The 72,089-nt window shown below is 47.1% G+C and overlaps 3 protein-coding genes across 3 annotated transcripts; 2 read left to right on the top strand and 1 right to left on the bottom strand.

Moving 5' to 3' along the window:
• Positions 1-36,578: 36,578 nt before the first annotated feature.
• On the bottom strand, positions 36,579-37,906 carry LOC109740340 (uncharacterized). The gene has a single exon (XM_020299384.3). The coding sequence runs from the start codon at positions 37,783-37,785 to the stop codon at positions 36,772-36,774; it is 1,014 nt and encodes a 337-aa protein (XP_020154973.1). The 5' UTR covers positions 37,786-37,906; the 3' UTR covers positions 36,579-36,771.
• A 16,672-nt stretch (positions 37,907-54,578) lies between these two features.
• Positions 54,579-58,642, top strand: LOC109740358 (uncharacterized). The gene is made up of 5 exons (XM_020299410.4): positions 54,579-55,072; positions 55,501-55,893; positions 56,690-56,782; positions 57,365-57,504; positions 57,989-58,642. Exons 1-5 carry the CDS (start codon positions 54,731-54,733, stop codon positions 58,425-58,427), a joined length of 1,407 nt encoding a protein of 468 aa, XP_020154999.1. The 5' UTR covers positions 54,579-54,730; the 3' UTR covers positions 58,428-58,642.
• Positions 58,643-60,263: 1,621 nt separating this feature from the next.
• LOC109740367 (uncharacterized) lies at positions 60,264-63,667 on the top strand. The gene is made up of 9 exons (XM_020299421.4): positions 60,264-60,686; positions 60,805-60,914; positions 61,191-61,259; positions 61,673-61,788; positions 61,886-61,940; positions 62,240-62,360; positions 62,515-62,562; positions 63,003-63,097; positions 63,188-63,667. Exons 1-9 carry the CDS (start codon positions 60,620-60,622, stop codon positions 63,287-63,289), a joined length of 783 nt encoding a protein of 260 aa, XP_020155010.1. The 5' UTR covers positions 60,264-60,619; the 3' UTR covers positions 63,290-63,667.
• Positions 63,668-72,089: the final 8,422 nt, after the last annotated feature.

Here is a 72,089-nt window from a genome sequence, read left to right as displayed (position 1 = left end):
TGAGGTCTCCGCCGCGGGCAACATAGCTCTGGCCCGCGGCTGGCAGACGTTTGCCCCGTGCGCGCGGCCTAGGCAGGCGGTGTACTCTTCATTTGAGGTACGACGGTGATGCGACCCTCTACGTGAGGGCGTTTGGGGAAGATGGTCGCCGCGCCGGGTGCTGCCCTGAGGTGAACGATGGCGAGGAGGTGCTCGGCCTTGGCGATCGTCGAGACGAGGACGAGGGCGAACCCGCCCTTGGTGCCGACCGTGTCTCGTCCAGCTACGGCGGCTCTTCCCCCGACGACAGCTCCAGTAGTGGTGGCTACGACCAGCCGCCACGCCGCCGCGCTGACTTCAAAGGTGGTGGCGGATCGTCTCGTTGCCGCGCCTCCGTGAAGCGCGAGGAGGGGTCTGGCTGAGCTCGGGGCGGTGCCAGGAGCCCGTCTCCTTGGATCGCTGTAGGGGCAGGCGCCGCTTTATTCTTCCTTTCCTTTCTGCATCAAGAAGAAACCAGTATGGGCCCCGGAGGGCGTGTATCGAACTATGATTTCCCAGTCATTATGCTATGTTTGTTGTTTCCATGTTGTGTCGTTATTTTGTGTAGAGGTAACTTAGCTTGGCACGCTTGGGGTAGCCTCCTTCTCGCGAGGGACTTGCTTCTTGGTGCCTGCAGAGGCCTTCCTTGACTTGGCGGGTGCTAGGGAACTGCGAAAAACTTGTTAGGAGCGTCGCCAGGAGGCTTATCTTTCACCCGAGTCTAGACCCAACGCTTCGTATCGCGGATACCCGAGGGGCACGGATCAGGAGAGGTGTGCTAGCTTGTTGGATCGAATGAGGATGCCTCGCGAAAAATCAGACGAAGGGCAGAGGGGAGGAAAAGGCTCGCGAGGGCGTCTGCCTAGCCCCCTCACGAGGTATGTGTGTGAGAGAGAAAACAGGTTAAACTGGAACCGGAAACAGCTGCAGAAAGCAACGAAACCAAATCAGCAAGGAACTCCAGAAGCAAACTTTCAATTAAAAGGAGGCGAGCCAACTACGGAAAGCAAATGAAAAGCTGCGTCCGGCACCTAGTCTAGTCTTCGAGTCTTATCACTAGCGCGGAGCTAAGTGCTGCCACTTGGACGTGGGAGGGAGCCCCCGAGGCCCGAGGGCGGCACTCCTGAGACTCCGGGGCGTGTACAGCCCCACTTGTTATTACGTGAGAGTGTCACGGGCGGCGATCTTCACAGGCACTGGGCCTTCTTCATAGGCAATGGGCCTTTCTTTACAGGCACTGGGCCTTCTTCATGGGTAGAACTTCCGGAGGTGCTGGATGTTCCAAGCGTTCTGGATGGGTACCCCGTCCAGTGTCTCCAGGTGCGCGGCGCCAGGCCTGGTGACATGGACGACCTTGAACGGGCCCTCCCACATGGGTGAGCGCTTATGCATCCCTTCCAGCCGCCTCGAGCGTCCTGGAGCGGATGTTGCGGCAGTGGTATCGCCGCAGCGCCTACTGGTACCTTGCCGCCCGTAGTGCGGCCTCGCGGCGGCGTTCCTCCCCCGGCACAAGGTCCATCCCCCGCATGGCGTCCTGTTGCGTTTCATCAAACGCCAGGACCCGTGTGGAGCGATGCCTGACCTCGTGAGGGAGGACCGCTTCTGCTCCGTAGACGAGGAAGAATGGGGTCTCGCCCGTTGGCTTGGTGGCGGTGGTGCGGATGGACCGCAACACGGACTGGAGCTCGTCGTACCAGCCCTTGCCGCAGGCCTCTAGCTTCTTCTTGAAAGTTCTGGTCTTGAGGCCCCTCAGGACCTCTGCGTTGGCGCGTTCGGCCTGACCATTGCTCCTGGGGTGTGCCACCGAATCGTAGCAGATCTGCGTTCCAAGGTTAGCATAGTATGTTCTGAAGAGATTACTAGTGAACTGCGAGCCGTTATCAGTGATGATGCGGTTGGGGACCCCGAAATGGCTCACGAGACCCTTGATGAACTTGACCGCGGAACCAGCTGGGATGGTGCGGACGGCTTCCACTTCTGCCCACTTGGTGAACTTGTCGATGGTGACTAGAGGTAGTGGTAGCCCCCTGGTGCTCGAGGAAATGGGCCCCAGATATCCAGCCCCCAGACCGTGAACGGCCAAGTTTGTGGGATAGTCTGGAGACCCTGAGCTGGCTGATGGATTTGCTTGGCGTGGAACTGGCAGGCTTCACAGGACTTCACCAGCTCGGCTGCATCGTTGAGCGTCGTGGGCGAGTAGAATCCGCTATGGAATGCCTTGCCGACGAGGGTTCGGATAGCAACTCCTTCCCCTGGTCTCTGGAGATGCAACGCAATGAAACGTCATTTGGTCGCTTCCTGTATAACTCATCGTCCTGGATGCAGTATGCCATGGCTTGCCGGGCCACGCGCTCCGCGTTCTCCTCCTTCTCCGGCAGCGTCCCTTGCATCAGGTATTCCTTGAATTCCTTGGTCCAGCATCCCTCCTGGGGCTCGAGCGCCAAGAGCAGGCGCGCTCCCGAAGTCGGGCCGCAGGCTGGGGCTCCCGTGGTAGGCGGCTGCGGGAGCTCCTCCCGAGGCTGAGCTGTCCTCGAGAGTGGTGGCGTTGCTGACGGCTTGAAGAGCCGCTCCTCGAAGACGCCAGGCTCTTGGGGCTGCCGCTTGGATGCCCTCTTGGCGATGTCGTTAGCTTCCTTGTTGGTTCCACGGGGCACATGCTGCAACTCCAGGCCCAGGAACTGCTTCTCCATCTTGCGCACTTCCGTGAGGTATGTCTCCATGTGCTCGTCCTTCGTCTCGTATACTTTGTTGGAGAAGTTGACGAGAAGGTGCGAGTCGCCCCTGACGGTGAGGCCCTTCACCCCCAGTGCTGCCGCAGCTTTCAGGCCGGCTATTAGGCCTTCGTATTCTGCAATGTTGTTGGAGACCTTCTCGCCCTGCTGAAAGCAGAGCTGTACAACATACTAGAGCTTGTCCTGAGTGGGCGAGACGAGTACTGCTCCAGCCCCCGCGCCCTGGTGCGCAAAGGCCCCATCAAAATACATGACCCAGCCGTCGGGCGCCTCACTTCCCGGCGAGGTGGACTGGTGAGGGAGTCCTGGACTAAGGGGTCCTCAGGCGTCCGGCCTATTATCCATTGGGCCGGACCGATGGGCTGAGAAGACATAAAGGCCGAAGATCGTAGTCCGGATTGGACTCTCCTTGGCGTGGAAGGCAAGCTTGGCGACCAAACTATGAAGATTCCTTCTTATGTAAACCGACTCTATGTAACCCTAGATCCCCCGGTGTCTATATAAACCGGAGGGGTTAGTCCGGAAAGCAGATACTCATTACCATAGTCATACAGGCTAGACTTCTAGGGTTTAGACATTACGATCTCGTGGTAGATCAACTCTTGTAATACTCATATTCATCAAGATCAATCAAGCAGGAAGTAGGGTATTACCTCCATAGAGAGGGCCCGAACCTGGGTAAACATCGTGTCCCCCGTCTCCTAATACCATCGATCCTAGACGCACAGTTCGGGACCCCCTACCCGAGATCCGCCGGTTTTGACACCGACATTGGTGCTTTCATTCAGAGTTCCACTGTGTCATCGACGAAAGGTTCGATGGCCCCTTCAATCGTCTATAGTGGCGCTGTCCAAGGAGAAACCTTCCTCCCCGGACAGATTTTCATATTCGGAGGCTTCGTACTGCGGGCCAACTCGCTTGGCCATCTGGAGCAGATCGATAGCTACGCCCCTGGCCACCAGGTCAGATTTGGAAGCTTGGACTACGTCGCGGATATCCGTGGAGACTTGATCTTCACTGGATTCGAGACCGCGGCGGTCGCTCCCCCTCGCTCCGATGAACATGACTTAAATCTGTCGTCGGACTAGGCTCAGGAGATGGTTCCAATAACCGCTACGGCCTTAGATCCGGAGCAGATTGCACCATCCGAAGCCATAGAGTCTGCGGCGTCGAAGCCGCACACAGACTCAACACCAAGGAATATCTGCGTCAACAAAATTCCGGACTCGTTTCCGGCTATAAACTCCGAACCGCATGCGCCTGCAGATACCGAGCTGGATCGGTCATCGATCTTCGAGTTCAGCGCCGCAGACGTCTTCCAACACTCGCCCTTGGGCGATGTGCTAAATTCATTAAAAAACTTGTCCCTGACGGGGGACTCACAGCCGAACTATGTCTGGTTCGAACTAGAGGCTGATGATGGGGAATTTGCTTCCCACCCGCCACCCACTTCATAGCCACTGTCGATGACTTAACCGACGTGCTTGATTACTGCTCCGAAGACATCGACGGTATGGACGACGATGCCGACAAGGAGCAAGGCCAAGACCCGCCATTTACTGGACGTTGGACGGCCACCTCTTCATACGACGTGTACATGGTTGATACACCTAAAGGATCTGGCGGCAATGACAAAGAAGAGCCGGATGTGAATAAACCCTCCGAGACGCAGTCCAAGCGCCGGCGCCCTAAACGCCGCTCTAAGTCACGTCGCTCAAAAGACAGCAACACTGGCACCGGGGAAAATAGTACTCCTGACAACGCCGAAAACAATGAAGACCCTGTGGGAGCAACATCCGAACAAGAGGAAAAAGACAATGAGCAAGTTAACCCTGATAAGCAGGCCATGCCCAGTGACCCGGAGGACGATAGTTACCATCCACCCTCCGAGGATGATGAGAGCCTCGGCAACGAGGACTTCATCGTGCCTGAGGCACCCCTCGAGCAGGAGCGCTTCAAGTGCCAGCTAATAGCCACTGCAAGAAGCCTGAAGAAGAAGCAACAGAAGCTCCAAGCTGGTCAAGACCTGCTCATTGACAGGTGGACTGATGTCCTGGCAGCCGAAGAATACAGCCTCGAGCGCCCAGCTAAGAGTTACCCAAAGCACAGACTGCTACCTCAGTTCGATGAGTAAGCACCAGATCCCATACCTCCCTCACGCAATGCGGACCGACCACCACGTGGTCGGGATAGTGCGGCGGACCGACCACCCCGCGGCCGGGATAAAATGACAACTCAGGCCAAATAACAGCCTACCCCACCGCCTCGCAAAAACAGGGACAGAACAGCTCGGGACCATACATACGACCTTCGGCAAGATCTGGACAGTAGAGCAGGACACACCAGATCAATCTACGGATCGCGAGGACGCTTCCCAACTCGAGATGACGACTATCTATTCGGACGTGACAAACCTAGTCACACCCGGGCCGATAACCGCAGACGGACTTCATCGGAGGTGCGCCGTGACGCGGCCCCATATAGAGGCGCCGCACACCCTCTCTGCTTCACAGATGAGGTGCTGGATCACGAATTCCCCGAGGGGTTCAAGCCCGTCAATATTGAATCATACGACGGAACAACCGATCCCGCGGTATGGATTGAGGACTTTATTCTCCACATCCACATGGCCCGTGGAGACGACCTCCACGCCATCAAATACCTCCCACTAAAGCTCAAAGGGCCAGCTCAACACTGGCTAAATAGCCTGCCTGAAAACTCCATCAGCAGCTGGGAGGACTTGGAAGAAGCCTTCCTTGACAACTTCCAAGGTACATATGTCCGGCCACCCGATGCCGATGACTTAAGCCACACAGTTCAACAACCTGGAGAATTAGCGTGAAAATTCTGGACTAGGTTCCTAACCAAAAAGAACCAGATCATTGACTGTCCGGATGCTGAAGCCCTAGCGGCCTTTAAACACAGCCTCCATGACGAATGGCTAGCACGCCACCTTGGCCAAGAAAAGCCGAAGTCCATGGCAGCCCTTACGGCACTCATGACCCGCTTTTGCGCGGGTGAGGACAGATGGCTGGCTCGTAGCAAAAACACAGCCAGCGAGACAGGCCCCTCCGAGGCCAAGAACAGCACCGGCAAGCTCCAGCGCAATAGGCACAAACGCCGAAGCAATGGCGATAACACCGATGACGCCACAGTTAATGCCGGATTCAGCGGCTCCAAGTCCGGCCAGCGAAAAAAGCCCTACAAAAGGAACAGTGAGGGACCATCCAGCCTGGACCGCATACTTGATCGTCCCTGCCAGATACATGGTACCCCAGATAAACAAGCCAATCACATCAACAGAGACTGTTGGGTTTTCAAACAGGCTGGCAAGTTAAATGCCGAACACAAAGAAAAGGGATCACAAAGTGAGGACGAGGACGAAGAGCCCCGGCAGCCGAACACTGGGGGGCAGAAGAAATTTCCCCCTCAAGTCAAAACGGTGAACATGATATACGCTACAAACATCCCCAAAAGGGAGGGCAAGCGAGCACTCAGGGACGTCTACGAGGTAGAGCCAGTCGCCCCAAAATTCAATCCGTGGTCGTCATTCCCGATCACTTTTGATCGTTGAGATCATCCAACTAGTATCCGCCATGGTGGTTCAGCCGCACTAGTCCTCGACCCAATTATCGCCGGGTTTCACCTAACACGAGTCCTGATGGACGGTGGTAGCAGCCTCAACTTGCTTTATCAGGACACAGTGCGGAAGATGGGCATTAATCCCTCACGAATCAAACCCACAAAGACTACCTTTCAAGGAGTCATACCAGGCGTAGAGGCCCGCTGTACGGGCTCAATCGTGCTGGATGTGGTCTTCGGTTCTCCGGACAACTTTCGAAGTGAAGAGTTAATCTTCGATATCGTCCCCTTCTGCAGCGGCTACCACGCACTGCTCGGACGAACCGCGTTTGCTAGATTCAATGTGGTGCCACATTATGCTTAGCTCAAGCTTAAGATGCCCGGTCCACGTGGTGTCATAACAATCAACAGAAACACAGAACGCTCCCTCCGGATAGAGGAGCACGCCGCCGCCCTAGCAACAGAGGTACAAAGCGGCCTTCTCAAACAGCACCATAGTCTGGCTGCCGAGCCCCTGGACATCACTAAGAGGGTTCGGACTACACTGCAACAGGACAACGCGGCTCGTCAAGAGCTCGATTAGCAATTCGGCCTCCGTCCCAATCCCGATAAGGTAGTGGCATTTGTACCACGCGTACATAATTAAGCACTCAAAATTCCATGGGCATCGACGGAGGCACAAACTAGCCCGGGATCTACAGTTCGGCTAGACCGATCCCGGACACAAATACAACTTCACTATCTCCTTTTCCCTTTTTTCAGGTTTCTCTTAGGCGGGCCTCCTTCGACGGCCTGATTAATGGTCATGTCAAAGGATAATCACACCGGATTGACACGGAGCTCAGGCGTACATGGGAAGCCCTAGAGGTCAATCCAACGATTACTCTATATGTTTTCAGGACCCATACGCAGCCCGCCTTTAGTTGCGGCATGTCAAATAGCCGGTTGCTTATGGCACTATTTTGTACCAATGCGCTTTGACGCATCAATACAACTATAATGGAAACAGTTCATGGTCCGAGTTCAAGGGCCCCAGACACTATCTCTGTTCTCCTTCTGTTTTTCTTTCAATTACTTATTTCCTAGCAACCGTACACTCTGGTACGTTTCATATTTGCCAGGGGCTCATCATCGCCCCATAACATGGCAACAAAGTCCGAACACTTCTTATAGAGAAGTTCGGCACCCCGAATTTAGCATTATATGCATCGGCTCCGAATCATGTCTTTGGTCAATAGTTGGGTTGCCCGGCTCCTATGTTTGCTACCCTACGTTCCGCTACATCGGCTAGGGTAGTAAAGGGAGAAATGTTGCGATTGTGCCCTGGTATAAACCGGATGAGCACCTCAGTAGAGAAAGCTGAAAACTGACTGTCATGATGCGGCGAGAGCCAGTCAGCTGTTCGAGGGTTACAAATCGTTGGAGATTTTTTCCGCATTATGCAAAGGCGGTACTTCCCGATCAGATGCTGACAGCACCCTGGTCCGCATACCAGGGGCTGCGCCCATGTTTTATTATAAAACTCCTATGGCTAAGTGAGGGCGTTTAAGCTGCATAGTCCGATTGCCTGGTTCGTCGCGCTAAACAACTCCTTCAAGGACCATATAATTGGATCAAGATTGTTTAGATACCATCCCGAACACCTCCGTACTACCTACGTGAGGGCAGAAGCCGACGACTGGCCAACCCTCAAATTCTATACACCACGGTCGCACAGGAGGAAACAATCAAAACATACCAAATATTATATTACAAACGAACTTTGTTTCAGTCATACAAAATAAAGACAACACGAATGTTTTCATTCAAAAATAATGTCCTGCCCGCATTGCGCTGCTGCAAGACGAGACCCTTCTATGACATCCGCAAAATAACGCTCGGGTGTGCGGTGCTCCTTGCCCTCCGGCGGCCCTCTGGCCACTTCAACAGCGTTCATCTTCGCCCACCACATCTTGCAACGGGCGAAGGCCATGCGGGCACCTTCGATGCAGGCTGATCACTTGACGGTGTCCAGCTGCGGACAGGCGTCCACCAGCCGCTTCACGAGGCCGAAGTAGCTGTCGGGCATAGCTTCGGCTGGCCACAGCCGGATTATCAAATCCTTAATGCCCAGTTCGGCCACCCTATGCAGCTCCACCAACTGTTTCAGCTGGTCGGTAAAGGGCACCGGATGCTCCGGCGTAGCGTACTGCGACCAGAACAACTTCTCCGTGGAGCTCCCTTCTCTGGCTTGGAAGAACTCCGCAGCATCGGACATGCTGCGTGGCAGATCTGCAAAAGCCCCTGGGCAACTCCGAATCCGGGTTAGTAAAAGGTACTTCCTCTCCGCATACTTGCTTTGCATGTTAAATGCCTTACCCGCTCCGATCTTCTTGGCCTCCTGGATCTCCCGGAGGGCGCCCCGGGCCTCATTCCGCGCGGCCTCCTCACCCTGGCGAACCTTGGTAAGTTCGGTCTCTCGGACCGACGCCTCGCACTCCAAGGCTTCGCACTTCTTCACCGCGTCCTGGAGCTCCTGCTGGACGTCCTTGACCTGGGCCTTGAGCTTTTTTCGGGCGGCTTGCTGCTGGACAGCCTTCCCCTCGGCTTCACCCAGGGCCTTTTTTAGGGCCTCGACCTCGGTCGCGGCTCCTGCACATATTACGACACTACGGTCAATATACAGCGCCTGTTCTTTCCGAACACATAGCAAGTCGTCACTCACCTTGCTTCTCCTGGAGCCGAACCTTAACCTCGCCGAGCTCGTTCTCGGTCCGCTCCAGCCTCTGCCTCAGCTCAAAGACTTCGGCATCATGCGAGGTTGCGGCCAACAGCGACGCCTGCTTATTCATACATATTACGTTAGTCTCCTACAATAAAAGATTGATCCTCTATCCGGTTCTTCTCGCTGAACACTAGACAGTGTCTCAGGGGCTACTGTCTACACGGGGTTTTTCTCTTTCTTACCTCGAAACCTGTCAACAGGTTGCTGCAGGCTTCATTCAGTCCACTCTTGGCGGACTGAACCTTCTCGATCACCGCACCCATAAGGACACGGTGCTCGTCCACGACGGAGGCGCCTCGTAGCGCCTCCATCAGGTTATCCGGCGCCCCTGGATGGACAGGGGCCATCGGTGGAAGCGGCACACCCCCCTCCTTCAAAGGGGGCTGCTCGCCCGACTCCGGAGCCATATGGGTCCCCGGAATTGTATTCGGCTGAGGGCCGAACTGGATGCGGCCCTCTTCACCAGTCTCCATGAGGATCGGCTCCCCCATGTGTCCGGCAGTGGAGGTCTCGCCTTGTGGCGCCTCCCGGACAGCGTCCTGGGCTCCTCCCCGGTTCAGAGCGGTCCTCCGGGACAACACTTCGGTGTCGTCCCTGGCCCAGGGGGAGTAAGCAGGCGGTGGCGACATGCTCGCCATCTCCGACGGAGCCAACGAACCTCCAGATGAGGATCGCTGGATAAGGTCGCGGGCCGGACTGCAATAGTACAATTAACTATGTCAAGATAATAAAGAGAAAGGGCCGGATGTGCGCATGAGCGAGCCATGTCACTTATGATGCGGCCTGGGGCTTAGTGCGGGGGCGTCGTTCCGGACTTCTGTCAACATCCCACGCGGTGTTGGCCGCTGGGACGCCCTTCCCCTTCTTGGGCGTTTCCGCCTCCAGATGCACCGAAGCCGCCCTCTTCTTCTTCCTCTCCTCAGGGGGAGGGTTGTTTTCCTCCTCCTCCTCTTCCTCGCCATTGTCCTCAGGGATAGAGGAATGAGCTTCGTCATCTTCGGACGTCACGTCCGAAGTTCCCTTGCGACGGGGGCCACTCTTGGCCCCCTTGGCCTTCTTCTCCGGCGCTTTATATGGCGCCGGCACCAGCATATTTGCTAGACGCGGGATGACCGGTTCTTCAGGCAGCTGAGCCAGACACTCGATCCGCTTCGCCCTCTCCATCCAGTCCTGAAAAAGCAATAGTAAAAGCTCAGACATCATCCTCGAAACAATTAAGTTGGGGGTACATAAAAAATAACATACCTCGCTGGTGGGGTGTTTACAATTGTGACGACGGTCTGAATCTGTGGCCGGCGGTTTCTCATTGCCCTTAAAGAGCAACTTCCAAGCATCTTCGTGGGTGGTCTCAAAGAGCCTCACCAGGGTTTGATGCTTCTTCGGATTAAAATCCCACAAAGGGCGACTTCTGCGCTGGCATGGGAGAATCCGGCGAACTAGCATCACCTGGATTACATCGACGAGCTTGACGTCCTTGGCCATCATGGTCTGGACGCGCATCTGCAACGCTATCAGCTCATCGGGCGAACACCAGTCCGGACTCTTCTCGACCCAGGAGGTGAGTCGCATGGGAGCACCGGAGCGAAATTCGGCAGCCGCGGCCCAGGTAGTGCCGCGGGGTTCTGTGATGTAGAACCATTGTCTCTGCCACTCCTTTACTGTCTCCACAAAAGTACCTTTTGGCCAGGAGACGTTGGGTAGCTTGCTCACCATGGCTCCTCCACACTCCGCGTGCTGGCCATCTACCACCTTCGGCTTCACGTTGAAGACTTTGAGCCACAGCCCGAAGTGGGGTTGGATGCGGAGGAAGGCCTCACACATGACGATGAACGCCGAGATGTTGAGGAAGGAATTCGGGGACAGATCATGCATATACATCCTGTAATAATACATTAGCCTGCGGACGAAAGGGTGGAGTGGAAACCCTAGCCCGCAGAAGAAATGGGGGATGAATACTACCCTCTTTATGGGCTTTGGCGTGGGGACGACCTGTCCCTCGGCCGGCAGACGGTGGGCGATCTCCTTCGCCAAATATCCGGCCGCCCGAAGCTCAGTAATGTCCTCCTCCTTGACGGAGGAGACCATCCACTTGCCATGACCTCCGGATCCGGACATGGTTGCTTGAGTGGAAAGGAGATAAGAACTTGGGCGCTGGAGCTCGAGATTGGAAAGGCGGAGACAGAGAGAGGGCGTGAAAGAGGAAGACGGAATCCTTATCCCCTTATAGAGGAAGCTTATATTAAACGCCTCCTCACTCGCCTTAAGATTTGCCTATTCCCAAGGGTTGTATAAACGGCACGGTTGGGTTACCCATGCCCGCATTGATGAGAATCCCGCAATAAGGGGACACGATCTCTGCTTTGACAAGACGTGCCAATGGCAACTGCGTATCGGGACGTGGGGCGTCGAACACAAGAACGGTTTGGAATTATGACCGGTCAAACGTACTGTCGTGCTACGAAAAGTTGTCAGTGGATAGAACTCGTGTAAAAATATATTCTCTCTGCGGTTGTGTATGGTGTGTGTAACAGGTCCAGATACTATTATCGCATCCGAAGACTATCTTGGAGTTCAGAAAAAGGGGGAACCCGCCTTGCAATGCCGAAGACAATCTGCGCGCCAGACTCCTCGTCATTGAAGCCAGGTTCAGGGGCTACTGAGGGAGTCCTGGACTAAGAGGTCCTCGCGCATCCGGCCTATTATCCATTGGGCCGGACTGATGGGCTGAGAAGACATGAAGGCTGAAGACCATACCCGTGTCCGGATTGGACTCTCCTTGGCGTGGAAGGCAAGCTTGGCGACCAAACTATGAAGATTCCTTCTTATGTAAACCGACTCTATGTAACCCTAGATCCCCCCAGTGTTTATATAAATCAGAGGGGTTTGTCCGGAAAGGAGATACTCATTACCATAGTCATACAGGCTAGACTTCTAGGGTTTAGCCATTACGATCTCGTGGTAGATCAACTCTTGTAATACTCATATTCACCAAGATCAATCAAGCAGGAAGTAGGGTATTACCTCATAGAGAGGGCCCGAACCTGGGTAAACATCGTGTCCACCGTCTCCTGTTACCATCGATCCTAGACGCACAGTTCGGGACCCCCTACCCGAGATCCGTCGGTTTTGACACCGACAACTGGTCCTCGCCTACTTCCAGCATCGGGGCATCCGTCCATTCTGCCACCAAATCAGCGAGGGCAGCTCCCTTGATGACCCTGGTGGTGTTGAACTCCAACTGGAATGCCTGCAGCTCGATGTTCCACTCAGCGACCCTTCCAGCAGAGTTGGGGCTCCTGAGTATTCTCTCCAATGGGTAGGTCGAGACGACTTTGATGGGGTGGCCCTGGAAGTAGTGCCGCAACTTCCGTGAGGCCACCAAGAGCGTGAGCAAGAGCTTCTGGGGCATGGGGTATCGTGCCCTTGCGTCCCGCAACACCGTGCTGACGAAATACACTGGGTGCTCGACGAGAACCGGCGTGTTGGTGAGGCTTGTGTCCTGCGGAAGTTGGGCTATCTCGCGAGGTGGTGGAACCTCCGACGCTTGATCGCTTGTCGGGACCTTGACGACGTCGTCCTGCCGAGCTTGATCTTCTGCCGATGCTGCTACGGCTCTTGCGGTGTCTTCCCGATCTTGCGTCAGTCCGGCTGGTGGCGTGGCTCGTCGTAACACGCCTTTGGCTTGGTGTTCTTCCCGAACTGCCACTAGAGCTGCACTGGCCGAGTACGGAGTGGCGGCGAGATAAAGACCTAGGGGCTCGAGAGGCCGTGGCGCCACCATCACTGGAGGGCTGGTCAGGTATCTCTTGAGGTCTTGAAAAGCTCGGTCGGCCTCCGGGGTCCACTCGAACGGGCCCCTCTTCTTCATCAGCTTGAAGAAAGGTGATACGTCCATTTTGCATCATGCTTTTATATTGATATTTATGGCATTATGGGCTGTTATTACACATTATGTCACAATACTTATGCCTATTCTCTCTTATTTTACAAGGTTTACATAAGGAGGGAGAATGCCGACAGCTGGAATTCTGGGCTGGAAAAGGAGCAAATATTAGAGACCTATTCTGCACAACTCCAAAAGTCCTGAAACTCCACGAAAGTTATTTTTGGAAATGATAAAAAATAATGAGCGAAAGAGTTACGTCAGGGGGGCCTCCACCTGTCCACGAGGGTGGGGGGCGCGCCCTACCCCCTGGGCGCGCCCCCTGCCTCGTGGGCCCCCTATTGGCCCTCCGGTGCCCATCTTCTGCTATATGAAGTCTTTCGTCCGAAGAAAAATCATAAGCAAGCTTTCGGGACGAGACTGCGCCGCCACGAGGCGGAACCTTGGCGGAACCAATCTAGGGCTCCGGCAGAGCTGTTCTGCCAGGGACACTTCCCTCCGGGAGGGGGAAATCATCGCCATCGTCATCACCAACGCTCCTCTCATCGGGAGAGGGCAATCTCCATCAACATCTTCACCAGCACCATCTCCTCTCAAACCCTAGTTCATCTCTTCTATCCAATTCTTGTCTCTAAGTCCGGGATTGGTACCTGTAGGTTGCTAGTAGTGTTGATTACTCCTTGTAGTTGATGCTAGTTGGTTTATTTGGTGGAAGATCATATGTTCAGATCCATTATGCATATTAATACCCCTCTGATTATGATCATGAATATGCTTTGTGAGTAGTTACGTTTGTTCCTGAGGACATGGGAGAAGTCTTGCTATTAGTAGTCATGTGAATTTGGTATTCGTTTGATATTTTGATGAGATGTATGTTGTCTATCCTCTAGTGGTGTTATGTGAACGTCAACTACATAACACTTCACCATTATTTGGGCCTAGAGGAAGGCATTGGGAAGTAATAAGTAGATGATGGGTTGCTAGAGTGACAAAAGCTTAAACCCTAGTTTATGCGTTGCTTCGTAAGGGGCTGATTTGGATCCATATGTTTCATGCTATGGTTAGGTTTACCTTAATACTTTTGTTGTAGTTGCGGATGCTTGCAATAGAGGTTAATCATAACTGGGATGCTTGTTCAAGTAAGAACAGCACCCAAGCACCGGTCCACCCACATATCAAATTATCAAAGTACCAAACGCGAATCATATGAACATGATGAAAACTAGCTTGACGATAATTCCCATGTGTCCTCGGGAGCGCTTTTCTCTATATAAGAGTTTGTCCAGGCTTGTCCTTTGCTACAAAAAGGATTGGGCCACCTTCCTGCACTTTATTTACTTTTGTTACTTGTTGCTCGTTACAAATTATCCTATCACAAAACTATTTGTTACCTATAATTTCAGTACTTGCAGAGAATACCTTGCTGAAAACCGCTTATCATTTCCTTCTGCTCCTCGTTGGGTTCGACACTCTTACTTATTGAAAGGACTACGATAGATCCCCTATACTTGTGGGTCATCAAGACTCTTTTCTGGCGCCGTTGCCGGGGAGTGAAGCGCCTTTGGTAGGTGAAATTTGGTAAGGAAAAATTTATATAGTGTGCTGAAATTTACTGTCACTTGTTACTATGGAAAGTAACCCTCTGAGGGGCTTGTTCGGGGTATCTTCACCCCGACCAGTAGAGCAAAGAGTTGCTCCTCAACCTACTGAACCTACTGAAAATGAAAATGTCCACTTTGAAATTCCTTCGGGTATGTTAGAAAAACTGCTAGCTAATCCTTTTGCAGGAGACGGAACAAAGCATCCTGATGAGCACCTAATCTATGTGGATGAAGTTTGTGGATTATTTAAGCTTGCAGGTATACCCGGTGATGTTATTAAAAAGAAGGTCTTCCCTTTATCTTTGTAGGGAGATGCATTGACATGGTATAGGCTATGTGATGATACGGGATCATGGAACTACAAACGATTGAAATTGGAATTCCATCAGAAATTTTATCCTATGCATCTTGTTCATCGTGATCGCAATTATATATATAATTTTTGGCCTCGCGAAGGAGAAATCATCGCTCAAGCTTGGGGGAGGCTTAAATCAATGTTATATTCATGCCCCAATCATGATCTCTCAAGAGAAATGATTATTCAAAAATTTTATGCTCGGCTTTCTGATAACAATCGCACCATGCTCGATACTTCTTGTGCTGGCTCTTTTATGATGAAGACTATTGAATTCAAATGGGATTTATTGGATAGAATTAAACGCAACTCTGAAGATTGGGATCTCGACGAAGGTAAGGAGTCAGGTATGACACCTAAGTTTGATTGTGTGAAATCTTTTATGGATACCGATGTTTTCTGTAAATTTAGCACTAAATATGGACTTGACTCTGAGATAGTAGCTTCTTTCTGTGAATCTTTTGCTGCTCATATTGATCTCCCTAAGGAGAAGTGGTTTAAATATCATCCTCCCATAGAAGTAAAAGTAGCTGCACCTATTAAAGTTGAAGAAAAGACTATCACTTATAATGATCCCATTGTTCCTACTTCTTATGTTGAGAAACCACCTTTCCCTGTTAGGATAAAGGATCATGCTAAAGCTTCAACTGTGGTCCGTAAAAGCAATATTAGAACTTATACACCTCCTTAGCAAATTAAAGTTGAACCTAATATTGCTATTGTTAAAGATCTCTTGTCTGATAATATCGATGTGCATGTTATTCATTTCCGTGATGAAACTGCTAGAATTGCCAAACCTTGTGCTAAAGATAAACATAGACCTGTAGTAGGCATGCTTGTTATTTCTGTTAAAATAGGAGATCATTGTTATCATGGCTTATGTGACATGGGTGCCAGTGCTAGTGCTATACCTCATGACTTATACAAAGAAATTATGCATGATATTGCACCTATTGAGTTAGAAGAAATTGATGTCACAATTAAACTTGCCAATAGAGATACTATATCGCCAATTGGAATTGTTAGAGATGTTGAAGTCTTGTGTGGGAAAACTAAATATCCTGCTGATTTTCTTGTTCTTGGTTCCCCACAAGATAGCTTTTGTCCCATTATATTTGGTAGACCCTTCTTGAACACTGTTAATGCTAGGATAGACTGCGAAAAGGATGTTCTTACTATTGGCTTGGGTGATATGTCTCATGAGTTTAATTTCTCTAAATTTAGTAGACAACACCGTGAAGAGGAATTGCCTAGTAAGGATGAAATTATTGGTCTTGCTTCTATTGCCATACCTCCTAGTGATCCTTTAGAACAATATTTTCTAGACCATGAAAATGATATGTCTATGAATGAAAGAAGGGAAATAGATGAAGTATTCTTTAAACGGGAACCTATCCTGAAACACAATTTGCCTTTTGAAATCCTAGGGGATCCTCCTCCACCCAAGGGTGATCCCGTGTTTGAGCTTAAACCGTTACCTGATACTCTTAAATATGCTTATCTTGATGAGAAAAATATATATCCTGTTATTATTAGTGCTAACCTTTCAGAGCATGAAGAAGAGAGATTGTTGAAAACTCTGAAGAAGCACAGTGCTGCTATTGGATATACTCTTGATGATCTTAAGGGCATCAGTCCCACTCTATGTCAACACAAAATAAATTTGGAGAAAGATACCAAACCAGTTCGTGATCACCAACGACGGCTGAATCCTAAGATGAAAGAAGTGGTAAGAAAGGAAATACTAAAGCTTCTTGAGGCAAGTATTATTTATCCCGTTGCTGATAGTCAGTGGGTAAGTCCTGACCATTGTGTCCCTAAGAAGGGAGGTATTACTGTCGTTCCTAATGATAAAGATGAATTGATCCAGCAAAGAATTATTACAGGTTATAGGATGGTAATTGATTTTTGCAAATTAAATAAAGCTACTAAAAAGGATCATTACCCCGTACCTTTTATCGATCAAATGCTAGAAAGATTATCTAAACATACACATTTTGCTTTCTAGATGGTTATTCTGGTTTCTCTCAAATACCTGTGTCAGCCGATGATCAATCAAAGACCACTTTTACTTGCCCTTTCGGTACTTTTGCTTATATACGTATGCCTTTTGGTTTATGTAATGCACCTGCTACCTTTCAAAGATGCATGATGGCTATATTCTCTGACTTTTCTGAAAAGATTTGTGAGGTTTTCATGGACGATTTCTCCGTCTATGGATCCTCTTTTGATGATTGCTTGAGCAACCTTGATCGAGTTTTGCAGAGATGTGAAGAAACTAATCTTGTCTTGAATTGGGAAAAGTGCCACTTTATGGTTAATGAAGGTATTGTCTTGGGACATAAAGTTTCTGAAAGAGGTATCGAGGTTGATAAAGCCAAGGTTGATGCTATTGAAAAGATGCCATGTCCCAAGGACATCAAAGGTATAAGAAGTTTCCTTGGTCACGCCGGTTTTTATAGGAGGTTCATTAAGGACTTCTCAAAAATTTCTCGGCCTCTGACTAATTTATTACAAAAAGATATACCATTTGTCTTTGATGATGATTGTGTAGAAGCATTTGAAATACTTCAGAAAGCATTGATCTCTGCACCTATTGTTCAGCCACCTGATTGGAATTTACCCTTTGAGATTATGTGTGATGCTAGTGATTATGCTGTAGGTGCTGTTCTAGGGAAAAGAGTTGATAAGAAATTAAATGTTATCCAATATGCTAGTAAAACTCTAGACAATGCTCAAAGAAATTATGCTACTACTGAAAAAGAATTATTAGCAGTTGTATTTGCGTGTGATAAGTTCAGACCTTATATTGTTGACTCTAAAGTAACTATTCACACTGATCATGTTGCTATTAAATATCTTATGGAAAAGAAACATGCTAAACCTAGACTTATTAGATGGGTCCTCCTGCTACAAGAATTTGATTTACATATTGTTGATAGAAAGGGAGCTGAGAACCCCGTTGCAGACAACTTGTCTAGGTTAGAAAATGTTCTTGATGACCCACTACCTATTGATGATAGCTTTCCGGATGAACAACTAAATGTCATAAATGCTTCTCGTACTGCTCCATGGTATGCTGATTATGCCAATTATATTGTTGCTAAATTTATACCACCTAGTTTCACATACCAGCAAAAGAAAAAGTTTTTCTATGATTTGAGACATTACTTTTGGGATGACCCACATCTTTATAAAGAAGGAGTAGATGGTGTTATTAGACGTTGTGTACCTGAGCATGAACATGAACAGATCCTACGCAAGTGTCACTCCGAAGCTTATTGAGGACACCACGCTGGAGATAGAACTGCGCATAAGGTATTGCAATCCGGTTTTTATTGGCCTACTCTCTTCAAGGATGCCTGTAAGTTTGTCTTGTCTTGTGATGAATGTCAAAGAATTGGTAATATTAGTAGACATCAAGAAATGCCTATGAACTATTCACTCGTTATTGAACCATTTGATGTTTGGGGCTTTGATTATATGGGACCTTTTCCTGCCTCTAATGGATATACACATATTTTAGTTGCTGTTGATTACGTTACTAAGTGGGTAGAAGCTATTCCAACTAGTAGTGCTGATCATAACACTTCTATTAAGATGCTTAAAGAAGTTATTTTTCTGAGGTTTGGAGTCCCTAGATATTTAATAACTGATGGTGGTTCACATTTTATTCATGGTGCTTTTCGTAAAATGCTTGCTAAATGTGATGTTAATCATAGAATTGCATCTCCTTATCACCCATAATCTAGTGGTCAAGTAGAATTGAGCAACAGAGAGCTCAAATTAATTTTGCAAAAGACTATTAATAGATCTAGAAAGAATTGGTCCAAGAAACTTGATGATGCATTATGGGCCTATAGAACTGCATATAAAAATCCTATGGGTATGTCTTCGTATAAAATGGTTTATGGAAAAGCATGTCACTTACCTCTCGAACTAGAACATAAGGCTTATTGGGCTATTAAAGAGCTCAATTATGATTTCAAACTTGCCGGTGAGAAGAGGTTATTTGACATTAGCTCACTTGATGAATGGAGAACCCAAGCCTACGAAAATGCCAAGTTGTTTAAAGAAAAAGTTAAAAGATGGCATGACAAAAGAATACAAAAGCGTGAGTTTAATGTAGGTGATTATGTATTGCTATACAACTCTCGTTTAAGATTTTTTGCAGGAAAACTTCTCTCTAAATGGGAGGGCCCTTACGTTATCGAGGAGGTCTATCGTTCTGGTGCCATAAAAATCAACAACTTCGGAGGCACAAATCCGAAGGTGGTGAACGGTCAAAGAATTAAACATTATATCTTAGGTAATCCTATAAATGTTGAAACCAATGTTATTGAACCCGTAACCCCGGAGGAATACATAAGGGACACTTTCCGGAACGTTTCAGACTCCGATAAGGAATAGGTATGTGGTACGGTAAGTAAACCGACTCCAAAATAGTTCTAAAGGCAATTTTTCTCCGTTTTGGAATATTTAATAAAATAGAAAAATAAGAAGCAGTCCGGGAAGGACACGAGAGCTCCACGAGGGTGGAGGGCGCGCCCTACCCCCCTGGGCGCGCCCCCTGCCTCGTGGGCACCTCGTGCGCTCTCCGGACTCCATTTTCTTGAACGATACGTATTTTGGTCGGTAAAAATTCATTATATAATCTCCTGAAGGTTTTGACTCCTGTATGACGCAAATATCCTCTGTTCTTGTTTCGAGCTGTTTTTCTGACAGATCTAGATCATCATGACGTCTCCGAGTGCCCCCAAGGACAAGTTATTCGAGAAGGTCATCAATCCCTACCTCGCGGAGGTGCGGCAACACCCTCAAACCATTGAGATGCATGAGGGGGTGCTGCACATCCACGATGTTGAGGGACCACGGAGGACCGGAAGCGTGGAGACAAGGCTTGAAGCAATGGAGCAACAAGTTTTCAAGTGCCAGGAGATGGTGGAGCGTGGACTTGACTCCAATCACATAATGACCACGGAGTTCACCAACAACCACAAGCTGGATGCCAAGGACATTGGGGAGGCCATCTTCAAGCTCCACGAGAAAATCGAGCACCTCCAAGCCCAAATCTATGACCCGCAAAACCAAAACTGTGAGTATGAATATAGATTCAAGAGGATGAGTTTGGCTGCAGATTTAAGGATCTCGGAGACTCGATCATCCTTCTATGATGGTGAGCCTATGCCTTGGAAGATGGACGACAAGCCTACATCATCAACAATCCCTTCACCAGCAAAGGAGACATAATCATATGGGTATGGTCACTCCCCTTGGCAACTGCCAAGCTTGGGGGAGATGCCCCGGTATCGTATCACCGTCACACTCCTATCTTTACCATTTTTCTTAGTTCGATCCTTTTAGTAGTATCTTGATCTAATAGAATAAAGGTATGATCTAGTTTTGAGTTTTGCTTTATGATCTCTCTATGTAATCGAGTCCGTAAGATATATAATAAAGATTAGTGTTGAGTCAAGGGCTTGATTATCTTGCTATGATCTTGTGTGAATAAAAGAAAAGAGAAAAGAATAAAAAGAAATAATAAAAAGAGATCATATTGATCTTATGGAGAGTAATGACTTCACATAGAAAGAGTATGATGATCAAAAGTTGTTGAGAGTTGACAAACATAGCTTTGGTCATCGTTGCAATTAATAGGAAGTAATAAAGAAAGAGGGGTTTCACATATAAATATACTATCTTGGACATCTTTTATGATTGGGAGCACTCATTAAAATATGACATGCTAAAGAGTTGATGTTGGACAAGGAAGACAACGTAATGGTTTATGTTTTCTTATATCCGAGATAAAGTATATTGTCATGGATCATCCAACATGTTGAGCTTGCCTTTCCCCCTCATGCTAGCCAAATTCTTTGCACCAAGTAGAGATACTACTTGTGCTTCCAAAAACCCTTAAACCAGTTTTGCCATAAGAGTCCGCCATATCTACCTATGGATTGAGTAAGATCCTTCAAGTAAGTTGTCATCGGTGCAAGCAATAAAAATTGCTCTCTAAATATGTATGATTGATTGGTGTGGAGGAAATAAGCTTTATACGATCTTGTGATGTGGAAGAAATAAAAGCGATGGACTGCATAATAAAGGTTCATATCACAAGTGGCAATATAAAGTGACATTCTTTCGCACTAAGATTTTGTGCATCCAACCCTGAAAGCGCATGACAACCTCTGCTTCCCTCTGCGAAGGGCCTATCTTTTATTATTACCTTCTACCTTATGCAAGAGTCATGGTGATCTTCACCTTTCCTTTTACATTTTATCCTTTGGCATGCACAGTGTGTTGGAAAGATCCTGATATATATATCTAGTTGGATGTAAGTTAGCATGAGTTATTATTGTTGACATTACCCTTGAGGTAAAAGGTTGGGAGGCGAAACTATAAGCCCCTATCTTTCTCTGTGTCCGATTAAAACTCCGTAACCACAAGTATTGCGTGAGTGTTAGCAATTATGAAAGACTAAATGATAGTTGAGTATGTGGACTTGCTAGAAAGCTATGACATAGACTCTTTCTGATGTTATGATAAATTGCAATTGCTTCAATGACTGAGATTATAGCTTGTTAGTTCTCAATAAAGTTTCTGATTCATACTTTGCATTGTGAATGGATTATTACTTGAGCATAAGAAATCATATGACAATATCTATATATGTTGCTATTATGAGAACAATCATGATGCCCTCATGTCCGTATTTTATTTTATCGACACCTCTACCTCTAAACATGTGGACATATCTATCGTTATCGGCTTTCGCTTGAGGACAAGTGAGGTCTAAGCTTGGGGGAGTTGATACGTCCATTTTGCATCATGCTTTTATATCGATATTTATGGCATTATGGGCTGTTATTACACATTATGTCACAATACTTATGCCTATTCTCTCTTATTTTACAAGGTTTACATAAGGAGGGAGAATGCCGGCAGCTGGAATTCTGGGCTGGAAAAGGAGCAAATATTAGAGACCTATTCTGCACAACTCCAAAAGTCCTGAAACTCCACGAAGGTTATTTTTGGAAATAATAAAAAATAATGAGCGGAAGAGATATGTCAGGGGGGCCTCCACCTGTCCACGAGGGTGGGGGGCGCGCCCTACCCCCTGGGCGCGCCCCCTGCCTCGTGGGCCCCCTGTTGGCCCTCCGGTGCCCATCTTCTGCTATATGAAGTCTTTCGTCCGAAGAAAAATCATAAGCAAGCTTTCGGGACGAGACTCTGCCGCCACGAGGCGGAACCTTGGCGAAACCAATCTAGGGCTCCGGCAGAGCTGTTCTGCCAGGGACACTTCCCTCTGGGAGGGGGAAATCATCGCCATCGTCATCACCAACGCTCCTCTCATCGGGAGAGGGCAATCTCCATCAACATCTTCACCAGCACCATCTCCTCTCAAACCCTAGTTCATCTCTTGTATCCAATTCTTATCTCTAAGTCCGGGATTGGTACCTGTAGGTTGCTAGTAGTGTTGATTACTCCTTGTAGTTGATGCTAGTTGGTTTATTTGGTGGAAGATCATATGTTCAGATCCATTATGCATATCAATAACCCTCTGATTATGAACATGAATATGCTTTGTGAGTAATTACGTTTGTTCTTGAGGACATGGGAGAAGTCTTGCTATTAGTAGTCATGTGAATTTGGTATTCGTTTGATATTTTGATGAGATGTATGTTGTCTATCCTCTAGTGGTGTTATGTGAACGTCGACTACATAAAATTTCACCATTATTTGGGCCTAGAGGAAGGCATTGGGAAGTAATATGTAGATGATGGGTTGCTAGAGTGACAGAAGCTTAAACCCTAGTTTATGCGTTGCTTCGTAAGGGGCTGATTTGGATCCATATGTTTCATGCTATGGTTAGGTTTACCTTAATACTTTTGTTGTAGTTGCGGATGCTTGCAATAGAGGTTAATCATAAGTGGGATGCTTGTTCAAGTAAGAACATCACCCAAGCACCGGTCCACCCACATATCAAATTATCAAAGTACCGAACGCGAATCATATGAACGTGATGAAAACTAGCTTGACGATAATTCCCATGTGTCCTCGGGAGCGCTTTTCTCTATATAAGAGTTTGTACAGGCTTGTCCTTTGCTACAAAAAGGATTGGGCCACCTTGCTGCACTTTATTTACTTTTGTGACTTGTTGCTCGTTACAAATTATCCTATCAAAAAACTATTTGTTACCTATAATTTCAGTACTTGCAGAGAATACCTTGCTGAAAACCGCTTATCATTTCCTTCTGCTCCTCGTTGGGTTCGACACTCTTACTTATCAAAAGGACTACGATAGATCCCCTATACTTGTGGGTCATCAAAAGGGAGGGCGCGCTCTCCCAGCTTGGAGATGAAGCGCCCCAACGCAGTCACCCGTCCAGCCAGCTTCTGCATTTCCTTGAGGGTCTGAGGTGGGCTCATGTCTTCGATGGCCTTGATCTTTTCTGGGTTTGCCTCGATCCCTCTGTGTGATACGAGGAAACCCAACAGCTTGCCGGAAGGGACACCAAACACACACTTCTTCGAGTTAAGTCGCAAGTTCACCTGGCGTAGACTCGCGAAGGTCTCCTCCAGATCCTGAATCAAGGTTCTCGCCTCCCGAGATTTTACCACAATGTCGTCGACGTAGGCCTCAGCGTTCCTCCCGAGCTATCGCCCTAAGGCGATGTGCATCATCCGCTGAAAAGTCACGCCCGCGTTACGCAATCCAAAAGGCATGCAAGTGTAGCAGTACACCCCACATGGGGTCAGGAAGGCTGTCTTCTCTACATCTTCTACCGCCATCTTGATCTGGTGATACCCTGAGAATGAATCCAGGAAGCACAGCAGGTCGCACTCGGTGGTGGAGTCGACGATCTGGTCGATGCGCGGGAGCGGGAACGGATCTTGGGGGTAGGCCTTGTTGAGGTTGGTGAAGTCGACGCACATTCGCTCCTTCCCACCTTTCTTCGGCACAATGACGGGGTTCGCCATCCATTCGGGGTACCGAACCTCGCGAATGGCACCCGCCGCCTCTAGCTTGCGGGTCTCTTGGACGATGAAGGCATGCTTCTCCGTGGACTGCCGTCTCGCCCGCTGCTTCACTGGGCGTACGTTGGGGCACACCCTCAAGTGATGTTGGATCACTTCTCTCGGGACTCCCACCAGCTGCTTGGGCTCCCATGCGAATATCTCCTTGTTTGCGTGTAAGAACTTCACCAACGCTTCCTCTTGGCTCGGGTCAAGGCCGGCACCTATGGTAAAGGTGGCTCCCGAGGACCTGTCTTCATCAACCGGCGCCTGCTTGGTTTCCGCCTTGTCTTGGGTGAACAACTGCTTCTTCTTGGTCGGTGCGGCCTCCTTGGCCTCGGGGGCGCCCGTGCCGATGGGCTGTGACGCCGCGGCGGTCTTGAAGGCAAGTGTGAGCGCCGCCACGGCCTCCTTGGTGTCCCCCTTGATAGTGAGGACACCCTTGCTTCCAGGCATCTTCATGAGGTTGTATGCCGGGTGGGTTGTTGTCATGAACTGGGCCAGAGCCGGGTACCCGAGGATGGCATTGTACGGGAGGCCGATGCGGGCGATGTCGAAGTCGACCAGCTCGCTGCGGTAGTTGTCGCGCGTGCCAAAGGTGACGGGGAGGCGGATCTGCCCCAGGAAGTAGGCGGTGCTGCCACCAACTCCTGAGAAAGGCTTGCTGAGGCTGAGCCGCTCGAGCGATACTTGAAGAAGGCTGAAGGCCTCCACGGAGAGCACGTTGAGGCCGGCGCCGCCGTCAATGAGGGTCTTGGTGACGGCCACGTTGCAAATGATGGGCGTGCACAACATCGGGAGCATACTCGAGCCGGCGGCGGTGACGGGGTGGTCTTCTGATTCAAAGGTGAGGTCGGCTTCGGGCGCGGCCCAGCCCGGCGGAGCCCCTGAGCGCTTGGAAGCGGCGCCGATCTGGCAAAGGAATGGCTTGATATGACGATCTGAAGGCGGTGCTTGTGAGATGCCTAGTAGGGCCGCGACCGCATGGTGCACCGGTGCCGCGTAGCGTGCAGTGAAGAGGTCGCGCAGCTCCTCCCAAGATGCCACTGTGGATCCGGGGAGGTTGAGCAGCCAGGCGCGTGGCGCACCGGTGAGGGCCATGGGAAACCAGTCGGCCATGACCTTGTCGTCGCCCCCGACCTCGAGGACGGCCTCCTCGTACACCAGCAGGAAAGCTGTCGGGTCCGCCGCGCCGTCGTAGCGCGGCGACATCTCCTGCTTGAACTTGGGTGGCCACTGATACGTCTCCAACGTATCTACAATTTTTTATTGTTCCATGCTATTATATTATCCATCTTGGATGTTTTATGGGCTTTACTATGCACTTTTATATTACTTTTGGGACTAACCTGTTGACCCAGAGCCCAGTGCCAGTTCCTGTTTTTCCCTTGTTTCAGTGTTTCGAAGAAAAGGAATATCAAACGGAGTCGAAACGGAATGAAACCTTCTGGAGAAGTTGTTTTTGGAAAGAAAGCAACCCGGGAGACTTGGAGTGCACGTCAGGAAAGCAACGAGGGAGGCACGAGGCAGGGGGGCGCGCCCACCCCCCTGGGCGTGCCCTCCCCCCTCATGGGCCCCTCATGGCTCCCCTGACGTATTTCTTCCTCCCATATATACCAATATACCCTAAAACCTTCGGGGAACAGAATAAATTGGGAGTTCCGCCGCCGCGAGCCCCTGTAGCCACCAAAAACCAATCGGGACCCTGTTCCGGCACCCTGCCGGAGGGGGGGTCCCTCACCGGTGGCCATCTTCATCATTCCGGCGCTCTCCATGACGAGGAGGGAGTAGTTCACCCTCGGGGCTGAGGGTATATACCAGTAGCTATGTGTTTGATATATCTCTCTCGTGATCTTGAGGTGACATGATCTTGATGTATCGCGAGCTTTGCTATTATAGTTGGATCTTATGATGTTTCTCCCCCTCTACTCTCTTGTAATGGATTGAGTTTTCCCTTTGAAGTTATCTTATCGGATTGAGTCTTTAAGGATTTGAGAACACTTGATGTATGTCTTGCTGTGCTTATCTGTGGTGACAATGGGATATCACGTGATCCACTTGATGTATGTTTTGGTGATCAACTTGCGGGTTCCGCCCATGAACCTATGCATAGGGGTTGGCACACATTTTCGTCTTGACTCTCCGGTAGAAACTTTGGGGCACTCTTTGAAGTACTTTGTGTTGGTTTGAATAGATGAATCTGAGATTGTGTGATGCATATCGTATGATCATACCCACGGATACTTGAGGTGACATTGGAGTATCTAGGTGACATTAGGGTTTTGGTTGATATGTGTCTTAAGGTGTTATTCTAGTACGAACTCTTAAATAGATCGATCCGAACGAATAACTTTGAGGTGGTTTCGTACCCTACCATAATATCTTCGTTTGTTATCCGCTATTAGTGACTTTGGAGTGACTCTTTGTTGCATGTTGAGGGATAGTTATATGATCCAATTATGTTATTATTGTTGAGAGAACTTGCACTAGTGAAAGTATGAACCCTAGGCCTTGTTTCCTATCATTGCAATACCATTTACGCTCACTTTTATCATTAGTTACCTTACTGTTTTTATATTTTCATATTACAAAAACCTATATCTACCATCCATATTGCACTTGTATCACCATCTCTTCGCCGAACTAGTGCACCTATACAATTTACCATTGTATTGGGTGTGTTGGGGACACAAGAGAATCTTTGTTATTTGGTTGCAGGGTTGCTTGAGAGAGACCATCTTCATCCTACGCCTCCCACGGATTGATAAACCTTAGGTCATCCACTTGAGGGAAATTTGCTACTGTCCTACAAACCTCTGCACTTGGAGGCCCAACAACGTCTACAAGAAGAAGGTTGTGTAGTAGACATCAAGCAGTTTCTGGCGTCGTTGCCGGGGAGGTGAGTGCTTGAAGGTATATCTTTAGATCTTGCAATCGAATCTTTTAGTTTCTTGTTTTATCACTAGTTTAGTTTATAAAAGAAAACTAAAAAATGGAATTGAGTTTGTATTATACGCTTCATCTTTTTAATGTCTTTCGTGAAAATGATGGGAAGGAAAATTGTGCTCAAGTACTAGAAGAAGAATTACATAGAATGCTTGGCATAAAATATGTGAATGATGAGCATGATTGCAATGTTGTTAGTATGAATTATTTGAATATCCATGATGCTAATGCTATGCAAAGCCACAAGCTTGGGGAAGCTACGTTTAATGAAGATGATATTTTTAGCCTCCCAAGTTTCATATGCAAAGTTGTTATGATGATAGCATGCCTTCTACTTATGATGATTATATTAATGAAAGTGGGTTTGGAAGAGTGTCAACTTTAGGAAGTAATGATCCCACTATTTTGGAGAATGTTGAATCTTATAATAATTATGAAAGTGGATTTGGAGAGGTCATGACTTTATTTAGTGATGAATCCACTATTTTGGAAGAGGTTTCAATCGATTATGATGAGAACAAAGTTGCTACTTATGATGATTATTGTGATGAAACTTATGCTATAAAAAGTAGTGATGACTATATTTATAAAACTTGTCATGATTATGATTCCCCTTTTTCTGAACATTACTCTTTTAATGTGGAAACAATTTATAGTATTCAAGTCTCTTATGATACTCCCACTATTCTGAATGAGAAGAATTTTGCTTATGTGGAGAGTAGTAAAATTTCTATGCAAGTAGATCATAAAAAGAATGCTTTAGGTGCTGGTTATATTGTTGAATTCATTCATGATGCTACTGAAAATTATTATGAGGGAGGAACATATGCTTGTAGGAATTGCAATACTATCAAGTTTCCTCTCTATGTGCTTAAAGTTTTGAAGTTATGCTTGTTTGGCCTTCCTATGCTAGTTGATTATTGTTCCCATAAGTTGTTTGCTCACAAAATCCCTATGCATAGGAAGTGGGTTAGACTTAAATGTGCTAGTCATATTCTTCATGATGCTCTCTTTATGTTTCAATTCTTATCTTTTATGTGAGCATCATTGAAATCATCATGCCTAGCTAGGGGCGTTAAACGATAGCGCTTGTTGGGAGGCAACCCAATTTTATTTTAGTTTCTTGCTTTTTTGGTTCTGTTTAGTAATAAATAATCCATCTAGCTGTTGTTTAGATGTGGTTTTATGTTTTAATTAGTGTTTGTGCCAAGTAGAACCTTTGGGAAGACTTGGGTGAAGTCTTTATGATCATGCTGTAAAAAACAGAAACTTTAGCGCTCACGAGATTAGCTTCAAAGTTTTACTGGAGAGTGATAGTTAGTTGATTCTTTTTTCAGATGATTACTAGACAAATTCCTCAGGTCCACCAATTTATTTTAGAATTTTGGGAGTTCCAGAAGTATACGTTTGTTACAGATTACTACAGACTGTTCTGTTTTTGACAGATTCTGTTTTTCGTGTGTTGTTTGCTTATTTTGATGACTCTATGGCTAGTAAAATAGTTTATAAACCATAGAGAAGTTGGAATACAGTAGGTTTAACACCAATATAAATAAAGAATGAGTTCATTACAGTACCTTGAAGTGGTGTTTTGTTTTCTTTCGCTAACGGAGCTCACGAGTTTTCTGTTGAGTTTTGTGTTGTGAAGTTTTCAAGTTTTGGGTAAAGATTCGATGGACTACGGAATAAGGAGTGGCAAGAGCCTAAGCTTGGGAATGCCCAAGGCACCCCAAGTTAATATTCAAGGATAACCAAGAGCCTAAGCTTGGGGATGCCCCGGAAGGCATCCCCTCTTTCGTCTTCGTTCATCGGTAACTTTACTTGGAGCTATATTTTTATTCACCACATGATATGTGTTTTGCTTTGAGCGTTATTTTATTTTCTTTAGATTTGCTTGCTGTTTGAATAAAATACCAATATCTGAAATTCTTAAATGTTAGAGAGTCTTCACATAGTTGCATAATTATTCGACTACTCATTGATCTTCACTTATATCTTTCATAGTGGTTTGTTGTTTGCTCTAGTACTTCACTTATATCTTTTAGAGCACGGTGGTGGCTTTATTTTGAAGAAATATATGAACTCTCATGCTTCACTTATATTATTTTGAGAGTCTTAAATAGCATGGTAATTTTCTTAAATAATCCTAATATGCTAGGTATTCAAGATTAGTAAAAGCTTTCTTATGAGTGTGTTGAATACTAAGAGAAGTTTGATGCTTGATGATTGTTTTGAGACATGGAGGTAGTGATATTAAAGTTGTGCTAGTTGAGTAGTTGTGAATTTGAGAAATACTTGTGTTGAAGTTTGCAAGTCCCGTAGCATGCACGTATGGTAAACATTATGTAACAAATTTGAAACATGAGGTGTCCTTTGATTGTCATCCTTACGAGTGGCGGTCGGGGACGAGCGATGGTCTTTTCCTACCAATCTATCCCCCTAGGAGCATGCGCGTAGTGCTTGGTTTTTGATGACTTGTAGATTTTTGCAATAAGTATGTGAGTTCTTTATGACTAATGTTGAGTCCATGGATTATACGCACTCTCACCTTTCCATCATTGCTAGCCTCTTCGGTACCGTGCATTGCCCTTTCTCACATTGAGAGTAGGTGCAAACTTCGCCGGTGCATCCAAACCCCGTGATATGATACGCTCTTTCACACATAAACCTCCTTATATCTTCCTCAAAACAGCCACCATACCTACCTATTATGGCATTTCCATAGCCATTCCGAGATATATTTCCATGCAACTTTCCACCGTTCCGTTTATCATGACACGTTCATCATTGTCATATTGCTCTGCATGATCATGTAGTTGACATAGTATTTGTGGCAAAGCCACCATTCATAATTCTTCCATACATGTCACTCTTGGTTCATTGCATATCCCGGTACACCGCCGGAGGCATTCATATAGAGTCAAACTTTGTTCTAGTATCGAGTTGTAATCATTGAGTTGTAAATAAATAGAAGTGTGATGATCATCATTTTCTAGAGCATTGTCCCAAGTGAGGAATAAAAAAAGAGAAAGGCCATAAAAAAAAGAGGAGGCCCAAAAAAAATACAAAAAAAATGAGAGAAAAAGAGAGAAGCGACAATGTTACTATCCTTTTACCACCCTTGTGCTTCAAAGTAGCACCATGATCTTCATAATAGAGAGTCTCTTGTTTTGTCACTTTCATATACTAGTGAGAATTTTTCATTATAGAACTTGGCTTGTATATTCCAACAATGGGCCTCCTCAAGTGCCCTAGGTCTTCGTGAGCAAGCAAGTTGGATGCACACCCACTTAGTTTCTTTTGTTGAGCTTTCATATATTTATAGCTCTAGTGCATCCGTTGCATGGCAATCCCTACTCCTTGCATTAACATCAATCGATGGGCATCTCCATAGCTCATTGATTAGCCTCGTTGATGTGAGACTTTCTCCTTTTTGTCTTCTCCACATAACCCCCATCATTATATTCTATTCCACCCATAGTGCTATGTCCATGGCTCACGCTCATGTATTGCGTGAAGGTTGAAAAAGTTTGAGATTACTAAAGTATGAAACAATTGCTTGGCTTGTCATCGGGGTTGTGCATGATGAGAGCATTCTTGTGTGACGAAAATGGAGCACGACTAAACTATATGATTTTGTAGGGATGAACTTTCTTTGGCCATGTTATTTTGAGAGGACATAATTGCTTAGTTAGTATGCTTGAAGTATTATTACTTTTATGTTAATATGAACTTTTATCTTGAATCTTTCGGATCTGAAAATTCATACCACAATTAAGAAGAATTACATTGAAATTATGCCAAGTAGCATTCCACATCAAAAATACTGTTTTTATCATTTACCTACTCGAGGACGAGCAGGAATTAAGCTTGGGGATGCTGATACGTCTCCAACGTATCTATAATTTTTGATTGCTCCATGCTATTATATTATCCATCTTGGATGTTTTATGGGCTTTACTATGCACTTTTATATTACTTTTGGGACTAACCTATTGACCCAGAGCCCAGTGCCAGTTCCTGTTTTTTCCCTTGTTTCAGTGTTTCGAAGAAAAGGAATATCAAACGGAGTCGAAACCGAATGAAACCTTCTGGAGAAGTTATTTTTGGAAAGAAAGCAACCCGGGAGACTTGGAGTGCACGTCAGGAAAGAAACGAGGGAGGCACGAGGCAGGGGGGCGCGCCCTCCACCCTCTTGGGCCCCTCGTGGCTCCCCTGACGTATTTCTTCCTCCTATATATACCAATATACCCTAAAACCTTCGGGGAACAGAATAGATCGGGAGTTCCGCCGCCGCAAGCATCTGTAGCCACCAAAAACCAATCGGGACCCTGTTCCGGCACCCTGCCGGAGGGGGGGGATCCCTCACCGGTGGCCATCTTCATCATCCCGGCGCTCTCCATGACGAGGAGGGAGTAGTTCACCCTCGGGGCTGAGGGTATGTACCAGTAGCTATGTGTTTGATCTCTCTCTCTCTCTCGTGTTCTTGAGGTGATACGATCTTGATGTATCGTGAGCTTTGCTATTATAGTTGGATCTTATGATGTTTCTCCCCCTCTACTCGTAATGGATTGAGTTTTCCCTTTGAAGTTATCTTATCTGATTGAGTCTTTAAGGATTTGAGAACACTTGATGTATGTCTTGCCATGCTTATCTGTGGTGACAATGGGATATCACGTGATCCACTTGATGTATGTTTTGGTGATCAACTTGCGGGTTCCGCCCATGAACCTATGCATAGGGGTTGGCACACGTTTTCGTCTTGACTCTCCGGTAGAAACTTTGGGGCACTCTTTGAAGTACTTTGTGTTGGTTTGAATAGATGAATCTGAGATTGTGTGATGCATATCGTATGATCATACCCACGGATACTTGAGGTGACATTGGAGTATCTAGGTGACATTAGGGTTTTGGTTGATATGTGTCTTAAGGTGTTATTCTAGTACGAACTCTTGAATAGATCGATCCGAACGAATAACTTTGAGGTGGTTTCGTACCCTACCATAATCTCTTCATTTGTTCTCCGCTATTAGTGACTTTGGATTGACTCTTTGTTGCATGTTGAGGGATAGTTATATGATCCAATTATGTTATTATTGTTGAGAGAACTTGCACTAGTGAAAGTATGAACCCTAGGCCTTGTTTCCTATCATTGCAATACCGTTTACGCTCACTTTTAGCATTAGTTACCTTGCTGTTTTTATATTTTCAGATTACAAATACCTATATCTACCATCCATAATGCACTTGTATCACCATCTCTTCACCGAACTAGTGCACCTATATAATTTACCATTGTATTGGGTGTGTTGGGGACACAAGAGACTCTTTGTTATTTGGTTGCAGGGTTGCTTGAGAGAGACCATCTTCATCCTACGCCTCCCACGGATTGATAAACCTTAGGTCATCCACTTGAGGGAAATCTGCTACTGTCCTACAAACCTCTGCACTTGGAGGCCCAACAACGTCTACAAGAAGAAGGTTGTGTAGTAGACATCAGCCACTGCACCTGCCGCAAGGCGGGGGCCAGGGCTCGAAGCCCCCTGGCCCCGTCGTCGGCGCCGTCCGTCGGAGCCGGTAGCGGGGCGCCTGCCATGAGGGCGGAGCGCGGTGGTGGCGGAGCATAGATTAGCGGAGGGAGGCTACGGCGCACCCCTACCTGGCACGCCAAATGTCGGATCACGGGTTCCGGCAAAACCCTCAAGGTTCGAACACTGGGGTGCGCACGAAGACTTCCCCCCTACCGATCCACGTCCTAATTTTGCTAAGATCTCACGGACGAACTCGACGAACTCATAACACAAGGGACACAAGATTTATACTGGTTCGGGCCACCGTTGTGGTGTAATACCCTACTCCAGTGTGGTGGTGGTGGATTGCCTCTTGGGCTAATGATGAACAGTACAAGGGGAAGAACAACCTCCTGAGGTTGAGGTGTTCTTGTGCTTGGCGAACTTGTGTGTGTGAGGATTCGATCCGCTCAGGCTTAGTTGCCTTCTACTGTGGTGGCTAGTCCTATTTATAGAGGCCCCGGTCCCCTCCCCAAATATTGAGCGGGAAGGGAGCCAACAACGTCCAATTCTAAAGGGGACAGCTAGTACAGCTTATCCTGACAAAAGCGGTCTTCGCCTGCAAAAGGCTCTGGAGGTGACGCCGCCTTTGTTGGGGAATGTAGTAATTTCAAAAAAATTCCTACGCACACACAGGATCATGGTGATGCATGGCAACGAGAGGGGAGAGTGTTGTCCACGCACCATCGTAGACCGAAAGCGGAAGCGTTAGCACAACGTAACGCGGTTGATGTAGTCGTACGTCTTCACAATCCGACCGATCAAGTACCGAACGCACGGCACCTCCGAGTTCAGCACACGTTCAGTTCGATGACGTCCCTCGAACTCCGATCCAGCCGAGTGTTGAGGGAGAGTTTCGTCAGCACGACGGCGTGGTGACGATGATGATGTTCTACCGACGCAGGGCTTCGCCTAAGCACCGCTACGATATTATCGAGGTGGACTATGGTGGAGGGGGCACCGCACACGGCTAAAAGATCAATGATCAATTGTTGTGTCTATGGGGTGCCCCCTTGCCCCCGTATATAAAGGATCAAGGGGGGGAGGCGGCCGGCCAGGATGGGGCGTGCCAGGAGGAGTCCTACTCCCACCGGGAGTAGGACTCCCTCCCTTCCTTGTTGGATTAGGAGAAGGGGGGAGGAGGAGGGAGAGAGGAAGGAAAGGGGGGCGCCGCCCCCCCCCCCTCCTTGTCCAATTCGGACTAGAGGGGGAGGGGGGCGCGGCCTGCCCTGGCCGCCCCTCCTCTTCTCCACTAAGGCCCATGTAGGCCCATTAAACCCCCGGGGGGTTCCGGTAACCTCCCGGTACTCCGGTATATATCCGATAACCCCCGGAACCATTCTGGTGTCCGAATATAGTCGTCCAATATATCAATCTTCATGTCTTGACCATTTCGAGACTCCTCGTCATGTCCGTGATCACATCCGAGACTCCAAAATATCTTCGGTACATCAAAACACATAAACTCATAATATAACCGTCATCAAACTTTAAGTGTGCGGACCCTATGGGTTCGAGAACTATGTAGACATGACCGAGACGCGTCTCCGGTCAATAACCAATAGCGGAACCTGGATGCTCATATTGGCTCCCACATATTCTACGAAGATCTTTATCGGTCAAACCGCATAACAACATACGTTGTTCCCTTTGTCATCGGTATGTTACTTGCCCGAGATTCGATCGTCGGTATCTCAATACCTAGTTCAATCTCGTTACCGGCAAGTCTCTTTACTCGTTCCGTAATACATCATCCCGCAACTAACTCATTAGTTGCAATGCTTGCAAGGCTTAAGTGATGTGCATTACCGAGTGGGCCCAGAGATACCTCTCCGACAATCGAAGTGACAAATCCTAATATCGAAATACGCCAACCCAACAAGTACCTTTGGAGACACTTGTAGAGCACCTTTATAATCACCCAGTTACGTTGTGACGTTTGGTAGCACACAAAGTGTTCCTCCGGTAAACGGGAGTTGCATAATCTCATAGTCATAGGAACATGTATAAGTCATGAAGAAAGTAATAGCAACATACTAAATGATCGAGTGCTAAGCTAACGGAATGGGTCAAGTCAATCACATCATTCTCCTAATGATGTGATCCCGTTAATCAAATGACAACTCATGTCAATGGCTAGGAAACATAACCATCTTTGATCAACGAGCTAGTCAAGTAGAGGCATACTAGTGACACTCTGTTTGTCTATGTATTCACACAAGTATTATGTTTCCGGTTAATACAATTATAGCATGAATAATAAACATTTATCATGATATAAGGAAATAAATAATAACTTTATTATTGCCTCTAGGGCATATTTCCTTCAGCCTTGGGCTCCATGGTGACCTCCGTCTTGCCGTCCTGTTGGTCCTGGTCTCGTTGCACCGATATGGAAACATTTGCTTGATGCCTCGATACTCCGCGCCTGCGCTTGCCTCCTTAGCACCAAAGAGGAAACAAGGACGCTGCGCGCGCTGGCGCCCGCCTGGTCTCGATCGTCATGACTCACGTCACGAGAACCTCGCGAGGTTTGCCTTGCCTTGATCTCTCCGCCCCTCGCGAGCCTGCCTGGCGAGGCCGCTCCTAAGGAGGTCTTGCGTCGTCCGCCTCGCGAGGCTTGGCCCCTTGCGAGGGTCTTGAATGCCTTGTTGATGAAGATGGGCCGTACAGGCTTGCTAGCACAGCCACGCCGTGGGCCGCAGGCAGGCAAGTCTGGGGACCCCGTTCCCAGAACGCCGACAACTACCGCCGCCAAGCTCGCGACGCTGCCGGACGGTCCTGGCCAATTACGGTCGTCCCACCGCTCCAATTTGTCGGATCCCCCCGCCATCTCCCACGAGCCTCCGTCGCCGTCTTGGGCGCCGCGCTGCCGTCCTCACACTTCTACGCCGCCAGATTTGGATGTCATCGTCGTCGCCCTGTCGTCAGATCATCATGTTTCATGTAATTCTCAAATTATAGAGCACCAATTTTAGAGTCCCTGAAAATGCAGAAAAATTATCGATGTCCAAAAATCGCTGCTCTTTATATCTAAAGAAAACATTACACTAGACAGAGGTGGAAAGTGATGCGGGTTAGAAGGTCTGCAAATAGTGCAGCACAAGTTCTAGCTAAGGACGGGGTATTGAATAATCAGTGTAAAGTTTGGCTACATGAACCGCGTGAATGTATCCTGCACATTATCTCGGTAGAGATTCCTGCCTGGTATGAATAAATAGATCGTGGTGAATTTCAAAATAAAGTAAAATTAGGGCACCAAATTTGTGGACAGCTGTTGGGAGATGTTTGTACTGAGCTCATGAATTCAGCGGTGGTAGCTCAAAAAAAAAATTCAGCGGTGGTGCGGTGTTGCCATTATTAACTCTGGAGTGCAGTGCACCGGCCTCGCACGGGGCATCATCTTGGGAGCCACCGACACCGGAGCAGATCCTACCGCTACCGGTGCAGCAAAACGCCAGGATGCGCACGAGCCAGCGAGACCCTCATCACCGGCCGCATGCGCCTCCATCCGGGACCAGCCCCAAACGATCGCCGCGATCCACGCGTACGTACGTCCTGAAATCTGTCCTGCTCGCGAATCAGACGGCCATACATGCATGCATGGCCTCTCCCCACCAGGGCGGACCCAGGCCGTCGTGCACCAACCGGCGTCCCCGGGCCAGCCCGCTCACGGGTTCGCGCAACGATTTGCCCCGGAGCGTGTAATCGCTAGGCGTGATGCGTAATTGCGTATGGCATCTGCTGTGTGAACCGTGAAACGCACACGTAACTTTTTCCCTTTCGTCAGCCTCCGTGACAGCGGAATGCACGGTATGGCCTTGGCCTGCCGTGTCCATTCCACACAGACTTTGTGGGTGCAGGCTGACCCTACAGATCACGTTTCTGATACGAAGTGTCCCGTGCTTCTCCTCGGCCCACATTTGCATGGGTCGTACACGCGCTGTTATTTTCGACACTTTCTAGTGAACGCGCATCTCAGGTGTTCGAGCTACTGAACCACAATTTCCACCGACAAGAATAGTATACAACGGTCATATGCCAAGTAGTAAGCGAGTGAGAAAGCATACGCAGCATGAGGATGCAATGCGCAACCACCTGAATCGTACATGAAACATCTGAGATACCATCCATCCATATATTTATAAGAAGAAATAAACAAATGGCCAATAATGTGCAGTACACCAAGAAAGAATTCGCAGTACATGCGACGTCCGGAGGAACGTCAGCGGGACAACACGCTCGTGTAACGTAACGCTAAACAAGATCGCCAAAGTAAGCCAGCCCTGCTCTGCTCAATTAAAACAAGACCACGAGCCCCGCAGCCGCCATGGCCACGAGCGCGGCGACGCCGGCGCGCGCGCTCCCGGCCGCCGAGTCCTCCTCTGCCACGGGCGCGAACGCGGGGCCCGCCGAGGCGAGCGGGGACAGCGATGGGGCCATGATGGGCGACAGCTCGGGCGCCATGGTGGGCGCCGGCTCCGGTGCCATCGTGGGCGACGGAGTCGGGGCGAAGATCGGTGCCGGTGCAGGTGACATGGGCGCCGGAGCCGGTGACATGGGCGCCGGAGCCGGTGACACGGGCGCCGGTGCGGGGGGCATTGTTGGTGGGGCGATGGGCGACGCCACGGGAGCCATGAGCAGGGGTGACGGAGCCATTGCGGGAGGCGCGGTGGCCGGTGGTGTGGCCATGGGTGCGGCCACTGGGGCCGGAAGCGGCGCGGCGACGGTGGGTGGCATCGCCGGCGGGGCTGCGGTCACTGCGAGAGGGGGTGCGGAAACTGGTGGCGAGGAGGTGGCAGGTGGAGGTGACGTGGCAGTGAATGGCGGAGAGGCAACAGTGGACGCCGCAGGCGACGTGGCGGTGAGCGGTGCAGCGGCGAAGCTCTTTGTCGGAGCTGACGCGGCAGCAAGCTGCGGCGAGGCGGCCACTGTCGGCGGAGCTGCCGCGGCAGCCTGCGGCGCCGAGGCAGCGACGGTCGGCGGCGCGGCAGACACCTGTGGCGCCGAGGCAGCGACGGTCGTCGGCGGTGCGGCGGACACCTGTGGCGCCGAGGCAGCGACGGCCATCGGAGGTGCTGCAGACACCTGCGACGGCGAGGCGGCCGAGAACGTCGGCGGTGCTGCAGACACCTGCGATGGCGAGGCGGCCGAGGCCTGCGGCGGTGATTTGACCGTGGTCGGCGCCGCGGCGAATGTCTGCGGCGGGAAGGCGCCGACCGCAGCAGCCTTGGACGCGGACGGCGACGAGGCCGGCGACTGCGCGGCGCAGGAGACGAGGAGGAGCGACAGGAGGAGAGGGACGAGCGCCATTGCTGGTTGCTGTTTAGCTCCCTCTCTCTTCTTCCCAACCAGTACAGTGCTCTAGCTTGCTCTCTGTGACTCTAGGAGCACTGGCGCTGGCAATGGTGGATGGAGGTAGCGAGAGCTGTGGCGACGTTATATATAGCGCGACGATCCTGCGTGCGAAACTGGCCCGATGGCCAACACGTGACCAAATGACCTTCACTCTGCACAGAAAATGACCCTTCTTACAGGCTTACAGCCCAGCGAGGGGCCCTCTCCCAATTATGATTCAGGATCGATGCAGGCCAGACATTCAGTGCACTCCGCGTGCACTCGCATCGCACGGGACGATTCATGGCAGGGGCTCGTTCGTTCGTGCGTGCGTGCGTACCCACACGCGTATACGTGCAAGGTTTCACGCCCGAATTTAAAACGGCACGTCGATCTTCTCCTACATGCAATCGTCAGACCCCGGACCTCGTCGTACGTACGTACCCTTCACCTTAGAGAAACTCCTTGCATGAACAAGCTACGTGACGTGTCGAGTTCGAGGGCTAACGGTACGGGTTGCGCCATTGCTTGCACTGCTGCACACGATCGAGTGCATGCAGAATCAAAGGGATCGAAGTGGCCAGAGATGTATGGATCCAACCCAAGCACATCACAGGCAGTTGTTTCTGAACCATGCGTGCACGTGAGGACCAAGGACGGCAACGTGTTCGTGCTCCTCAAAGCTTGAAGCGAGGTCGACTCCCTGAACCGTACGCTCAGGCCGACCCTGATCGACCCGGCCCGGCCCGAAGAGGTTGGTCGAAATCTCAGCGGCGACCGACACCTGCGGCCCTCCCGCCGTCCGGTGTCGTGACAGCTATGGGATTGCTCTCGGTTAGGAGCCAGCACTCACCAGATGCAAGCAGTCCCTTAATTAGAGCCGAAAGCATGGACGACCAGTACCAAGTAGCTAGGCCATTACTGCCAATGTCCTGCACTTCTCTGTTGGTACAGTACAGCTTAATCACTCCATGGTGCGTAGTAGGTGTCTTATGCCAATGCCAAAGTTTTCACCAAAGAACCACCGAGACACCTAAGCTACCGTCCTAGCAATTACCCGTGACATGGACTTGCGAACCAGCTGCCATGGAAGTCTCCATGGACAGCCTGGATCACACACACCAGTCTTAAGAGCCTCTTCTCGTTTGGCAACACTAGCTAGCTGATAGCTCGGCTCGCTTGGATTCATGCCGATCACCGGTACAATGATTAATATCTATTTATTTGGACATGCATGCATTAGTGCACCACCAGCACCACCACCGCACCGCTATTGCTTCATAGAGCCTATGATTTCCCTTTCGACTGCACTGTATCATGGCCTGGCAAAGAGTCATGACAACATCTCGAGGAGGCCTGGCCGGGGGACCTTTGCATGCATCGCAAGGAAAGTAAAGCTAACCCCCACTTCATTTGTTCCTTCGCCTTCTCCCCAACCACCAAGGACTACTACTATCATTTTTGATTTTGTTATTAGTAGCAACATACAGTATGATTTTGTGTGTTAATGCTTCTGTTTCCATTTTCCATGGCACATCAAAATCGCCTGCTATATCAGGCAAATTGTCCTTTTGAGTTCTAGACCCATTTGCCTATGATTTCCTCGAAAAGAAGGATAAACCCCCGCCTCTGCATCCCGCTTACTACCGCATACGACTGGCTTGGGTTAGCAGCTGGGTTTCTCGGCTGTTAGCATTGCCAAATGACCATCGACCCGACCGACACAATGTCGATGGTGCTTGGAGCTATCTAACCACCACTCTCTGCGTGGACCGTGCACGGAAGGGTCGGAAGCAGTACTTCCGCTGTGCCTGCGCGATTGCCACCAATAATCAGCCCCGATCCGCTTGACGCGGTGATTAGCGCTGTCGGTGGCAATGCAAATGCTGCATGGGACGCGCTCTCTCACCGGCGGTGGGCAGAGAAAGACTTTCCTTTGCTTGCCTCCTAATAATTTGAGCGAATAGGCGTCGCTTTTGCAGACCAGGCCATGCACACCGTACGCGTACGCCGACCTCGCAAAGGCTATCGGCCGAGCGCTGCTCGACAAGGCCGACCAACAACCGCCGTGCATGCCATTGATCAATCATCGCGTGTGCGCGGTGGCGCCGGGCCGGCCCTTCGGCGAGGATGGTGGTGGGTTGGCTAGCTCCGGGGGCTTGACTTGAAGCGTGGCTAGGTAGGTCGGTTTCGGCGACGCGTTTACGATGGCCGGGCTGCGGCGCTGCGCGCGTCTCTTGTTACGTTTGGTTGTGTGAGTGTCGGTGCCCTGCCGTTTTCGATCTTCGTCGAAGGCCGATGGAGGCCGGGTGCTTGCAGCGAGTTCAGGCTAGTAGGAAAAGTGACTAAAGGGTCGTTACTAATGCCCTAGCCCTTTAGTCCCGGTTCTTACATGAATCGGGACTAAAGGCCGTCAACGTGACCGGTGCGAGGAGCCCAGGCAGGAGGGCCTTTGGTCCCGATTGGTGCCACCAACCGGGGCCAATAGGCATCCACGCGTCAGCACCTGGCAGGAGCTGATGTTTTTGTTTTTTTGAAAGGGGGTGGTTTAGGGGTTTTGGGGGGTTAATTTAGGTGTTTCATATATTGTGTTAGCTAGCTAATTAATAGAGAGAAGTGTCCTCTCTTATCTCCGTGCTTGGTCGACGCTACGTACTATATACGTATGGAGAGGAGTAGACACGCTAGCTAGTAATCAAATGAAGGAAACGGAAGATCGTCATGAACATATGCATACAGAAAGAAGTGATATCGACCACCTCTCCTTCTCCGAGATATTGGTCGAACAACAAGTTCTCGTATATCTATCCGACACTACCGGCTACATATATACAATAATTATCTTTTACAATACAATCTCCTAATTATATTGTAGGAACACAGGGTCCACATAGTATTCTCCGTTTTCAGCGATCACGTGGTCAAGGAAGAATGCCGCCAATTCCTCTTGAATTCCTCGCATACGATCTTCTGCTAGGAGTTGATCCCGCTTCCGAAAAATCTAATTTGAAGAAGGGGGTCAATACATATATATATGAATAAATGAAACTCAACACAAATGATGGTAATAAAATAAAATTATGAATATTATTGCTTACGCACTTCATATTGTTCTTCAGTGTAGCCCCGCTCACAGGTATGGCAGCGGATGGACTCGCAAATGTAGTATCCACAGTAATTATTCCCGGGTTACTGCCAAAACCACTTTACAAGAAATAGAGGTCAATCAAACTGATAAGCAAGCATGCTAAATGGTATTGATCAAACTAGCGCTTGAATCACTAGGAGATGCGCGGAACATGCTACTATAGTACTTACTTTCGGGTGTCTAAATTGCAGCTGGTTCAGCAGTCCCGGGGCTTTTGAGGTGAATTTTCTCCAAACCCTGCCAGACAAAGAAAACAATTACTTGATATCAGGAAATGAACAAAGTTGCTGATATGGTGGATAATGATCGATTTAACTTACTTCTGGAGCATTTGAGTCATGTTCGCATAGTCCTGGGATCTTTTCGTCTCGAGTCTAAGACGGTTACTACTCCCGGCTCAAGCTTAATCTCTAGGAGAATATAGTGGAAGCTGCGCATGCATGCATAAGTCATCAATTACATTACCATAACCTGGACTAATAAGGGAAACCGAATATGCAGAAGACAGTAACACTCACTTGAAGTTGTAAGGAAAGAGTATTATATCTTTGTTTTGATTTAATACCAACGATTGTAGCAAGTTGGCCTCGGCTTCTTTGGGATGTTTTTCAACCGTATATGCATCTATGAGATTTGTGTTGATGAACCCAATATCACCGATTTGTCTTTTCGTCAATTCGCCGATCTTCAATCTGCATAATATAGTGAGGATAAGTATAAATACATGCAATGAAAGAGCTGACATATATAGAGAGACTTAATGACAGAAGTAGTACTACTTACAGACAGTAGCAAGTGATCGTTGTTTTATCGATGGACTTTAGATTGTAAAACTGGAAGAAATCCTCAAATGGAACATTCAGCAGTTCAATTCCAACGAGGTCATACTCCGGTTTAACTCTCAGCGTCAAAGTACTCATCCCATCAGACTCTCTGCAGGTTTTCATGTACCAATCATGTAGTCTTCGCATCATTGTGCTTAGAGAACTGACATCTTTGACGAGAGGCTTCCCGTAATGGTATTTTTGTTCGTCCACCTCCATGATTTCATAATGTACATCGTCGGGCAGGTAATCTCCAAGATTGCTATAACCGGGCACCATACCCGGAACATTAGCGACGATGTCTTTTGACACCTTGAGCGGGGGGCACGATTGGTTCGCTTGTTCGCCGAGCTGGGCAATTTTTTTCCTAGCTCGTCGTTCTTTCATCCTTTTATCACTGACAGTACTTCCGGACTGCTCCGCTTCGGCATATGCATTTCCAAGAACGCGCTCATAGTTGCCTCTTGGCGGAGACTTTGGTGGTTTTGTCAGGGCAGCCAGAGTGCGCTTTGCTTTCACCGGATCTACCTTCTTCTCCGGAGGTGGATGTTTCTTTGCTTTGACCCCTTCAAAGAAGTTCTTCACTTCGGCTCGCACGATCTTCGCGTTCTCCTCCTCGGTCCTCTCATATGGTAACTTCTCTGGAGTCTTCAGAGAAGGACCGAATCTGTATTGCCTCCCGCCTCTGGCAGCTGTACTGCTAGACGCCGGCAGAGCAGACGGAGCGGCTGCGGCTGTCTTCTTTCCTTGCTTACGAGGCGGAGGAGAAGGACTACGACGCGCCGGAGCAGCCGCAGCGGCGGCGGGTCTCTTCCGCCCTTGCTGACGAGGCGGAGAAGGAGGAGGCTGTCTGCTCTGGCGCGCCGGCGCTGGCGGAGAAGGAGGCGGAGTGCCGCCACGCGCCGGAGAAGGAGGCTGAGTGCCCTGATCACTCGCCGGAGGAGGAGGCGGAGGAGGAGGCGGAGTGCCCTTACTCGCCGGAGCCGTCCAGTTCGGAAGCTTGATGAGCTCCTTCCGCCATAGGCATGGAGTCTTCAGAGCTAAACCCAGCCGAGTCTCCCTTCACCGGTAGGGTGGTCAAGCTGGAGGTCCTCAAATCCCTCCGTTATTTCATCCACCATCACCCTAGCATATCCTTTTGGAATCTGCCGGCAGTGGTAGGTTGCGCCGGGTTCAGTAGGTAAAACAGAGCCAACAGCCGCCTTGACTTTCAAGTTCTGCCATTCCGCCATAAGGTGGCAATGTTGAGACTCCGTGATAGCATCAACGGGGTAGCTAGGAGTAGCCGCATGCTCCAGCTGAGGCAGCTCGGTGGAAACCACGCTGCTTCTACGCTGAGATGGCGGTGTAGCTTCGGGGGCAGTTTCGGCATCTATATTGCCGTCTCGTTCCTCTAGCACTTGAACCCTTTCGTGCAGACGCTGAATTTGGATCTGCTCCACTTTTTTCCTCCTCTCCTGGGTTTTGTAACCGCCCGCGTCCGGAAAATCAGCCTTCCACGGAACGGAGCCTGGCGTGCCTCGTGTCCGTCCAGGGTGCTCAGGATTCCCGAGGGCCATTGTGAGCTCGTCGTTCTCTCTGTCTGGAACGAACGTCCCTTGCTGCGCTGCATCGATATAGTGCTTAAGCTTCTTGACGGGTATTGCAAGTTGCTCGTCCGTCCAACGACACCTCCCTGATACAGGGTCCAAGGTTCCGCCAGCCCCGAAGAACCAAGTCCGGCAACGGTCTGGCCAGTTCATTGTCTCTGGTTCGATCCCTTTATCAAGCAGATCCCTCTCAGACTTGGCCCACTTAGGCCGGGCTTTGAGGTAGCCACCTGACCCCGTGCGATGGTGAAGCTTCTTCATAGCAGCATTCTTCTTGTTTGTCGCTGACATCTTCTTACTCTTTTCCGATGTCTTGTGGGCCACAAATGCGGACCAGTGATCTCTGATCTTCTCATACCGGCCGACGAATTCTGGTGTCTCTTCTTTGTCGACAAAAGTTTTCAGCTGATTCTTCCACCTCCTGAATAGGTCTGCCATCTTCTTAAGAGCATGAGACTTGATTAATTGCTCTATAACTGGCTTCTCCGGATCCTCCTCTGGCGGTAGGGTGAAATTTGCCTTCATCTCAGTCCAAAGATCATCTTTCTGCATATCATTGACATAAGACACCTCAGGGTCTTCCTTCTTAGGCTTATACCATTGGTGGATGCTGATCAGGATCTTGTCCCTAACTAGAACCCCGCACTGAGCAGCAAAAGCATCCTTTGTCCGGAGGGGTTCAATCGGTTGGCCGTCGCGCGCGATTGCTGTGATCTCAAACCTTTCATCCGAGCGCAACTTTCTCTTTGGGCCTCGTCTCTTTACCGCAGCAGCTTCCCCCCTTGCAGCATCATTGGGCACATCGTCTGGTTCCTCTTGATCTTCAGCAGCTTCCCCCGTTGCAGCATCACCGTATTCAGGGGGCACATAGTTGTCATCGTCCTCTTCTTCTTCGCCGTCTTCCATCATAACCCCCATTTCTCCGTGCCTCGTCCAAACATTATAGTGTGACATGAAACCCTTGTAAAGCAGGTGGGCGTGAAGGATTTTCCGGTAAGAGTAAGACTTCGTATTCCCACATATAGGGCATGGACAACACATAAAACCATTCTGCTTGTTTGCCTCAGCCACTTCGAGAAAATCATGCATGCCCTTCATGTACTCGGAGGTGTGTCTGTCACCGTACATCCATTGCCGGTTCATCTGCGTGCATTATATATAATTAAGTGCGTCAAAAACCATTACAGAACATCATGAATAGATAATTAAGTGACCAAATTAATAGAAGTTCATCATCACATTAGAACCAAAGTACATACATAGTTCTCATCTAACAACATATATATAGCTCTCCAGAGCATCTAATTAATTAAACCATACATTAAAACTATGTAAAACATTTCAATGCGAAAACAAATGCGATCATAATCGCAACCAAGGTAACAATTGATCCAACGGCATAATGATACCAAGCCTCGGTATGAATGGCATATTTTCTAATCTTTCTAATCTTCAAGCGCATTGCATCCATCTTGATCTTGTGATCATCGACGACATCCGCAACATGCAACTCCAATATCATCTTCTCCTCCTCAATTTTTTTATTTTTTCCTTCAAGTAATTGTTTTCTTCTTCAACTAAATTTAACCTCTCGACAATAGGGTCGGTTAGAATTTCCGGTTCAACCACCTCCTAGATAAATAAAATCTATGTCACGCTGGTCGGTATATTTGTCATAAACAATAAATGAATCAAATAGTTATAAAAAGATAATATATACCACATCCGAATCATAGACAGGACGAGGGCCGACGGGGGCGGATACCAAAACCATCGCACTATGTAATAAGAAGGAATAAAATAGTAAGAAAATTAGACAAGTATCTATCTAAAGTAAGAATTTTTTTCTTTCAAAAAGAAGATAAGAACAAGAGGCTCACCACGGTGGTGCCGGCGACGAGATCGGCGCGGGCGGTCGACGGCGGTGAAGACGGGAATGGGACGTGACGGGCCGCTAAACCTAGACAAATCTCAAGGAAAATGGAGTTTTGAGGTCGAGCTTCGAGAGGACAAAGCTTAACTAGTGTGGTTCGGGCATTTCATCGAACACCTCATGTGCATAGGAGGTGAGCTAGAGCACCACAAAGCCCTCCCCTCGCCGGCCAGAGAAAAACAGAGCACTGGAGTGCTCTGCTAGCGGGCGAGGGGTATATAGGCACCTCATTGGTCCCGGTTCATGGCATGAACCGGTACTAAATCCGGGCCTTCTGTCCCGGTTCATGCCAAGAACCGGGACAAATGGTTGTGGGCCAGGAGCGAGGACCATTAGTCCCGGTTCATGGCTCGAACCGGCACAAATGGTTCCATACGAACCGGGACGAATGCCCACGAGGCCCCGGCCGGCCCCCTGGGCTCACGAACCGGGACGAATGCCCTCATGGGTCCCGGTTCGTGACTGAACCGGGGCTAATGTGAAAACTGCCCTGTGACATATGCCCTGTTTTCTACTAGTGTACTGTGGTTGTGGAAGTAATGTATAGTCAACTCTGCTTCGAAAGAAGAAATCAAGTGCTGTGGGCAATTAGCATGCAGGTTTCGAAGACCGTAAACTTCAGATGCTTTGGCAACGAGCGAGCCCCTCGTTGATTCCCATTGAAAACCACCGCAACGTGGCAAAGTCTGGTTTACAGAAACAAGGCGAAATGAGAGGAGAGCAACGGCCTTTAGCCACATCTACTTGCTATCACGCCCAAGTTGGCAAGGATCACGGAGCACAGCCCAGGCTGAGGAGTGAGGACACCGCCGGTATGAGAAACTTTGTACTTTCTTTGTTCATTTTTATAAGACCTTGAAGACATTTAAAACAATGTGCAAAACAGTTCATTTTGAGTTGTCTGAAACGACTTATAAAAATGAACGAAGGGAGTACTAGTTTGCAATCATGCTAATCATCGGAGCACAGCCATGACTTCGTGCGTAAGCTTCCCTGACCACCTTCTCGATGTTGTAAATAATGTAGCACGAACGTTCGCACATATGGTAGTGGCGCGCGACGGCACCGGCGTTGTCTGATCTCGGGGAGATGTCGAGCCCTGCTTAGGTCATGATGATACCACGGTTGATGTGCCAGTATCTACCGCGATTGCGCCGTAGTGCTTCCCCTTATATTTATGACGTTTTTCTCAAGGTTTATTTGATTTCGTTCTTTTTGCGAAATCAAGGTTACTCCTACAACACAAACTGAAAATGGTTAAAACAAGCTGGTATTATTCTCTGAAACAAGCTGCTCTAATCTTCTAGATTGTCCAATGTAATGTCGCTCCTCTGCACAGCATCAATTTGGGATGCAAAATAATCTATCCAATCTCCAAATAGACACTCTGTGCAACCACAAGGTCTTGTAAGACCAAATGCACAAAGCACCACCTACCACACCAGTTTAGCTGGAGCACTTTCTGTACACAAAAAGTAACATTGACCATTCCCAATCATTTCTCTCTTAAAGCTCTTTCCAATCACCAACCACACACACACACAAAAAAAATATCTATCCTAAGAGCAAATCTAGCAGACCCCGCAAAAAAGCCCCGACCCGCAAAATAATCGCCAAAATGCGGGTCGGCGCGAAAAATCCCGCCCGAACAGACCCTGCAAACGCGGCCGACCCGTAAATTTTTTTTAGGGGCGCGGCAAAATCTCGACCCCAACCCATAATACGCGGGTTTCCGCCTCGCCCCTACGGTGCCTCGTATCGCAGTGAAGCGGTTGGCGGGATGGACATTTCAGCCCGCGCCCTTTCCCCACCTCCTTCCGCCGTCGCCAGACATTGGTTCCGCCCGTCCGCCGCCGGTGATTCCGGCCAAATCTGCGGGTGGAATCGCGCCATGGGGGCTTCCCCCACCCTCCAGCACCGATACGCTGCACCGCCCCCGGATTCGGCGAGAAGAACCTCCCCTCGTCGCTGTCGCCTCCCGGGATCACCCGCCCCACGAGCCGCTGGTTAGTGTTTGTTTGTGCTTTGTGCCGAGCGCTATGCATAGTTGATTGACGCGGCATGCGATTCTTGTTCATGTAGATGGAATTGAGCCCGCGCAAGAAGTTCTTGCTCTCCGATTCGTCCGATTCGGACGACTCGGATGTTGAGACGCTGCTTGCAAACTTTCGACAGCAGACGTTTGTGATGGCTCTTGCCGTGAAGGAGCACGAAGACGAGAACCGGGAGAGGCGGCGAGGATCGACCGTCGGGCGTCTTTGCATTCCTCGGAATCGCCATCTCGGGAACGAGATGTTGATGCAAGACTACTTCGCGAAGAATCCAAAATATCCACCGCACCTCTTCCGGAGAAGGTACCGAATGCGTCAATCCCTCTTTGTGAAAATTGTTCAAGCTTGCGAGGCAAATTGTCGGTATTTTACCCAAAGAAGAAATGCTGCGGGCTTAAAGGGATTTAGTCCATATCAAAAAATCTCGGCAGCTATGTGGGTGATTGCATATGGCGTTCCGGCTGACTATGCCGATGAATACCTTCGCATTGATGAAGATACCACAATTAAGTCAGTGCGTAGATTCGCCAAAGTGATCATCTGTGTCTTTGGTCCTGAATATATTCGGACACCCAACGAGGATGACACAAAGAAATTGATGGCATCTAATGAGAGGAGAGGTTGGCCTGGCATGCTAGATAGCATTGATTGTATGCATTGGACTTGGAAAAATTACCCGAAGGCATGACAGGGAATGTATTGTGGCATGTCTCGTGATGCAACAATTGTGCTAGAGGCCATAGCATCCGAGGATTTATGGATTTGGCATTGCTTCTTTGGTATGCCGGACACTCTCAATGATATCAATGTGTTGCAACGGTCTCATTTGTTTGCTAGGCTTGCTAGTGGTGATGCTCCTGCTTGCAACTACACTATCAATGGGCATGAATACACAAAAGGATACTATCTTGCATATGGTATATACCCTCCTTGGTGCACATTTGTCAAGAGCATCAAAGAACCCAAAACTAGAAAACAATGTAAATTCACAAGGGTGCAAGAGGCAGCCCAAAAAGACATTGAAAGAGCATTCGGGGTTTTGCAATCTAGGTTTGCCATTGTTTGTGGTCCTGCTCATTTTTGGGACAAGCGGACCTTGAAAAACATCATGACATGATGTGTTATCCTTCACAATATGATTCTTAAAGATGAGAGAGGCATGAACTTGGAGTTCTTCTACGACAATGTGGGTAGACGTGTCAAACCAGTTAGAGACCCTAACCGCATTAGAGCTTTCCTTCAAACATACAAGGAGATTTAAAATGCAAACACTCACTTTCAGCTTCAAGAGGATCTCATTAAGCACCATTGGCAAAGGGCTGGACAGTAACAAACTCATGTTTCTATTCATTTTTATTTGTATATTCTCGGGACAAGTTTTGTATTGCATTATTTAGTTTGCTTCGGTGATTTGAATAATTATTTGTAATGTGGATGATTGTTGTATTGTGTTGGTATTGATAATTTTTTAAATAATTATTTTGCAGTATGGATGTTTGTTTTATTTTTATGGTGTGGTATTGATATTTTCGGGCTGGCGGCAGCGGCGCAAGAGCAGACCCCGCAAAGCCGACCCGTGAAAAAGTATATTCCGCGAATATCCTTTTTTACGGGTCGGCTTTGCGTGGTCTGACTCTGCGGCCGTCCGCGCCGGCCCGCAAAACCATTTTTCCGCGAACTGCAAACGCGTTTTGCGAGCCGGCACGATGCGTGGTCTGCTAGAGATGCTCTAAGGGGGTACCTCACTGATCCGAACTGCAAATACAAATCCCTCATCGAGAAGTTGTACTGTTTTTCAATCATCCATTTCATCTTGTTTGTTACCCTCAATTAGTTTAACTGCATCTACCACCCCATCCAAAGCTACTACCCACTGTTCTGCATACAATCGAGTCCAAGGTATCGTATATACAAAACTAAGTTATCCCCATTACTCCCATTTCTCTCAACAAATATACATACCATCTCACTACCCATGATACCTCATGAAAGGCCCACCTCAACATGCATGGAAAAACCTTTCTATTATATGATGTCACTTACATTCAATAAAAAATAATTCAGCTGCACAATAATAAAAAAATCGATAATATGTAGTCTTAGGTTTATTCACATTTTTTTTTGCGAAGAAGGTTTATTCATATATTGTTGATTCAAATATTCAGGTTTTATAGAATCAAATCCATTGAAATATATTGCAACTGATTTCCGCAACAACGAGTGTGTATCATCTGTTTGTAAAAGCACATATGTGATAGCACATACTCTCTCTCGATGGGATTATAAACTGGACATGGGAATTTAGGTTATCGATTTAACTATGAATATATGATTAGAAAGTTCATTCGTCTATGAATCTAGAGATATAATTTTTATGGCACAAAACACATGTTTCGCTAGTCAAATCGAGGACCTAAAAACCCATGTACGACTCATATTCCAATTTGGAGAGAGTAGACAACCTTGTTTCGAGAAAAGAGAGTACCGTAGGCAAGTAGGTAGGCATGCATATTCATATTATTTGAAATTAAGTTAAGATGGTGTAGGTTGTTAGATAAAAAAATGAGTCAATTACACTGGTGGTGCTACAACTTGGCGCAAACGATCACTTTGGTGCTAGAAGTTGTGACATACAAATGGTGCAAAAATTTGTCTTTTTTGTATAGGTCAGAACTCAAGGTATTTTATCATGAATTTTTACACACATGTGGGTTACATCCTCACATACACGCATATTTTTTTTTCAGATTTTTTTGAACCATAAAAGTTTGAATTTGAACTTTTCGAAATTAAAGGCCTCCATGGAGCTCGGCCTCCAAAACGCCTCTCTCCAAACCACCACTCCTACCTTTTTCTAGGGCTACCCCTCCTACATTTCCGCCTGACTAACGTGGATAACAATACTATATCTTAGGCAGGTGGAGCTTATATGGGCTACAAATATTGCGGCCCATTTTGCACGAAGAATTTTTTAAAAGATACCTATGTGTAGTAAATACTTATGTTCAAATATCTATGTGTTATAAATATTATACAAACAAAGTATGATTAGTAAATAAAAATGTTAAAACATACAACAATGTATTATATAAAAATAATTAGTTAATACGGATATTTGTGTGTTATAAATTTCAATAGGACAACCATTTCAATAATTATATAAGTCACATGATGAATTATAAAAAAATATAATTATGAATAATACAAATATTTTATAAACATCAACAACTAAAAATATTATTCCAATTATACAAACATTAATTATACGCACATTTGTATAGTTCAATGTTTGTATAATTAAAAATATTCATATTCTAACATTTGAAATGTTGATTTGAATATTCAAGCATTTCTATTGTTTAAATTATTTAAATTAATATGGATAAGCACTTTTTAAAATCATCATGTTAGTTATATAGTTATTAAAATGTGTGCATTATCGAAATTTATAACACACAATTATCCGTATTAATTAAATGTTTTTATTACAATACACGGTTGTGTATACTTATATTTATAACACATAAATATTTGAATATAAATTTGATTACTTATGCTTTACAAATATCTTTCAAAAAGTTGTTTGTGCAAAATGGGCTGCAATATATCCAACCCATTTAAGCTCCACCTGTGTACTGATTAATACATATAGTATTGTTAGCTATCCCTATCATTGTCTAAAAAAAAGTTATCCCTATCATGCACTTGTGCAATATGTGGCATGCCGGACTCTTGGAGGCATAGCCTTTTGGAATGCACAACAGCCCGATGTGTGTGGTCACTGGTTGACAGGGAGCTGATTGAAGAGTTGATGAAAAACGATGAACATAACGCGAGGAGTTGGTTGTTTACTTTGCTTGACAAGCTCCCGCATGAGAAATTTACCAAGATGACAGCCACGATCTGGGCTATATGGTGGGCGCGGCATAAACTGATTCACGAGGGAATTGACCAAAGCCATCTGTCCACGTATATGTTAATTACTCATTTCATTACAGAACTATGGGAGGTTAATCCCACGAGTGGGAACCGCCTAGGTAATACGACGGGACCAACACCGAGAAGATGGATCCCAGCTGTCCAGGCCTCCAGGGTCATTCGAAGACCAATGTTGATGTTGCCGTCTTGCGTGGTGCTAGGACAGCGGCTGCGGTGTGCAGAGACAACTCGGCCACATACTTGGATTCTTCGGTATTCGTCATACGAGGCCTTACGGATCCAGCTAGCCTTGATACTATTGCATGCCGAGAGGGACTGTCTCTGGCTGAAGATCTTGGGCTCCAAAATCTGGTGACCACGTCGGATTGTGAAGCAGTTGTCAAGCATATCAAAGAAGGCTCGGGTGGGAACTATGGCGAAGTAGTTAAGGAGACCCAGGAGTGAAAATCTCTCTTTAATTCCTGTATTTTTAAGTTTGAATCTAGGAGCTCAAATTTCGAGCCACATAAACTAGCTATGCATGCTCTTATGTTTGGATCAAGTCCGTCACATTTGGTTGGGGCAACCACATGATCCTAATGTAATACGACATATCGATTGATTAATAAATCCTAGCAGTTTACCTAAAAAAACTTATGCCTATTAGGCAGTAGAAAATATATGGCGTAGTTGTTAGACCCCCTTCATTTGTAGCAGGTGGTTGCGGGTTTGAAACCTGGGCGCTCGACCATTTTGCTGTTATATTTTGACAGGCGGGGCCCGCTGCTCATCCAGTCGAAGAATGCCACGTCCACATTGTCTTTTTGTAAAAAATAATATTCCGAGGTTTATTTTTTTGAAAAAATCAGGCCACACGCCCCTTCTCCTTGGTCCAGTCGCTAACGGCGGGTTCCACACGCCTAGCTAGCACAGATTTCATATACAAACGAGATAAACACTGTATCTGCACGTCCGAGTCACGTTTTTACAGCACTTCAATGTACGCCACAACTTCTAGCATCAAAATGACTGTCTGCGCTAAGTTGTGGCACCACTAGTGCAATTGACTCATAAAAAATCCCAAAAAAGTTAGTCATGCATATAAATTTTTTCAGTAAAAGGCGTCCATGTATTGAAGTTTGTAAATTCAGATACTAGGACAGCAGCGATAATTTTTTTCAATTACTGGTCCTAATGCATCAGTGCACACTACTGTAGTCACACTTTCGCCACAGTTTTCTCGCATTAACAGATTATTAGGAAGGCGTTTACAAAAGCTGCTTTCGGTTTAAGAAAAGTGTATCAAGTTCCAGCACCTAAAGGCGTATCCCGATGAGATAAACACACCATTGGTCATTGAATTCTCACGAGATGAGCACATTGGTCATTCTTCTCTCAAAATGTGATGAATCGGTCACAACACTCAGTTTTATGAGCAAACTGGTCATTTTGCCGTTTCCAGCCGTAACAGGTGCTGAGGTGGCATGCTGACTTGGCGTTGGGCCCATGCACACAACACATGCGCATATCAGATGGCGGGATTTTTTGCAAGAAGGGCCCTGGGAAGATGTGGAGCATAGTTTGGACCCTTGTAGTATTTTTTGCTCCGCTGGTGCTTGTTCCAGAGTCCAGACAGGTACTCGACGCAAAGCTACCAAGCCATGGGCTCTCGTCCGCCGACCGCCGCCGCCCCATGACCGTTGCCGAGGCCGCTCACACTGAGATGCACCACGCCATGCCATGCCCCGACGCCACTACCACCACACAAGACAATCTGCAGTATTGCTACCATCGTCGTCGCGCGCAATGTGCGCCGTTGCTACTGCCCCCGACAAGCGATGGCGAGCCCATTGTGTCTTTCTCTCGGTGACCACTCCTGGTGTGGCATGGTGTTCCCTCAATTGGGGTGGAGGTTCCTTCATCCGCTAGCCTGCTGCACTGCGCTCCCCCGTGCACTCCGTGGCCACCTATTACGCCCGAGTGAGCCACCTAGAGAAAAAGGACATAGAATTGATGGAGCTTGGACGTAGTAGCCTCGATCCGCAACCGCTATGTATTTGTCTGAACTTGTGTCGCTTCCGCTGTACGTAGTTCTTACTGTTCGTGAGTCCGTACTATGCCCAGATTCAGGATATGCATTATCTCACACGTACGTCTCCCCTTCTCGATTGTGGCCAAGCCAGTCCCCATACCCATCTCCGGCATGCTAGCACTTGCTTCATCTCCGGCATGCTAGCACTCGCGTCGTTACCAACACTATGGACCAGCACATGCGCGTCCTCCCTCATGACATCTCATCGGAATAACCAAAACATCACCGCCTAGGCAGCTACACTCACGCTCGCGGAGTCCACGACGCTCGTGGTCGGCATCCAGTGTGCACCGTCTCCTACGTCCTTTGTCGCACGCACAGACAATAACCTCGCCGTCTTATCCAAGGCTTCGCAGAGATTCCCTATAAATTTCTGCCATAGGAATCGAACCCCGAGTCCCTGTAGCACCTGCGCCGCACTCTTCTTCTCCCCCTCGGGCGGAAGATTGTCGCGTATTAATCCATCCTTGGAGACCCCAGCTTCTTATTCTCAGCTTGGTAGCCCCCATGGGAATCGTCTGTAGCTTATGACGACATCCCGTCCATGTCACGCATCCTCGAGAAGGCCTCACCACGCAACCTTGCTCTGCCGCCGCCTCTGGCAGCCATGGCCTCACCTCCAAGATTCACTGTCATCTCCTTCCGCTCACGCATGATCTAACCCGCATGCGCCCTTCGGTGTTGGTGCACCTCTTCTCTCTCTCTTCTGTCCTCTCTAGCCCGCATGCGCCCTAGTGCCACTGGAGCTCACTATCGGCGTGCCTGTGGCCAACCCGCACACTCGCACCACCCCAGGCCGGTGCAACCTCACTCCCGCATAGCCCCTACGCCAATCTCACCTCCCGTAGCTCCTGTCGCGCTTGTAACTGGCGTTTAAGTTGCTCATGCATGGCCCATAAGAGGCTGACAGGTGGCCCCAATTTAGTGTGAAACTGGTGTAGCCATGACAAGTTCTTAGTTAATATTTTCAGGGTCTTTCTTGCAAAGTATCCCAACCTCTAATATGTGCAGGTGCCGTAGTTGTGGGCCCAACGTCGAGTCAGCATGCCACCTCAGCACCCGTTATGGCCGTAAACGGTAGAGTGACCAATTTGCTCATCAAAATAAATGTTGTGACCGGTTCATCACATTTTAAGAAAAGAGTGACCAATGTGCTTATGTCGTGAGAGTTCAATGAGCGTTTATCTCAAGTCGAATGGAGAGGCGTGTTCTCCGGGAGATAGGTCTCCCTCCTCCCTGTAGCCGCGGGGCCCGCGTGTCATCGTAACGACGGTCTCGGAGGCACTATCCGCAAACAAAGTCCAAACCATTCGCCTCCGCACCGCCGGCTGCACACTCGCCGAGCAGCCGCTCACCGATCGAGAGCATGCAGCCGCCGTGCCTGGGCGCGTGCGGGGGCAGCCCCGCCGTCCTGGGCCCCGGCGCCCACCGCCACCGCCCCTCCACCTCTACTAGGGCTACCGTCCGGTGCGCTGCTCGTGGCGGGAAGGCGTCGTCGAGGGGGAAGGAGAACGTCTGGAGCGTAGACAACGAACGCGCCGCCGAGCAGAAGGCTCGGTCCCAGAAGAACCACCGCGGGCGCAGGCGCCCGGGCGGCCGCAGCAGGGCGCCCCCGCCGCCGGGGAGGAGGAAGGAGAATGACGCGGGCACGAGAGTTCTGGTCTCCGGAGCCATGCTGGTGGAGGTCGAGACCGTGCTCCAGACCCAGGTACACCGACACTACCAGTATCTAACTGTAGCTAACTGGACTATTTGTGCCATGGACAGGCGTGTGTAGTTTGGCCTGCAAATCCATTTTGGGGGTCATCCTGACGGATTCTTCAATTTCGTCCTGCAAAATCTTCCCAATTGATTCAGTTATGCGGTTTGATAGGGATTATGAGTTCAATTTATCCATTTAACCAACGCCTGCTGCAGAGCTGGACCAAGTAGTCTGTAGTCCACTGTGCAGTGTGCACTTCGCAAAGCTGGACCAAGTAGTCTGTAGTCCACTGCTTCAGATAGAGGGAAACTATGGAGAATGAGTTGTGGCGAAGCAAACTTGCAATCAAATACTAGCATTTACCAGGCCAGTAAATCCTATCCAGTTGCTGTAATTTCTGATATATTGAGTATTGTCTTCTTTTATCTTATTAGGAATCTGTTTTAAGGCCTTCCTGGGATACATTTGCGAGTAGCTTAAGTGGCGTATGGAAGGGTGTCGGAGCTGTGTTCTCGCCAATCACAGCAGAGATGGAACCTGTTGGACTAGGAAGCAAACAGGAGTATCTTTATGATTGCTACACCCTTTCTCTCATTGAGAAGTCGTATGATAGTGGTCATGGAACTGAGATCCGAAGGAAGACAAATTGGGTGCAACTCAATCCTCATGGGGAAGCTGAGAAGCAGAGTGCCAGCGATGATGAATGGAATCATGGTAGCTCAAGTGGGACTGTTGATTTACCTGCACATGAATATTTTGATCTTAAAAGGAGCGATGTACTTGATGAAGATGTTATGATTGAAGAACCGGGGATTGTATTTTTCGAGGTGAGATTCTTTTCCCTTCACCCCTTTTTTTCTGCCCTTTTCAAATACTTCCAATGCTTTTTGAAACATCTTTTGCCATTCAGCTCTTGAAAGTTGCAATAGTTTTTTTTTGAGATTTGAAAGTTGCAATAGATGATTGACCTTAGTTACACTGTATAGTTTATTTAGCCATAACTAACTGAACCAAAAATATGATTGCATTCCTCTCTACTGTTGTACTAATTTAGAAGTTATAACTTATAACTACGGCCTATTTCCTGATGCTGAACATAGAACGCTTAGATGATATTTTAGAAAAGGCAGTCAGTTGTGATGTTAAACCTTGAACCTCTCAGCAAGTTTTCTTCGGTAGCAGCACCTTATTAAGGTGCTCATAGTGCCTGCTCACTTTTCAGACTCTGGGGAAATCATGAACCATGGGGATCTTTTTTGGATAGTTTGCATAGCTTAAGCTCTGTCCTTTTCTAAAGATGAGTTTAACTTAACAGCTAGTTTGTATTCAAGCAAACTTTCGTAGTTCAAACGAGCCACGCAAGAAAAACTGAAACAGATCCTAGGAGCTTCCAGACAATTTGTAGAGTTATCTCCTTAGGGGATCTTTTTTGGATAGTTCCTCCCCATATAAGTTAAATATATTGCTGACATTAAGTATATCCATTACTGTTCAATCACATTTGTTCGCTGTGAGACTGGGCTATCATCTCCCCTAATTTAATTCAGTAATGTTACACATTTTCTGCTTTGTGAATTTGAATTATCAACTTATTCCTTTGGCCACTGCATTTTTCGTTTTCAGGATGGATCATACTCTAGAGGTCCACTTGATATAGAAATCGGCGAATATGATGAATCTAAATACTTCCTTTCACCAACGTATCAGTTTGAGCAAGTATGTTTACTATACTGAACTTTACTTATCTGCCCAAAAACTGAATTTCTGTTCAGTGCAATACTGCAATGTTGACTGTGAATTAGTCTTTTGCCCGATGCTTTCCTTCGAGATCTGTTTTTGGCTTTTTACAAGAGGAACGAAACTAGACTCCTGTGATAACTATTGCATAGACATGTGAATTGCTCTTATGAATCATACAGACGCTTAAATAGCAAAATCAACAGTGATGCTGGTATACATGCTTCTGATGATGTGCTAGGGACTCCTCCTCTTTCTTTGTTTTGTAACAACAATCTGTGTCAGCTAGTATTATGGAATCATTTTGCAGAGGTAGCTACTAATCAACTAATTTGTGTTCAAGAATATGATTATCATGTTGGCCTTTTGCTGGAGAGGCTGCTCCAACTGTTATGGGAATGAATTATTGATGATCATGTATATATGTATATGTATATGTATAAATATAATACTCTATATTTCATGTGTAGATGCCTTTAACTTTCCTTTCGACACTTTGTGTTGTCTCTGGGTTTGGATTTGCCAATTCATAACTGACAATGGCATCGAGCTTTGTTTTAGAGTCTGGTCAAAGGATGCCACAAAAGACTGCGTATTGTGCATACCATTGAATTTAATGAAGGAGGAGCGAATATACAAACTGTAAGGGTTGCTGTGTATGAAGAAAAATGGGCTAGCCCAGCAAATATCCATGTTGAAGAGTATGATTCCTGTTATCCACTACTACAAGTTTATCTGCTTTTCTGCTCATGACATATATCTTTATTGCTATTCAGCAATCATGACTCAGGAGGAAACTGTACAGTTTGAACAATGATGAATTGATTTACTAATAGTGTCAGACTGGTGCCACCAATCTAGACAGGGCACAGAACATCATAGCACAGACTGTAGTTTGTTTGCAACGAATTAAAACAAGGTTAACTGAAAACTTGGTTTACTGCTGCTTGATTTCATCCTTCGATGATGCTTTCTACTTTCACAGCATTGAAGACATTCTCATCTACAGCTTGTGCATGCTTGTTCCTCATGATTTGAATTGTCTTATATATCGGCCTCCTTATAGTTTGGCAACATAACTTTCATGCCTCAGCAGATATTCTTTCACGCACAAGAACCATCAGCCTTTGTAGATTAATGAACTAATTATGCTTGCTCTTCCTGAATAGCATGTTTGTTTTGCAGTAATACCCCTGTTGACGTCAGTCCTTTCTCTCAAAGAAAGCGGACGAAACCATCAGAACTGACAGGCCCCTGGAAAGTATATGAAGTCAGTGCAACACCAATTTTCAGTGAGAAAGTGAAAGAAATAGAGGGTGGAGCTGCCTTTGTATACCTGTGCATGGAGACCATGAAGAAGAGAAGCTTGCCAGAGAGCTCTGTTTTCTTTGGGGAGGAGGAGATGCTCGATATGCAAGACGTGACTATACTTTGGTTGCCTGGAGGCGTCACCGCCTATGTTGACGTAGATAAAGACGGTATACTCTGCATCGGAGTTAGTTGGTACTCGGAGGAAGGGATTAATCTGGTGATGGAGCGAGACTATGGAACTGACGGGAAGCTCAGGGAGGTTCGGATGAAAACTGAAATCAAGCGCAGGTGGAATCAACCAGTCCCACCGTAGTTCAAAGAATCCGTTACATTTTCCCTTTAAGCTTTCTGTTTGTATTGACATCTGTTTCTTGATAGTAACAGAGGTAGTAGTACTTAGGAGCAATAATGTCTATGGATGTGTGAGTTCAAATATAAAATAGTGCTCCAGTTGATGTACATCATAGATCGGTTGTAAAACCTTTTGCCTCTGTTGAATGCGCAGGCTTCGGTTTCATCAGCAAGAAATTGGGCTGAAAAAGAGCCCAGGAAGGAGACCTAGGCATTTGCTTGCCATGTGCATGGCCATATTTTATGCATAGAACAGCTCAATTTAGAATGGTTAATTTAGGCCACTTGCTCCACATTGTACTTTATCTAGATCTTGGCTTCTTGGGGGACAAGATTTATGACCATGGTCAGTGTCTGTGAGTTAAAAATAGCCTGAACTACTGTGATTGACAGATAAAGGTATAACCGGATACAAAAATGTTAGCTATCAGGCTCCATCATGTGCAAGGTGTACTGAAAGGTACCCCTCTGATCACATCTTTTTTTCTTTTGTTTCTTCCAGATCGTCAATAGTGTTGTTTTTTACATGTTGTGGATATAATGTTTACTTAGCTTGATCATTGGAGAACAGGGGTGTGGACCTGGACCATGGTCATGACTCATGGAGCAGATGTAGGAAGTCGAGCTTTGGAAGATGCAACCAAGGTACTCAAACCTTGAGAAAGACGATGAAGAACATTGCTACTTTCCGTAAAAAAATTGAAACCGTTGATTTTTTTTTTAATTTAGAAAAAGAGGATGACCCCCGGCCTCTGCATCTAGGCGATGCATACGGCCACTTTATTAATTATTCTCACAAGACCTTACAAAGCCATACAACAGTAAGACTAAAGCCACCGTCTAAGCAACAACTGTCGCTACACTATCCAATTGATGAAGGGGCGCAGATAGTCTGGCCTAATACCAAACAGACATCACAGCCAAACCTAAACATCTAAGACCTGAGGTCCATGCATATGGTTCTGGTGATTAAAGATTGATGCTAGAAAGGTGGACTATAACAAAGGAGGTCGCACCATTTGCATTGCTTTCTTTAGCCGAATATCGTTAATGGGGAATCTAGTGCTTGCAGCAAAGAACACATGCTAAAAAGGACACGGCACGGTCGAAGTACTCCATGAACAGGCTGTTTGGTAGCACTCCATTCTAACTATGCAATCACGCTTTATGTTTGGAGTACAAGCTAAATAGATGTTCAAAGTTTACACAGTAGGTGGGAATTATCGTGTTGATGCGCGCTCTACCCCATTCTAAACTGGCTATGCTCGCTGCCTAAAGCAAGCTTTAAGCGCAAGGTAAGCGTTCTCGACCACGGGATGATCGATGGCCACCTTTTAATTTCTTGCCGTTACCTTTGCAAGTAGCTTTAGCTTTTCTCCCGTTACTTTTGCTAAGTAGTAGCTTGTTTTTTGAGGATAATTTTAGATAGCTAGCTTTTGGTTTCCCTCTGAAGACATGGCGCTCCAGCTGTTCAAAATAAAATAAAATCAGCAAGCTCGACTCAAAATAGATAAATAAACGAGCAAGCTAATGTGGTTTCAATTTTCTGCAGACATACGGCCAATGCGCGGAGCGAAAATGTAGCAGAATTAGGGGCGTTTTGTGATCTTAGCGCTCTGTTTTCTTCTTCCTGTGGTTATGTGGGTTGTTTGTAAAAAAGACACGAGGAGATTAATTTTGGTAACGGGAATCATGGGCTAATTGCAGGAGGTTAACGGGTGGTCAGATCTGGCTAAAAACGGAAAGCAACAGGACACGAGCGCAACTATCCATCCATCCCCAGCGGACAAGGCGAGGCAGGGGCAGGCCGCCACCCCCGTCGGCATCCGCCCAGCCATCCAGAAGCGCCAAAGCTGCCAACCCAAGCCAACGCCAACGCGACGCGACGGGAGATAAGAGAAGGAGAGAAGAGCCCGCCGCGGCGCCGAGCCCTCGTGTCGTCGTGCAGCCCCGCCCCCACCCGGCCACGCCCCCCACTTTCCCCCCCCCCCCCCCCCCCCCGTGATCCGCCCGTGGGATCTCCCGCCCGCCCGCCAGGATCAAGCCGCGGCCCAGGATAGCCATGGGGATCCCTCGCTGATCGCGGCGCGTAGGCAGGCGGGCACCGTCGGAGGAGGAGGAGGGAGGAGGGAGGGGGCAGCGCCCGCGCGCCGCATGGAGCAGAATGGTGGCTCCTTCCTCGCCGTGCGCCGGCTCTCCGGCCACCACCACCCATCGCCGGGTACGTGGGTCACGTGGGTGCGTGCGTGCGTGAGTCCGCTCGCCTCGGATCCCCCCTTGCTTGTTCAGAGGCTGACGAACGCCCATGGGCTTCTATTTTTTTTTCTCCCCTTCTCCAGCGGACGTCGTGTCGGGGTCGACGGCGTGGATCGGGAGGGGATTCTCCTGCGTCTGCGTGCAGAGGAGGGACAGCGACGCGCGCATTTCCTTCGATCTGACCCCCATTCAGGTGAACGGTGCTCGCTATTTGTTGATGTAGCAACCACGCGATTGCTTTTCAAACATGAATGCAAAGGATAACTGGAATCACAGCGGGTGCAACTGTCGTGTTTCATTGTATTTGTGCTTAGATTACGACAGAATATATACAATGGTCCAACAAATATTGCTCTCTTGAATTGGCATGTCATGTCGCAGTCTTTAGGACTTTGAACTTAGAAGCTACCATTGAAAAAAAAAATACTTAGAAGCTTCCTATATGACAGTAATGTATTTTGTATTGCAGGAAGAGTGCCTACAAAGATTACAGAACCGGATTGAGGTGCCTTATGATAGTCAAAATGGAGAGCATCAGGTATGATCCGTGGAAATGTGTTTGATTGTCGGTTGTAGTGTGCAATTTCTGTATTTCAGACACCCCATATTGCTCTATTGTAAGATGAACACAGGGTATTCCTGTTAAAATCTCGTGACGAGCTTTGTTCTCTGATTATAAGGCTGGCCAGTGTTGTCTGACATCGTATAGTGTGGTACCTAACAAAATGGATGTGCTCTCTCATGTTTGCTTTAATAGAGCAGAGTAATATGATGTTCCCAGGGTATCAGGATTTACTGGACGTGTGTAACTCAGTAAATCAGTTTAGTTAGACTACTGTGCCCCTAGATTGTTCTCTGTTACTATTAATAGTTTATATCGATCTAGCAAACCTGAATGTACATTTCGATGCTACATTTGATAACCCATTCATCACACCTTTTGTTCATTAGGAAGCACTCAAAGCCCTCTGGCATGCTTCTTTTCCTGGGACTGAACTTCTAGGACTAGTATCAGATCAATGGAAGGAGATGGGATGGCAAGGGAAAGATCCATCCACAGATTTCAGGTATTGTTTCGTTCCTTCATTCCAACACATGCCCTTCATGAAATAATCTCTTAGTTAAATTTTGGATCTGGAATCATATATTGTGCTGGAATTACAGGGGTGGTGGCTTTATCTCTTTGGAGAATTTACTTTACTTCGCTAAGAACTATCCAGTGAGTACAAATGCCTTTACTTAAATACTGGTGCAGATTCATCGCTGTTTCTCGCCAATTGCTAGGTTTCAATGATTTTCTTTTAGCTAGAGCAGGGAAGAATCTAAGGACTCATGTCATCTACAGTTATACAAATCTATTCAGCTAGCAATGGAACCCTGCCTCCTTTGAAAATTGAACAGCTAATGATCCTTTGCTAATAACTGCAATGTATAATATTTATTATCAAACTATTAAGATAGGTAACGTTTATATTTTTATATGTTTGGCCTTTCATTCATCTCGCACTTTCTGTGCAGAAATCCTTCGAGGAGCTCCTTTGTAAGCAAAATGGTGACAGAGCATTATGGGAATATCCATTTGCTGTAGCTGGAGTAAATATTACATTTATGCTCATTCAGATGCTTGATCTTCAAGCAGGTTTGTTCGTTAAACTTTTCTGTGCTTCTTGATTAGTTGATGGATTTACTTCTATGAAACCTTTCCCTCGGGCAAATTTTCTAAACTGTGAAACTGGTTTTGCTTTTGCAAATATCAACAATGGCACAGTGACTAATACTGATTTCTTCTGCAGCTAAGCCAAGGTCTTTGATTGGAGCAGTGTTCCTAAATTTACTTATAGGTACAGTCTACTATAACATTTGTGCAGTATTGAAATCTTACATGGCTACTATATGGACCTTTTGTCTCAGAATAATCGTACAGTACAGTAGTTTTATGCGGTAATCTACATCAGTTGTAGGTAATTCATGACTGTGATTAAAGGTTCAGTGCTTGTTAACAAGGCAATATCCTTACAGCTGATCTTGTGGGCTCAGTTGAATGGTCTAACTTTGACTGTTCTCCATGCTTCAATGCACAGCGATTATAAGGGCAGTTGAAGACTTGGCCATAAATAAAATAAATTTAATTCCATAGCATGGAAATTAATATCCTTATTATTGGATGACATCATAGGTGTAATAAATAACGCACCATCTTATTACGGGCGGCCTGTTCCTAGTGTAACTGTAAGTGTACCCCTAGCTACTAATAACATCTAACCATTGTTCTTTTCTGCAGAAAACGATCGAGCTTTTGATATTCTTTACTGCATAACCTTTAAGCTGATGGATCGGAAATGGCTTGAAATGCACGCCACATATATGGATTTCAATGTATGCCTTTCTTCAGTATGCATTCTCCTTGTCACATTCTTCGTACAGAGTCCCTTCTTTTCTGACCAAATTGGTATACTCTCACTGCAGACTGTTATTAAATCCACACGCCGCCAGCTTGAGAGAGAGCTATTACTTGAAGATATTCAGCAAATTGAGGACATGCCGTCATACAGTTTTCTCGCCCGTTAGCAACTGAAGTCTTGCCTAACATCGCCACGTGTAGTAAAGTTCTTGACACATGCTTCTAAAGAGTGGAATGTAGGAATCAGGGACTCGTGCTTGTGTGGTTTTTGCTACCGTGCTTAGGTACTCTGATATCCTGAGCGCATGTTTGGGTCTTCTTGGATCTGACCTCTAGAGTAACTGGCTACCTGAACAGCAGTTGGGCCATGCTAGTGCCGGTAGGATGTACTTTCGGAAACAATTTGTCCTGGCGCGGAGTCTTCGTGCTAGGAAATACGTAGTAAGTTCTGAAACTCCTCAGTACTCAAGACAGCTTTGTAGCCAAGTTCATAAATGATATTGGTGCACTCTTGTTTTGCACTAAACACACACGTTTTGTGTGATTTATCCATGGATTGTACTGACATTGTCGAGTTGGTTCAGCCAAATAAGAGAGGTCGGCTAGACCACTTCAAAAATAAGAGAGGTTGGGTAGACCAAACTTGACGTGTTTAGGAGGAATTATGGTAAGGTCTGTGTGCATACACAAGGAAGACGAAGCAGTCATGATCCAGTAAAGGTAGCCGCCACTTTTTGAATGCAGACTTTGCAGATAATTTTTAAGTCCAGTGGAAGCGTGAAGCTTGTCATTCAATATTTCAGAGCCTCTCTCTCTCTCTCTCTCTCTCTCTCTCTCTCTCTCTCTCTCTCTTCTTTTGGAAAAGGATCCAGATCTGTTCTAAAAGTTCTCCGAAGTATAAAACACCTCAAGCAACAAACATAATAAAAATTATATTGAGGCACATAGATCACCGAACGGTCACTACTGCTACTAGAATGAGCCGCTTGGAGCCGGCTTGATTTTATCGTTGACAGTCAACAAGCCTTCATGCACGTGCGTGAAGTGCCCCTAAGGACTAGCGCTCTGGAGCCGCATTCGTCATTGTTAAACCTTTAAATAGTGCATTCGTCACTGTTAAATCTTTAAATAGTTCTCAAGCATCAGACACCAAATTTTGCTAGACGACAAGTAATCCTAACCTCACCGGCCCAAGGAGTGCTCTGGAGCCGCATTCGTCACTGTTAAACCTTTAAATAGTTCTGAAGCATTAGACACCAAATTTCGCTATAGACGATGAGTAATCCTAACCTCACCGGCCAAGGAGACGACACGAGTCTACCCCGAAGCTTCGTCTACTACGTCTAGATGGACAAACTCGAGGATGATTGGAGCCCCGAAGACAATCTCGAAGAAGAAGCGTCGACATTCATCCGAGCGCCACACCTATAGGACTGAAGAATCACTAACCTAAACTACCAGCCGTAGCGGAGGCACTAGGATTCCTCTCCCGTCACCGGTCGATGGAGTGGCAGGCAGAGGAGAGGCGAACCCTGGAGGGGAGAGTTTCAGAGCCTCTTTGATGCAAATGATTTTCCTAGGAATTTTGAATAATTGAATTGTATGATTTTCTTTCCTATGTAACTTAGTTGACTTGTACGTAGGATTGAATACACAAACAATAACAACAATTATTTTAGTCCCAAACAAGTTGGAGATGGCCAGAGTGATGTTGTAGAGTCCCAAGTAAGTTGGGGTAGGCTAGAGTTGAAATGCATAAGATCTCTAAATCTAGTCACACACCCATGTGGTTAGTTTTTTTTGCTGATATTCACGTCCTTCAGGTCTCTCCTTACAGACTCCTCTCATGTCAAGTTTGGTCTACCCGACCTCTCTTGATATTATCAGCACGCTTTGTCCTTCCTATGCCCAAACCATACCAAACTATGTTGGACAGGCTTCTCTTTAATTCGTGCTTTCCCATGTTGGGTGTCCTGGCTAACATCGCCGAGTATAGCCTTGATGTCATAAAAGATGCTCGACCAGTGAAACAATCCCTTTGTCGATTTGCGCTCGAAAAACACAGAGCAGTCAGAGAAGAAATAGCCCGACTCCTAGCTGCTGGCTTCATCAAGTTGTTCTCTCACCCCTAATGGCTAGCGAACACATTTATAATCTAAAAGAAGGCCTAACTTGGCGTACGTGCATCGACTTCACCGACCTCAACAAGGCATGCCCAAAGATCCGTTTCATTTCCCCCGCATCTCCCAAGTAATCGACTCCATGGCAGGATGTGAGCGGCTATGTTTCCTGGATACTTACTCTGGTTATCACCATATCAGAATGAAAAAGTCCAATCAAGAGAATAGCTTCTTTATCACTCCCTTCGCCCCCTTCTACTACAACACCATGCCTTTTAGGCTTAAAATGTGCGCACAACATACCAGTGCCTAATGCATAAGTTCCTTCACGATGAGATCTCAACCTTGAGCTATGTTGATGATATGGCTGTCAAGACACATAACGTGGATAACCTCCTCACCGACCTCGCTCAAACATTTGCCAACCTATGCTTGCTTTAGATGAAACTCAACCCAGACAAGTGTGTATTGGTCAGTACTTGAACATGGCATCAAATGGCACATAATGCTATTACATAACATGGAGCTCAAATCATACAACATGGCATATTCATAGGAGCAACAGGTTCATGACAATTATGAAAACAATATGCAACCATGAAATATGCTGATTACATACTTGGTGAAAATCAGGGAATGCAAATAGTAATATCATGATGCTGACTTCGGAGGAACATAACAGCAAGTATAGAAATTTTATTATTTATGAAAATGGTATGAGCATATATTTGACATGGCAATCTTCAAAATACTCCATTGGCACAAGTTCATAGGATGCATGGATTAATTGCTATGATTTTTACGAAATGGAACTTGCTGTTAACATGATGACAGTTTTACTTACCATGATGGCATCTTGAGGGCAACAAAGAGACATGCTACAACAAGTTTACATGGCATCCAAGGGCATGTGACTGATTTACACATTATAGAGAACAAAACACATGAAGGAATCACATGCATATGAGCCCTAGTCCAGTGGCAATCATCAAGCAAACTTTGAAAGTAATAACAATTTTCTGCAGTTAACATTGCGATGCACTTTTGCAACGAAGATTAGAGCATGTATACGAGTCCTAGCATGCATGAAAAAGACACCATCATGTAGAGAACGAAGAGTAGATGAAAATCCAATATGGTGATGACCTATCTTCATCGGACAAACATGCATAAAGTTACATGCATCAACAAAATGCAATATGGCGATGAAAATCCAAAGACTTGGTCGTTTATATACCCTGAGGGAACTGGGACAGCGAGGAGCGGGACGAGCCGATGCAGGGAGCTATTTGGTTCAGCGGACGACATCGTACCGGGATGACACCGTCCAGGGGCGGGGCAGGCAATGGCAATGGTGGTGCTCCGGCGAGCTCGAGGCCGATGGCAGCAGTGACGAAGGCCGGAGACGCATGGGACGGTGAGGCAGGGGCAGGGAGGCGTCGGCCCGGATCTGGCCGGAGGCAAGGCGGGTGACCGGCATGGGTGTATGGCGGCGGCAAGCTCCAACGGATCGACGAGGTTGCGGGATGAGCTCGTTGGGGTGCTCGGGCAGGGGCTTGCGGGACTCGGTGGCTGGAGGGGAGTGACGGCGAGGCCGAGGCGACGACGTGGATGCGGCGCGACGGCGGAGGGAGGCGGCTGCGAGGTGGGAGGAGGCTAGGGGTAGGTTAGGTTTCCAAAATAGGAAGGTGAGGTTGTCTATTTAATAGACATGGGCTAGGGTTGGGGGTTTTGGGACCCTCCGATCGCGATCCGACGGTTCCGATCGAGAGGGGGGGTTAGTGTTGGGAATCATTGCATTGAAAACAAAAAAAAATTCTACGCACACGCAATGAACTATCCATGGAGATGCATAGCAACAAGGGGGGAAGTATGTCTACGTACCCTCGTAGACCGTAAGCGGAAGCGTTTGACAATGCGGTTGATGTGGTCGAACTTCTTCGCGCTCCAACCGATCAAGTGCCGAACGCACGACACCTCCGCGTTCTGCACATGTTCAGCTCGGGGACGTCCTCCGCCTTCTTGATCCAGCAAGACGGCGAGGTAGTAGATGAGTTCCGACAGCGTGACGGCGCGGTGACGGTGATAGTGATGTGATCTCCGCAGGGCTTACGAAAATATGAGAAAGGGAGTAAACGGTGGACAGGGGCGCCGCACACGGCTAAGACAATGTTGTCTGTTGTGTGCTAGGCACCCCCTTCCCACATATATATAGGTGGTTGGGAGGGCGGAGCAGCCAAAGTAGGAGGAATCCTACTTGGGGTCACTCCTTTCCTTGTATCAACAAGGTGGAAGGAAAGAGGGGGGGAGAGGGAAGGAAGGGGGAGTCCTACTCCACACTTTCCTTTCCCTCCCCTCTTTCCTTCTCCTCCTCATAGGGCCGGCCTCTATAGGGGCGCGCCAGCCCCTTGTGGGCTGGTGTGTTCCCTCACTTGGCTCATAAGGCCCATATCTTTGCCGGAGGTGCCCGAAACTCCTTTCCGATGACCCGATAAGTACCCGGTACCCTCCGAAACACTTCCGGTGTCCGAATACTATTGTCATATATATATATATATATATATATCAATATTTACCTCTTGACCATTTCGAGACTCCTGTTCATGTCTGTCATCTCATCCAGGACTCCGAACAACATTCGGTCACCAAATCACATAACTCATATAACACTATATCGTCAACGAACGTTAAGTGCGCGGACCCTACGGGTTCGAGAACTATGTAGACATGACCGAGACACCTCTCCAGTTAATAACCAATAGCGGAACCTGGATGCCCATATTGGCTCCTACATATTCTACGAAGATATTTATCGGTCGAACCGTTATGACAACATACATAATTCCCTTTGTCCATCGGTATGTTACTTGCCCGAGATTCGATCGTCGGTATCTCTATACCTAGTTCAATCTCATTACCGGCAAGTCTCTTTACTCGTTCCGTAATATATCACCTCGTGACTAACTCCTTAGTCATTTGGTTGCAAGCTTATGATGTGTATTACCGAGAGGGCCCAGAGATACCTCTCCGACACTCGGAGTGACAAATCCTAATCTCGATCGATGCCAACTCAACAAACACCTTTGGAGATACCTGTAGAGCATCTTTATGATCACCCAGTTACGTTGTGACGTTTGATATCACACAAGGTATTCCTCCGGTATCCAGGAGTTGCATAATCTCATAGTCGAAGGAATATGTATTTGACATGAAGAAAGCAATAGCAATAAACTGAACGATCAATATGCTAAGCTAACAGATGGGTCTTGTCCATCACATCATTCTCCTAATGATGTGATCCCGTTATCAAATGACAACACATGTCTATGGTAGGAAACCTTAACCATCTTTGATCAACGAGCTAGTCTAGTAGAGGCATACCAGGGACACGGTATTTGTTTATGTATTCACACATGTATTTAAGTTTCCGATCAATACAATTCTAGCATTAATAAACCTTTATCATGAATAAGGAAATATAAAATAACAACTTTATTATTGCCTCTAGGGCATATTTCCTTCAGTCTCCCACTTGCACTAGAGTCAATAATCTAGTTCACATCGCCATGTGATTAACACTCATAGTTCACATCGCCATGTGACTAACACCCAAAGAGTTTACTAGAGTCAATAATCTAGTTCACATCGCCATGTGATTAATACCCCAATGAGTACTAAGGTGTGATCATGTTTTGCTTGTGAGAGAGGTTTAGTCAACGGGCTTGCCATATTCAGATCCGCAAGTATTTTGCAAATTTATATGTCAACAATGCTCTGGATGGAGCTACTCTAGCTAATTGCTCCCACTTTCAATATGCATCCAGATTGAGACTCAGATTCATCAAAATTGGTGTTTAAAGCTTGCATCGACGTAACGCTTTATGACGAACTCTTTATCACCTCCATAACCGAGAAATATTTCCTTAGTCCTCTTAGGTAGCTAAGGATCATTTTGACCGCTGTCCAGTGATCTACTCCTGGATCACTATTGTACCCCCTTGCCAAACTCATGGCAAGGTACACAACATGGCATACTTTACAGAACCTATGGCTGAGGCATAGGGAATGACTTTCATTCTCTCTCTATCTTCTGCCGTGGTCGGGTTTTGAATCTTACTCAACTTCATACCTTGTAACACAGGTAAGAACCCTTTCTTTGACTGATCCATTTCGAACTTCTTCAAAACTTTATCAAGGTATGTGCTTTGTGAAAGTCCTATTAAGCGTCTCGATCTATCACTATAGATCTTCATGCCTAATACATAAGTAGCTTCACTGAGGTCTTTTCATTGAAAAATTCTTATTCAAGTATCCTTTTATGCTATTCAGAAATTCTATATCATTTCCAATCAACAATATGTCATCAACATATAATATTAGAAATGCTACAGAGCTCCCACTCACTTTCTTGTAAATACAGGCTTCACTTCAAGTCTGTATAAACCATATGCTTTGATCACCTTATCAAAGCGTATATTCCAACTCCGAGATGCTTGCATCAGTCCATAGGTGGATCGCTGGAGCCTGCACACTTTGTCAACACCTTTAGGATTGACAAAACCTTCTGGTTGCATCATATACAACTCTTCTTTTAAGATATCCATTAAGGAATGCAGTTTTGACGTCCATTTGCTAGATTTCATAATCATAAAATGCGGCAATTGCTAACATGATTCGGACAGACTTAAGCATCGATACGGGTGAGAAAGTCTCATCGTAGTCAACCCCTTGAACTTGTTGAAAACCTTTTGCAACAAGTCGAGCTTTGTAGACAGTAATATTACCATCAACGTCAGTCTTCTTCTTGAAGATCCACTTATTCTCTATGGCTTGCCGATCATCGGGCAAATCCCCCAAAGTCCACACTTTGTTCTCATACATGGATCCTATCTCAGATTTTACTGCCTCAAGCAATTTGTCGGAATCTGGGCCCATCATAGCTTCTTCATAGTTCGTAGGTTCGCATTGGTCTAGTAACATGACTTCCAGAATAGGATTACCGTACCACTCTGGTGCAGATCATGCTCTGGTTGACCTACGAAGTTTAGTAGTAACTTGATCTGAAGTTTCATGATCATCATCATTTGCTTCCTCTCTAATTGGTGTAGGCATCACGGGAACGGTTTTCTGTGATGTGCTACCTTTAAATTCGAGAGAAGGTACAATTACCTCATCAAGTTCTACTTTCCTCCCACTCACTTCTTTCGAGAGAAACTCCTTCTCTAGAAAGGACCCAAACTTAGCAACAAAGATCTTACCTTCGGATCTGCGGTAGAAGGTGTACCCAATTGTTTCCTTGTGGTATCCTATGAAGACGCACTTCTCCGATTTAGGTTCGAGCTTATGAGGCTGAAGCCTTTTGACATAAGTGTCGCAACCCCAAACTTTAAGAAACGACAGCTTAGGTTTCTTGCCAAACCACAGTTCATACGATGTCGTCTCAACAGATTTAGACGGTGCCCTATTTAATGTGAATGCAGCTGTCTCTAATGCATAACCCCAAAACGATAGTGGTAAATCGGTAAGAGACATCATAGAACCCACCATATCTAATAAGGTACGGTTACGATGTTTGGACACACCATTACACTGTGTTGTTCCATGTGGCGTGAGTTGTGAAACTATTCCACATTGTTTTAAATGAAGGCCAAACTCGTAACTCAAATATTCGCCTCCACGATTAGATTGTAGAAACTTTATTTTCTTGTTACGATGATTCCGCACTTCACTCTGAAATTCTTTGAACTTTTCAAATGTTTCAGACTTGGGTTCCATCAAGTAGATAGACCCATACCTACTCAAATCATTTGTGAAGGTCAGAAAATAACGATACCCGCCGCGTGCCTCAACACTCATCAGACCGCATATATTATTTTCAGTAAGTCATTAGCTTGCTCCATTGTTCCGGAGAACGGAGTTTTAGTCATCTTGCCCATGAGGCATGGTTCACAAGTATCAAATGATTCATAATCAAGTGATTCCAAAAGCCCATCCGCATGGAGTTTCTTCATGCGCGTTACACCAATATGACCTAAATGACAGTGCCACAAATATGTTGCACTATCTTTATCAACTTTGCATCTTTTGACATCATTAATATGAATATGTGTATCACTACAATCGAGATTCAAAAAGAATAGACCATTATTCAAGGGTGCATGACCATAAAAGATATTATTCATATAAATAGAACAACTATTATTCTCTGACTTAAATGAATAACCGTCTCACAATAAACAAGATCCAGATATAATGTTCATGCTCAATGATACGTCTCCAACGTATCTATAAATTATGAAGTATTCATGCTATTATATTATATGTTTTGGATGTTTATGGGTTTTATTAAACACTTTTGTATTATTTTTGGGACTAACCTATTAACCCAGAGCCCAGTGCCAGTTTCTATTTTCCCCCCTTGTTTCTGTGTTTCGTAGAAAAGGGATATCAAACGGAGTCCAAACGGAATGAAACCTTCGGGAGCGTGATTTTTGGAACGAACGTGATCCAGGAGACTTGGAGTTGAAGTCAAGGAAGCTTCGAGGTGGCCACGAGGCTGGGAGGCGCGCCTGCCCCCCGGGCGCGCCCCCACCCTCGTGGCTCCCCTGACCAACTTCTTTCGCCTATATATATATATATATATATATATATATATCCATATACCCTAAAAATATCGGGGAACAGAATAGATCGGGAGTTCCGCCGCCGCGAGCCCCTGTAGCCACCAAAAACCAATCGGGACCCTGTTCCGGCACCCTGCCGGAGGGGGGATCCCTCACCGGTGGCCATCTTCATCATTCCGGCGCTCTCCATGACGAGGAGGGAGTAGTTCACCCTCGGGGCTGAG

This window comes from Aegilops tauschii, chromosome 2 (assembly GCF_002575655.3).
Source record: "Aegilops tauschii subsp. strangulata cultivar AL8/78 chromosome 2, Aet v6.0, whole genome shotgun sequence".
In the NCBI taxonomy this organism is placed as follows: domain Eukaryota; kingdom Viridiplantae; phylum Streptophyta; class Magnoliopsida; order Poales; family Poaceae; genus Aegilops; species Aegilops tauschii.
The sequence above is the reverse complement of the archived record's forward strand: the minus strand, read 5'-3'. Positions and strand labels throughout refer to the sequence as shown.

Coding starts and splice junctions, on each gene's coding strand:
- LOC109740340 (XM_020299384.3), bottom strand. CDS start 37,785: ATGGCGCTCGTCCCTCTCCTCCTGTCGCTCCTCCTCGTCTCCTGCGCC.
- LOC109740358 (XM_020299410.4), top strand. CDS start 54,731: ATGCAGCCGCCGTGCCTGGGCGCGTGCGGGGGCAGCCCCGCCGTCCTG. Junction 56,783..57,364: donor CAACGTATCAGTTTGAGCAA/GTATGTTTACTA, acceptor GCTTTGTTTTAG/AGTCTGGTCAAAGGATGCCA. Junction 57,505..57,988: donor GCAAATATCCATGTTGAAGA/GTATGATTCCTG, acceptor TTTGTTTTGCAG/TAATACCCCTGTTGACGTCA.
- LOC109740367 (XM_020299421.4), top strand. CDS start 60,620: ATGGAGCAGAATGGTGGCTCCTTCCTCGCCGTGCGCCGGCTCTCCGGC. Junction 61,789..61,885: donor GATCCATCCACAGATTTCAG/GTATTGTTTCGT, acceptor CTGGAATTACAG/GGGTGGTGGCTTTATCTCTT. Junction 62,563..63,002: donor GTTCCTAAATTTACTTATAG/GTACAGTCTACT, acceptor TCTTTTCTGCAG/AAAACGATCGAGCTTTTGAT.